This window comes from Centruroides vittatus, unplaced genomic scaffold (genome assembly GCF_030686945.1).
Source record: "Centruroides vittatus isolate TY-2023 unplaced genomic scaffold, ASM3068694v2 contig_439, whole genome shotgun sequence".
In the NCBI taxonomy this organism is placed as follows: domain Eukaryota; kingdom Metazoa; phylum Arthropoda; class Arachnida; order Scorpiones; family Buthidae; genus Centruroides; species Centruroides vittatus.
The window spans coordinates 814,607-886,695 of NW_027122239.1; the positions used below are offsets into that span (position 1 = coordinate 814,607).

Sequence of the window (72,089 nt, forward strand, 5' to 3'; positions counted from 1 at the left end):
ATTTATTAAAATTTTAAAGCGAAAATCTTAATAAAAGTATCTTTTTTAATTAATTTTAAATCCCTGCTATAAAATTTTATTTATTTATATATTTAATTATTAATAAATTAATTTTTATATTTATTTATTAAAAAACGAACAAAATATTTATATATTTTTCTTATTTTTAAATTAATTTTTGTATTATAATTTATTTAAAAATTTTATTTTTATTTTTTAAAAATATTCATATAAAAATTTATTTAAATTTAAATAAATTTTATGCTAATTTTATTTTAATTTTTCTTTTATTTTAAAAGAAGCAAATTATTAAAATATTTTTGTTTTTAAAAAAATTAAACGTTATATTATTTATTTAACTTTTTTATTTTATGTTTTTCGATTTATACAATTTAATTTTGGAATTATTTATATTAAAGTTTTAAATTAATTTTTATTATAAATTTTAAAAAAATAAAACAATTAAAAATAAATATTAATCAACACACAACCATGATCAACCATGCAAGGGATGCAAATCTGTTTCTTAAACTCTGATAGGAGTTTAAGCTTTAAAAACGTCAAGACCAAACTCATTCGGAGGTATTTAAACAAATGATTTATAATTGAGGGAGTCTAAATCGAAATTCAATGGTTAATCACCCATCTAATTGTCTCTGATGGAGAATTGTAAATTTAAAGGGGGGAAGGAAGGGAGAGAAAAAAACAAGAAACAAGAAGAAAAATCAGAATTACTGTTTGCTATAAACTACTCCAATTCTTAAAGCCATCTTACCTCTTTACTAAGTCGTAAATATAATTAAAAAATCCACTTTTAAAATGTCGAATTTATAGTTATGTTGTGTATAATCACGTGATACGAACGGTTCGGTGTAAAATGTTCATCGGGCGGACAACAACCAACCCAAGTATACGGTCTACTTGTCTGATTGAGATTGATCACAGGACGTAGGTTAATGGCTGCCCCGGTTCACCCACAGACAACCATTCTGCAATGTCGTCTTCTTCATCCCTCTTATCCCTCCTCCCCCTCATCTATGTGTTTTTTTTTTCTTCTTCTTTCATCCCCCGCTCTCTCTCTCTTTCTCTCTTCTTCTACGGAGTTGCCCTTTATTTTTTTTTACTGTTTACATTGTTCTAATTACTCTTCGTTGATGACGTCAAATAGCGTTAAGAAACTGACCGGAAGAGTTTATGAAGTATTTCGATAAAGATTTTGACGTAGATGAGAAAGACGAATGAAAAAATTTCATCGAATTTCATTATTAAGGATCGGAAGTTTGACAAATGTAATGTAAAGCGAATGGTTCTACATCTTTTTTTTATTTTTTTATTATTTTTTAAATTGATGTGTATTTTTTCTAATTTGTGTCACTTTAACAAAAATCGCAAGAATTTCCGATGATAAACTCAGTTTATCTTATAAAATTTCTTCGATTTTTACAGATTTTTTAGTGCGTTTTTCTGTAAAAACTAACTTTCAAGTTCATTATTTAAAAAAATTAAATTATTAAATATTTAAATAATTAAAAAATCTGCCGTTTCCCTACCTTTTATAGCCAAAAGAATCGAGCCGAAACGGCGTTACGGCGCTTAATAACGCAACGCAATACAAATATCGTTACGATTAATAACGTCACGTGATCGAATAGCCTTGAAATTTTGTTACGTTTATCATATCGTGTAGTTCTATTAATTAGTTTGAATAATAAATTATTTACAGTCACGTGATATGCCGTGATGATAGTTTTAACTTCGAGAACAGATTATCATCATTCAACACTGTAATGTAAATATTAGACTCTATATGTATATATATATATATATATATATATATATATACTATACATACATATACACACATATATATAATCGATTCAGTTTCAATTTAATCTCAAAGCTGGTTGGTTCAGTTAGAAAAATATGAGGTTTCTCTCTTCAATTCCTGTTGTTTGCTCTATGGAAATCAGTAGTGTTATCTCACCAGTTCAGACAATATGGAAGTGAAAGACGAGCAGTTAGAGGGGCTTTTGGATTATTGGAAACACATTATGGATGTTAATTAGTCAGCAACATTTATCTTATATTGGTAAGTTTGCCTTAAACAGTTAAATAGTCATCTACTTATTATCTATTTTGGCTTCACAATTCTTCTATCTTTCGTTCATTAAAGGATTTAGTTGTCTAAATTAAATGGATTTAATTCAATTTTTTTTTTCTAATTACACGAATCAAATGTTGATTTAGTACCTTCTAATGATTACATTAAAATCACATTTAAATACCGCTATCTGGATGAATAGGATGAAATTATAGCTTGTTCTAAACTTATCAATAATTGATTTAAGTCTTTCTTAATATTTATATATATATATTTCTGTTATTTTAATTTTTCCCAATGTAAAATTTTTCAGTGTTTTAATGAAAAGATCCAAAATTTAAATTGTAATTAATAAATATCATTTTATTTATTTATTTTGAAATTAAATAAAACGATACTTGGAAAATTTTAATTCGGTTTTTTAAATATAATTTTAATTTAAAAGTATTAACGATAATTCAAATAAAGTAAAAAATATAATAGCAATTAAATCACAAATAACGATTAAATGATATGTACATAATTACAATTTAATTGTTAATAAATGTCAATATATAAAAATAAAAACGTAATAATGATAAGAAATTGATTATAAAAATAAATTGAAATTAAAATTTTTATGTTAATTTTAATGAAATAAACATTATTATAACATAATTAAATTTTTACTTTTTTCTCTTTAGAATTAAATTAATCGATTTAATTTTAATATAATTACAATATTATTTATGTAAAAAATTAAAGTAAAAAAATCGTTTAAATTATAAATTTTAATTACTTATTTAACATATAAATAAAATGAGATAACTTTTATAAAATTAAAATTTTTCAAACAATTGAGAGAGATTGAACGAAAGAGTGTGAGAGAGAAATTGCTTAAATAAATTATAAAATAAAGGATAATTAATTAAGAAGAAAAATTTATCAAACACGATTTTAAAATTAAATTAAACGAAGCTAAATTTTGTAGAAAGAGAGAGAGAGAGAGAGAGAGGGGAGATGTGTGTAGGTTCATCATTAATAACTCTTAACGATTGATCATTTCTTAATTCTTCTAAAGAAGCACGCATCATTGAATAATCTTTCTTGTGTTTCCTATCAAAAAAAGAGATTCAGATATCAGAAATAACAGCGGAAATAGTGCGTTATTACGTTTCTGACAATGCACCTAATCCATTTTGAAGTACAGAAGATTCTCAATCACTCCAGTTTAGAAAGAGGGAGGAATATACCAGCTGATACAGTCCTCATCCAATTAGGATACAATAACGGAGTTGGCTCTCTACGTCGTTATAACTTACACTAATGTGACATTGGTGAATTGAAGAGATGAAGAGGAAAAAAAAAACATATATAAGAATGTTGTCGTGACAGATCTGTCATACGCGTACTATAACACAATAGATACATTGAGAAGTATGCCATTTTTTATTCATTTTCTTGTAGGGTATTGTACCGTAAAGAAAAGTCCCTTGTTGCTCAACTTGATGGAAGATTGTAACGATAAAATCGTAATAGAATTGTCGAAAATTTACGAGATGGTCAGATTAGTGATTTCTTATCCAAAATCAAATTTGCAACATCAGCGAAATATTTTAAAAAATAAAAATAAAAAATAAATTTTTTTTCAAATTTTTTATATTAAAATAATTTGTCACCAACATCTTTTCTGCATAATACTGAAAAATGGATTAAATATAATGAAAAAATAGTTTTTTTTTTTAAAAAAAAAAGTGGAAAAATAAATTTTAAAAATATCAAATTAATATATAAAACAACAAAAATATAACAAGTTTAATAAAAAGTTTCACCTCCTTCTTATTAACCAAATTAATTTTTTTATATATATCATAATTAACTAATATTGATTAAAATTAAATTTTTTTAATTGTTAAAATAGAAGTTAAATCAATTTCTAATTATAATTACAGTTTTCTTCATTAATTTTTTAAAAATAAAATTAACTTAATTAAAATTTTATCCAAAAATTGATTCATTAAATAAAAGCATATTTTATTAAAAAAAATTTAATCGTTTCTAAAATTATAAACATATATAATTGAATAAATTCGAAGGGAGAAATTTACTAAACAACACCTTTATAAATTTTACAATCCTTTATCTCTTTTATTATTGTAGATTTATTAATAAAACTTTTACGTCTCGATTTTATAAGTTGTTAGCTTACTTAATACAATTTTATTAAAATCTTAAACACCTTTAAACCTTCTTCGATAAGCAGCTTCAACGTTATCACATCATCATCTAAAAATTGCCCAATAAAACTTTTGTCAATATTCAAGTAGCTATTTTTCACAATTTAACGAGTGAGAGTTTACTAAACTTTTCACAAAAGTTTCCTTTATTAATAAAAATCGAACATTATAATAATTGTTGTTATATATATATATTATATATATATATATATATATATATATATATAAAATTAAAAATAAAATTAAAAATGAAAAGTGAAAATAAGTTATAGTCAGAGGGGAGTCATTGTCTCCAGTAAAAGTGACCAATTTTTATTGATTTAATCGATTTAGAGGCCACGATCTCTCGACAGATTTAATTACACAACATTGGATTCCAATACACACCCAACACCATCTGTCGTATTATCTTCACTCCTCGAAAGTTTTTTTAATCTCATCTTCTTTATAATATAACATACGACATAACTAAAAAAAAAAGAAAAAAAGAAGAAGAATCAATATCAATATATATGAGTGAAGGAATTTAAAAGACAATCTTTAGTGAATCTCTAATATTTCTTTCGTTGTTGAATACATCTATATTTAGTGAAATTTCTAGCTGAAAGATTACAGAAAAAGTTTTTTGAGGGAAAGTTATTAGCCACAGTTCTGTCGTTTTTGCTTATAGATTCGAATATAAGTGTAGAACGTCGAGTATGGATCGTTGATTTTTTGTTTTTCCTTTCATTTCAATAGAATTATTAATAGTTCAGCGATTTTATTTTTCCATTTTGATTCATTCAAATACCACAAAATAAATGTTACAACTTTATCCATATTGAATTCTAAAATATATATTTATATTCGTCAGATAACTTTTCAAGAAATTTAATTATAATAATTTATCAAATTAACGTGACAAAGTTATTTTTAAGTGAAATTGTCACGATTTTAGACGTGCAGTTTTTTCCTTTTTTTTAAAAAAAATAAATTTCGTCGATATTTTTGTCACTAAGTTTAATGATTTATTTCCTTTTGTAAAGATATTTTTGGGTGATTTGTTATATTCTATCCAAAAATACATTTAAAAATTACATATGTAATATTTTAAAATGGCATTGAAGAAATTTTTTCCTTATTTAAACAAGCGTTTAAATTCAATCAGTTTCAAATTGATTTATTTTAATTATAATTAATTTCGGATCATTTTGATTTTAATTTTAATTAATTTGAATCATTTAAAAATTAATGTTAATCAATTTCATTTTAAGTTATGACTTTTTTAAATGTCAATTTTTTTATTAAAAATAAATAATAAATGTATTTAGAAAGTGATTAATTTGAATTTCAATGTTAATATTTAATTTATTTTATTGACAATTGAATTTCAATTTAGAAATTACTTTATTTTTTGCGATTTTTGATAGTAAAACGAAAAGTAAAAAATTATATTATTTACTTCATAAAGATTATTATTATATATATAATTAATATTTAAAGCAGAATTAGAGTCATATTTTTATCATAATATCCAACGTAAAATATCAACAATTAAGTAATGACTTGTTTAGTCGAATCCTTTAACTGTCTGTTCCCGTTCCGTTCAAACTCTTTTCCTTTCATAGATTAAGCTTAAATGTCCCATTAGGTAGAAAAGCACTTAAAGGTTGTTTTTCTGATTAGAACAAAAACAGCATCGTTAAGTGCATCATAATTAGCAAAAATAGGTACTTAAAAGATAGCTGTTTTCTTTCTTAATAGAGAAATTTCTTATCGTTGACAGTATTGCAGGAAGCTTTGTCATCGTTTGTCTAAGCTTCCATTTCATCAATATTTTAAAAAATGTTTTTTGAATTTTTAAACAGCCAATCAGCTCTGACCTGTGTTCTCACGTCATATTTAATCAGCTGAGTTGATTAAAATGTCAGAATACCAAACTTAGTAGAGCACGCTACAATCATGTTTTTCTTTCCGTCAGTATAGATAGGAAAGAGGAATTTAGAAGCAAATTAGATGACAGTGGGGTGTTTTAAACCTAAATCCAGAGAATTTTGCATCGCTAATTACAAAGCACTTACAAGGATGGATACAAAGTTTCTTCATCAACTTTCTGTAGAATTAAAGGCGTATTAAAACTCAAGAACAGTTCTTATTAATATGAAATCTTTACCCACTTTAACTTCAATCAGATAATCTCCTACATATACACTTCAAACAATAAATTACTTCGTCTACATATAGTAACAGATAAAATTCTTCTCTCTGTCACTCTCTCTCTCTCTCTCTCTTTTTTTTTCTTGAATTAATTATAAAAATTTAATCTTGTTCTTGAGATATTTTCATTTTAATCAAATGAAATCTTTAATAAAAATCATAAATAGGATCAAATATTTTCTAGAATTAATTATGTACAATTTAATAATTTTTATATTTATTCTTACTTTTTAAATTCTTTTTCTGCTCATAAATAAATGTATTAACTGCGTAGTCGTGTTATTTAATCATTAATAATTTAATAATAAATGTATCATAATTTTAATTTTGAATTGTTAATAAAACATATTTTATAAATTAACTAGTTTCTAATTAAGTACTCTACCGATTTTAATTTTCAGAAATTTTTTATTTGTTTAAAAATTATAAATTTATAATTCATCAATTTATATATAATTAAAATGCAATTAAAATTTAAACATGCTTTAATTACTTTTTTTAAAACGCAATTTCTTTTTAAATACATTTAAGCGATTTTTTGAAAAGTAATCACTTTCATTATTTTTTTAAAAAAATCAATTACTTATAAAAAAGTAATAATATTAATCAAAATCTTTAAGTAAACGATTAGTTTTTTTAATTTTCGTAACAAAATAAAGAAAATTGATGAAACTAATTACTTTAAACATATTTAAAATAAAATCATTTGAAGATTGTTATTTAAAATTTATTTAAAATAAATAAATATATAGAAGTAAATTTTATCCTTTTATATTAAATGTGTAATAAGGGGAAAAAACTATATAGACAACTATTACTTGGTATCCATTTCTCAAAGCTTTGCAATCTCATCTCATCATGAGGCTTCGGGGTATCTCTCAATCACTCACGAGATCTAACGAGCAGAAAAACCAGAGTATCACGAAGGTCAGACAAGTAGACCGGAATTGTGTTCCCTAACCCTATCTTTAGTCAGCCAGCCGTAACTGACCGATGGATCGCGACGTCATAATCGCTATTGACAAGGAACAATCCGTCTCTATCCTTTTTGATTCCTTATTAGACTTTCTCTGTTCTTTCAGCCGAACTCTTTCGCAATCCCAATCGCTAATATCCAACACACAGTTACTTTCAGATCCATGACCTAATCTAGGTAATTGCCTATTGATCTTCGATCTTCTAGGCCGAAGAGGGCGTCATTTGTGAGCAACAGACAGCCACCTACAGCAGTAATTACCATCGGCCCTGTGCCCTGTTGTTCAGGTCCTAGGGATAAAACCAGCATTTGTAATATACGTCCACCTTAAATATTCATGAATTATACATACCGTTAATCTCTTTAAATCGATTTAAACACACAAAAAAAATACAATAATTCTATTTTTATAATCGGATATCGAATTATATTATAATTCTGAAAAGTATTTTATTTTAATTAAAATTTTTTAGATTTATCGAGAAGAGATGGATGATTAAGAAATAAATCAATATAAATCGATACTTTCCTCAATAAGTTAGTTTAAGTGCGAGTTAATTAGAGTGGACGTTGTGAATTCTCCAGATTAGAAGATCCTCTTTGTAATTTTCATTATTAACACCCCCGAAATGTATATATTGAAACTGTTGAGTTGAATGGCTCTTAACATCATCTGATATCAACACTCGTTCCTGTCAATATTCCTGAAACAAACCGAATCAATTCTCTAAAAATACATTCGAGATAGAATTTTTTTAAAGTTAAAAACTTTACCCTAAGAAATTGTTCAATAAAATTAGAAATTAGTTATAAAATCTCGGATAATACTTTTTTTATTTCTTTTTAAAAAAAGAAGAAGAAATCTGATGTGAAATTTCTTCACCATAACATTATTTGACATACTCCAACGAGTACTGTCAGTAAGTGTTTAGTGGCATCGTTTCGTAATACATAGAATGTTATTTTTTTATATTAGACGGTGGCTGTCATACAGCTAACAACATAGATGGAAAGACCTATCAATTGAACAGTAACAAGTGGCTATATGACAGTTTGGATTGGAAGGAAAAAACCAGCCTGTCACTCAAATATCCATACATAAATCTCTTCCTGTCAACAAGCTTGATAGAGTGTGCATCACAACTCGGTTGGGGCCATAACAACCACGTGCCTTTTCTTCTTACAATAATAATCTATAATGAGCGCATTATAAATTAAATTTTATTATATATATATATATATATTATATCTTCTTTATGTTTTAAAACAGAAAATGGCATCTGTTGACGTATTATTGGTTAAAATGATTGTAAGGAGATTATTCGGATTGATGGCATTTTCTAGAAAGCTATATTTCTAACATTATCTTTAAATACACTCGAAAGATGACATTTAATAACAGTATTTTCTAAATCATGATATACTTCGCTTTTTTCATAACATAGTGAATCACTCTCTACTGGAAGTATTTCGTATCAAAGATTTTAAAATATTAAGATTTTGAAAGATAAACTGGAAGGAGTGTGAAGCTGTTTATTTTATTTTATTTTATTTATATAATTTATTTCTATCTTTAAAGATAAGATTTTAAGGTGAAAAACAATAGTTTCTGAGGTTTACATGTATTCCTACAGTCTATTGCAGTTGAGAAAATAACTGATAAAATGATTTTATATAGAATTTATTTATAAATTAATATAGAAAAATGATTAATTTATAATATAATTAATTGTCTAATAGAAAAAAATTCTTCTTTCTCTTACTCTTTATTTTCTCTTTCATTCCTCTTTCTCTTTCTCTTACCTTTTATTCTTCTTTCCCATCTTCCTCTTCCTCCTCTTCTTCTTAAAACGTATTTATTAAAAGGTAAAGAAAATGTGTTATTATTGAATAAACCACGTAAGAAAATTCCAATACATAAAATAAACGTAAAAATTCAAATTTACAAAAATTGTAATAAAAAAATCGAATATATATATAATAAAATCGATTAGAAAATTTTAATTTCTTCAAACTCACGAGTAAAAGTGCTAAAGAATCAATTTACAAACCTCAAAATTCTACTATATACATGCATATATATATATATATATATTTTATATATATTTTTTTTTCTTTCTCGAACCAATATCCAACATTAAAGAAAAAGTAAGATAGAAATATTTAGCATTCAGATCTCGGTCGAAGCGAAAAAAGGGGATAGGGGAAAAAAGGGAAACGATAAAGTATGAAACGTCCGAATTTTACAGCATAGAGAAAAGCAGATTAGATTTTTATTTAAATAGACCTCGTCCATAAAAATAGGCAGTAAAAAGTATAGAACTGAGAGACTTTCTTATCTTCGACTGTTTGACTTAAGTGGATTCAAACAGTTAAAAAATCAACATCTCTTAGATAAAAAAAAACAACGCTATGTCCACACTAATGATGAAAATTTAAGTCTTTTGAGTATTCTATTGTGATATTCATTCCTCTCTACTATAAAGCTTAGTAAGATTTTTAGAATCAGAGAAGATGCTTGACCCTAGTGATGTTTTTGAATGATTTAAGTTTTATGAGAACAATCTATTTTAACCAAATGTTCTTATCTTTATCATGCTTTCTCGTTATCTAAAACTGTAAAGAATATAGAAAAATGTTATTAGTTATATATATATATTATTTACATTCTTCACATATATTTTACTGAATAAGCAATTCAGAGAGGAGAGAATAATAATTACCTTTATAGGTTCTTGGAGCCAACATTATTGGAATTTATGTAAGAAAGAATTTAAAATGTTGCTTTTCTAAATTTATAATTAAGTTCCCATGAGAATAGAATCGTCCAAAATTTGGTATATCTTGCCAAAATCGATTCAAAATGGATAATCTAAAAGAGTAAGTTCTGCCAAAATAAATGATGTAAAAGAAGAACTCTCTGCCAAATAAATGATCTTAAAAAGAGAAAATTTTCTGACAAAATAAAACTATTTAAATAATTTAATTCTTTTACAACCACATGTTGGTAAATGATAAAAGAAAATTACCTTATTTAATTATAAAGGTCAAACTAATTTTAGGATTATTATTATTATTATTATTATTATTACATTATTTGATAAAACGGCCAATCTGTAAAATATATATAATCCTTTTAAAGTTATTCGTTTATAAAAGCAAAGTAATTTATACAATTTAATTTAATTTTTTGATAAAATAAAGATTTTCTATGTATATCCAATCCTGGAGACTTCTTATCTATGAAAATGTTTATTTAGTTTAAAAAATAATAAATTTAATTAAATTTAAATGATTAGACTATTTTATTATGTAAATAATTTTTTTTATTTTGCTTCTTTTGGTGAATAAAAACATGAAGGAAACAGCAAGGAAAGAAATATAAATATATAACTGTAGAAGATGTAAAAGTGGATAGATGATGCATAAAAGTTGGAAAAACTGGTAATTTTTTTCTTAATAAAACTTCAATAATTTTAACAATATTAGAAAAAGTAAGGAAAACAAAAATCAAAACTTACATTTTTCATGATGATTTCTCACAAAAGGAGAAAATAGAACTAAAATAGAAGTTATCCAGATGATGAGGAAGAGGATGAATTTTAAAAGAAAATTCAAATAATTAAATAAAATTACAAGAAACGATGAGAAATAAATGTAAAATAATGTTGAAGTTAACAACTGATCACATTTTATAGCATAAAAGACCAAATATTTAAGGCAAATAAGGCAAAAGGAGAATATTCGTAACATGGCATGAAACAAAATGGTTCTAGTGCATTGAGAAACAAAGAACAAAGTCAGTTAAATTCTTCTAATTTTTTCTCTTTTTTTTGTAAACTAAATAAAGATAAGTGAGTCGCAGATAGTTTAATTACTGTTAAGTTCTTGGCACATGCAGAATGTTTTCTTTTACTGAAGAGAAAAATCGTTTCAGAAACAGTGATAAGTATATACAGTATTTTAAAAAAATAAAATAAAATATTCCAGTAAATAAATCGTTAGAAAGATAAATAGTTTGTAAGAAATGCAATAAATAATGTTATTTTATTTATTAATTTAAGCAGCTAGATGAGAGGATAAAAGGAATAATCATCCTAAAGGGAAGGATGTGGTCAATTTTTTTCCTTTTTCTTTTTTTAGTTCGTAAAGATTCTTACAAAGATTAAAGCACGAAATAGAAATTACGAAATAAACTATTAATAAATTTATTCATCATTTTCTTTCGAGTTAGAAGAAATTATTAAATTATAATAAAGGAACATACACACGCGATAGATAATTTCTGTCATTTTTATAATGGTGGACAATATAATAAGGAAGAAAAAGACATCTCCCACGAGATAAAATTATAATGACTTTTGGAGCAGAGGTTAGTTTAGCTGTCTCTGTACTCTCACCTTTGGGACTATGTAACTCGCAACAGGGACTTCAGGTGCCGTAACATTACAGTCTATCTTGCGTCACACAAGCCGTAATGGCTGTAACGGTTGGAGGAACAGTCAGTTCCTAATCCTCCCAGGACGTGTCACTTCTAAGTTCTTCTTTACCCTTATTGTTTATAGTTATATATAATCCTCCTAAAATAATCTTCCTTAAATTTGCATCCTGAATATAACAAAATAAGACGTTTCCCTCTCAAAAATATTTAATTTCCTACGTCTAAATTTAAAATTAAATAGGGAAAATTAACTTTCAATAATATATATATATATATATATAAACAACAATACTTTCCTAATGGTGTAATTATTTTAGATTTAAAGTAAGAGCATTTAATTTTTGTATATAATATTTAATTTATAAAATATTTTAGTAAAAAATAAACTAATTTTTATATATTCTAAACATATTTTTAATTATTGTACTTAAGAGAGAATATTTTTTAAATTGTATATTTATTTATATATTCTTTTAAAAACTTATTTTAAAAATATTTTATGCAAATTTAATGTTTATAAATGATACATTTTTTGTGTTAATTTTGTCACTGTCGTTTTATAAAATTACTTTTTTTTTATATCCATATTTTAATACATAAAATTTTCACGATGACTTACGAGCTTTTCTGTGTCATACATTTAAAAACATTAACCCCGATTACATTAAAAAATTAATAATTAATACTTAAAAAACTACTTTAAAATAAATTAACAAATTAATCATTTTATTTTAATTTTAAAAAGGATTTTTTTAATATTTAAGGCGATTTTTATATTTTATACATTTCGTTTAATATTCATTTTTTAAAAATAGAATTAAAATTAGTTTTTTTGAAATAGAATAAAAAAATTTAATTGTCATTTACAAAACTTAATTAGTAATTAATTATTTTAAAAATTGCAGAAATTAATTGCAATTTTTTTAAAAAGGCAAAATTGGAATATTAAGAAATGACAATTTGAAGGAATTTAGAATTAAAATCTATTTCTTTTTCTTAAGTAGAATAAAATCTTTAATTATTCTTTTATACAGTTTAATAAATAATTAACAAAAAGTTATAGAATATAATTACTTTTTGAAAAATACAGAATTAACATTTTGAAAAAATGACAATTTTTATAAATGAAAACGGAATAAAAATTTATTTTATTGTTAATTATTGTTTTACTTTTGGAATAGAACAAAAATTATATTTGCCATTTTCAGAATTCAAGTAATAAATAGTTACAGAAATTAACTTTATTTTTTAAAAAATACAAAATTACCATTTTGCGAAAAATGACAATTTTTGTCATACGAAAAAATAAATTCGCTTTTTTTTACATAGAACATAAACTTTAATTTTTACTTGCAAAATTTAACTAATAAGTAATTTTTAAAGACTATAAAAATTAATTGCGTTTTTTTTTAATGCAAAAATGATCATTTTCAGGAAAAGCCAATCTTCATCAAGTAAAACAATATTAAAACTTGCTTTTTTTTATATAAAACATAAAATTTAATTGCCATTTGTAAAATTTAACTAATAATTTAATTTTTAAAAATTACAGAAACTGATTGCATTTTTAAAAAAATACAAAATGATAATTTTGTGAAAACGACAATTTTCGTCAAACTTTTCAATATTTTTTTTTTTTTTTTTTTTGAAATTGATCTACTTTCTTTCAAACTGAAAATTTTGAAATTGAAGTATGACATCTAATTCTGTTATTTTTCAAAACCGACATTTTCTTTTCAACTCTATTTTTTAGAATTGATATTTTTCAGGAGTTTGTCACTTTTTGAAGCCAATCATTTCTTCCCACAACAAGATTGAATCTTTATATATATATATATAAAAGGAAGGGAAAGAGAGAAGAGAAGAGAGAAGAAATTATCATTCACCACATTAACAAATATATAAAACTAGACATAAATAAATAAAAGAAGCTTTAAAAGAAGGGGAGGTAAATTTTCAAAATGGAGAAAGAAAGAAGAGATTAAATTGGTTTCGCTTTAAAAATAAATTCTTAAAATTTCTAGCGATTGAAAGAAGCTTAAACCCATTGGTTATTATGGAGACAACGTTTTGTGAAACGTTATTATTATTTTTTAAACAAAAAATATAGTTACAAAAGCCTATATAGGTCTCATATACTTCACGATTGCCTCTTAAGTCTAGAACGTTATCGAAACTACGCAGCTGTGTATACTTGCTCATTGGAAATGAACTTTAAATAAACATTCAGATCTTTCATCCAGTTTAAATAAACACTTGACAATAACGTTTTCGTTTTCATTAGCGAAAGAGAATCTGTTACTTCTTGAAGATTTGATGCTGTTATATAATATGAATTCTGTATTGATGTTACTTATTAGAAAATAAATTATAATTAATCGTATTTAATTTTAATTAAGTGTGTGTATCTGTGAATAAAATGCATATTTTTTAAGTAATTTTTTTTATTTATTTTTTTGGAATGAAGATGGAACGAGATTCTTTAAAAGAGAGAGGAAAACTTTTTTAATAAAATTGCAGATTTTTAGCTTAATTTTCTTCTTTTTAAGTCTTCTTTAAGTGTAATTTTTGTATAATGTATTCTCTCTTTTGAGAAAAATAGATTTATTATTATGCAGTTTATACAGTTTATCATAGGGGAAAAAATCCCTTAAAGTAATTATTTTTAAATTTAATTCTATACGGATTTTTGCATTCGTTTAAAAGATAAATTAACTGCTTATTTTAACAATAAAGAAGGGGTAATTGAATTTTATTTCTACTTGATCTTTCCTCCGAAAAAAAGTCAGAAAAAAATAGAGGAGGAAGAAAACACAAAAACGTTTCATATTATCGCACTACCTACCATCCGAAACGCCAAGCAAACTGGAGTCATGAGGGACCAAGCTTTAGTCCCAGGTTCATTATGGGCCACGTCACGTGACGCATGGAGCCACACATCCGTACCGTGAGGCGAGACAGAACCCCCCCACACACACACAAAACTAAATTCCCCGTAGAAAGACTTTCATCCCTTCTTTTAACAGTGTGAAGTGATGGGAGTTAACCAAAACTTAATTTTATCTCGCGGGGGGACCATCACGAAAATCTCGTGACGTATGCGTGTCACGAATCCATTAGAACGTAGGCATGACGAGACACCACCCAACGAATTGCTTGGATTAATCCGTTTTGATCACGCAGTTTAAGTGTAATTCCCTCCTATAGTTTAATTGTCTGCAGTACATCACTAAAATGAATTTGGAAAAACAAGTAAAACGAGTAACTATCATCTATTAAAGTGTAATTTTTGCAAGTATAATAAGACACTAGTGTTTTTAGTTTGAAATCTAATGATGTGGGGTGAGCCTTCTGCTTTAGAATAGGATTATTCTTCCAATTCTTTTACTCCCTCAAGAGGACGATTACTGTTTCTAGAATTATTCCACTTGTTTCTAAAAGAGGGTATGAGAATAGACAGGTGAATTACAATTTATATTCCTGATTAAAATTCGACGATATCCTACCCAATGTTTAAATTTTTAAAATCTTTCCGGGGGGATGAATGAAGGTAGGGAGTTGGGGAAAATTGTGATTATCGATTCTGTTACTCGGTGAGTAAAATATTTTGATTAGGAATTACGGATTAAACTGCGTTAAAAATAATTATACTAAATACAAACTGACATTAATTCCATCAATTTTAGCACTTCTGGAATGATTGAGGTACAATCGATGCTCTGGAGTATTCAATTGGATATAGGATTATCCTTTGATGGCCATGTTGCTGGTGCGCTAACTAACAGAGCGTATTAACTTCAATCGAAACGGAGAGAAGACAATTTACATAATCTGACTAGACGTGTTAGAACGTTGAGGGAACACTAATTTACCGGCTCTGTAGTTCCATATAATGTTTGAGGTACACCACTAAGATTATCTTTGTTCCTATTATTGAACGCAGTTTGGCTTTTAGAAATTAATTTTTATTTTTCTTTCCTTCTTTTAAATTCTTCTGTCATTCGTTAAATATTTATTTCTATTCTTAATTAGAAGAAATAATTTAATTTTTCTATTAAGGAAATCAATCCATTGAAGTAAACAATTACAAACTCATCAAGATTATATCAATGAGTGTATATATATATATAAGTAAACTTTATCGTCATCATATATAAAGCGTATATAGATGGGTTGCTCTCCGTTATCATTATAAGTGATTGAAGAGAGTAGGAGACTCAAGAGTCCACTCTGAAGAGAATTTTTCTGTCTTACAGACTTCGAGGTATTTCAGTATGGTTAGATGGAATATGAACAGATGTTATTTGTAAAAATAACCGCCAAACTTCTACACTGGGAACGAAAATTTTTAACTTTTTAGTAAAGGTCCAGAGAGGGGACGTTATGGTCTTTCAGATGGACATCAACTGAAAACCACATGCTGACAACATTAGGAGAGTGGTCGTTCCTCGCCATTGGCTTGTTTGCTTGTCATTTTAAGCAGAAGTATATACTAAGACGATTCGCTCCATTTCTCCTCCGGTAATCGTTGTTTGGGACAATTTGTGGACATTCTCTGCAATGGACGTCTTCCGCTTAATCGCATTCTTCTTTAAGGATTTATCTTTGAAAGAACTAGATAAATGTCTAGCACTTCATTCTAGAAACTATTATTTGTATATACTATTGTTTTTCTTTTATTATAAATTGCAATTTTCTAAAAATTATGATTTATAAACTTTAAAAAAATAAATAAATAAAAACACAAAAACGAATGATGAAAACCAGAAAAAAAATAAATCGTGTTAAAAAAAGATTCTACTTGATTAATAACACCAAAAAATTTGAATTTATAATTTCTTCTTCGCTTTATTTATTCGTTTCATTTGCAATTCTTTATGAGAGATATTTAGAAAAAATTTTATATATATTTAAAAGAAAAATAATAATATTTATATATAAAAAAGAGGTTTAAAATTGAAGCAAAGCGTTTTCAATTTCTGAACAGAATCAAGTAAAGAGAGGAGAAAGTTAGTCACGTAAGACCGTGAAAATCTGAACACCTGTAAACATTTTATCAATAGCTTATCGCCCTGACTTACAACACATGTAGTTAGAACAGAAGTCAAGAAAAAAAAGGTAAACGAAAGAAAAAAAAATACAATTGTAAACTTCGGATCATCAGTTAAACTGGTAAGACTCAAAACTAAGTCAAGAAAGTAGAAGCGAAAAAAAATAAAGTAAAATAAAAGAATTAATGTATTGCTAACTTCTAATTTAAAGCGGGAACCAGATTTATATTCAATTGTTTTATTTTGAAAATCTCTTAAATTTCAAATTAAATAAATCTTAACGTCGTAGTTATGTACATCATGCGCAACATCATCCGTAGGGCGTGACTTATTCCGTTGGGTATTTAAGTAGGCAAGAAGAGTTTCTGATCTATCTAGAAAGAATAGGGAAAAGGAAAAAAAAGACAGACAATTACCCAGTAGAATAAAAATTGCAGAAAAATGATGAATTACACTAACTCCAAGAAAGGACAGAACCCACACCGGGTGTTTTTTGAAGAGGAGGGAGGAAAATAAGGATTCCCCATCGAAATGACTTAGAATCAAAAAAAAAATTCTTGGAGGGTAATAAAGCCGAAGAAAGAGTTTTTGCTTTGCGATCTTCACATTTTCCGCGGAGGAGTGGAATTTTCTGGATTCGAAATAATCGAAGCAAAGGTATCCTTTACACGGGACAAAAATTCACATTTTGAAAATCCTACTCATCTATAACGCTTTATATACAAGTAAATTACACGTAGAAAGTTAAATAATTTATGTACAAACAAGAATAAATTGCTAAAAAAATGATTTTTTTGCTGCGATTTTGCTAATTAATTAATACATGATATACGTAAAGTTATATATATATATGTACTGTACCTGCATCACTGGTGTGGCCTTCTGATAAATTTAAATCTGGAGAAAAGTTTTATGCGTTACCTAATCTAGATCAATGTTAATGATGCAAGAAAAGTTGTCGCTATTCTTGCACTAGTCTCAGAATAACCATTATTAGCTGGCTAATTACCATGTACGAACTTTATACCCCAAAAGCGGCTAAGTTAAAAGAGAACAAGATTCCTGTCACTTGGTTAATTAGTAGTCTGACTTGAATCACCGTCAAACGAATCCTCTGCTGGAACTTGACGACTCAACACCTTTCAAGTTTCTCTATTCAACATGACTTGTTACACTTTAACAAGAATTAAATATCCGACAACTGACGAAAGCTGTTTAATAGATTTGAACAGTAAAAATTTATTTTTATCAGAAGATAATTGTCTATTTTTTTCCACTCCTCTTCTAACATACGTGGTTGATTATACGAGAAGCGTACTAAAAATTCAGTTGTTTTAAAAATACAGATTTAAATTCGTTAAAACGTGATAAATATTACATTAAAAGTAATAAATAATAATCCGGCGAAGAAAATAAATCATAAAATTCTCAAAAAAATCGCTAAAATAGCAAGATAATAAGTATATAAAGTTGGAGAAGTTGAAACGTATCCTTCAATTATAGAGGAAATTCAAGAAAATTGATAGTTTCCTAAATATGTAAAAATTCTTAAAATTATACCAGAAGATAGAAAAATTCCGGAAGAAAGTTTCAATTTTTTTTTAATATATTTTTTTTTCGTTTCCCATCCGAGATGTATATATAAACAACAGTAAAGTTTTATACAACAACAGTATGGCATGAGAGCGGATGTCGGAGTGTGAACAGACTACTGTTATATAAACATTTGTCATACTAGCTGTCGTATTTGATCGATAACTTTTGGATCCGGAATGATTTTTTTAGATGGTTTAGAGACACACAAACAGATGGAAAATAAAAATTCTGAATGCCAATATACTAATCTCTGATAGTGTTGTTGTGAGTAAATTCTTCACTATTAAAGTAACAAGACTTCAAAGTTAGTATGTCTGTAGTTTAAAGTGGTGTTTTATAAGGCGTATAATTATCTTTATAAAGCGTTTTTTTTCACTTTTAACGCCAATTTAAACGCCGGTAAAATTATAGTAATTATAATTTAAACTTATTAATTTTTTAAATATACTTTCATATTTATACATAATTTGCATTTTTAGTAAGGAAAATGTGTTGTTTTTTTTGGTATAAAAATGTGTTTTTTTATCATTTCTCTTTCTACAATCTACATATTATTATGCTAATTACATCGAAATAATTATTTTATTATAAGAATACGATTAGAAAATAATTAACTTTGTTAATTTTATTTATTTATTTATATAAAAAAGATTATGCATTTTTTAACGGGTCTTCCATATATATTTACGTAAGTTTTTATTGGAAAAAATATACAAGAAATCTCAACATGTGACTTATCACCACGAAACACTATAGAACATGAAGAATTTTTAAAGAATTTCTATATGAAAACATGATAAAAATTGAAATTAAATCAAAATTATGGAAGAAAAATTATTTTTTAATACATAAAATAGTAAATGAAGAGCAGGGAGAGGATTCGAGAAGATACTTTTTAGATATACAGCACTCGCGTGTAGTATTGGATATATATTTTTTCCCCTTCTACGTATCTTAAATCATTTTTGCAATGATGTGAATATAATATCTGGATATTCTAGTGACATTTGCTGCAGACTGTCTTGCTCTGATGGCAGATGCGAGAAAGGAAAAGAAAGAGAAAGAGAGAGAAGAGAGAGAGAGAGGAAGAGAGAAAGAGAGGAAGAGAGAAAGAGAGGAAGAGAGAGAGAGAGAGAGATACCAAATGATGCTGATCAATCTAAAGAAAGTATACTTGTAGATCGTTTTTAGATGTTGCAGGTGTCTTAAATGAACCATTTGAACTTGTTGAGAATGTATTTACTTTGTTTTTATCTTCTTCCATCATGTGATCTTTACAAGTTAATCTATCTTTATATATATTTAATATAATTCTTAATAAATATTAATCTTTAATAAAAGATACAGAGCGATTTTTCTCTTTTATATAAATACTTAAAAGTAGAAATATTATTATTATTTTTTTTTTTATCTTTATAAATGTATAAGAGAGGACATTTCTGTTTCATAAATACATAAAAAGTCAGCATTTTATCTCATAAAATACGTTAAAATGAAAATTTTATCTTATAAATACATAAAATAAAAATATTGTTTCGTAAATACATAAAAATGATAATTTTAGTTTCGCAAATATCATCAAAAATGAATAATTTCTTATTATAAATGTATTAAATAAAAATATATTTTTATCTGATAAATACGTCAAATGATTTTTTTAATTTTATTTATAAACGTACAAATTAATATATAAATTTACCATATTTTTATTTATTTTTTCAATTTTTTAGAAAAGTAGAATATAATTAAAATTAAATATTTATTATTATTATTATTATTTATCTTTCAGTTTCGTTTAATTGTAATTAACTTTTTTGTTTCAGTTTCATTTAAATGTAATTCAAATTTAATTTTCAATTTCATAATTGAAATTAATTACAATCGAATGAATAAAATGAAAAGGATTAATTTTTTTTTTATTCTTACAAAATTTATTTATTCTTTTTTTAAAACATATTTATTTAATTACAATTAAGTGTAAAAAGAATATAATTTAATTGTAATTTTTTAAAACGCAATAAAATAAAATTAAGATATAGAGTTTTTTTTACAGAAAATTATGTTTACTTTACGATAATGTTTTATTTTATTTAATTATTATTATTATTTTTTTTAAATTAAAAATTTCAATTTTAACTTTATAATTATCCTTGTTATCAAAGTTTTTACAATTCTTGTCTTCTACATAGTCAGCTGCCAATGGCAGTCACGTGATATCCCTATGGCGCCTGTTGCCAGGATACCAATCATATGACGTTTCGAAACTGCCTATTAGCTATAACCATCTATCAGTCGGACGTCAACGTACGTCCGAAGGAAAGACTTTTGTACGCCAACTATTATTTGTACGGTAGACCAACAGATGCCCTGGAGCTTGCCCGATTTATCTTTATCCAAAGGAAGAAGAAGAAGAAGTAAAGAAAAAAAAGGGCACATGCATGATAGGCTTGATAGGACAATCGTGCTGTACAACCTGATGTAACTGAGAGGATTATCTACTTTCATTTTATTAATGTGATGCTCTATCCCTGAATTCCTAATATATATATATATGTATATTCTCCCCCGTTTTAGCGTTATCCTATTATTAGGTCGGGTGATTATATGCTCAAAATAACCAATTTTACTTAATATAAATCGTTCACGAGACTGATATATTAGACAAAAATAATGATCGAGTTGACTTTCCATGCATGACCGTCTAATGGCATCTGATCACGTGATTGGTTCGTTTTAGGGGGAGTATCGATACTAATTAATCAAACGTTCGATAGAACTGATTTATAATAAACAGAAGGGTCATTTTTTATACGTTAAAAGCGAGGAAATGTCGAGCTTTAACTGTAACAAAGCCACTTAAATGAACGTTTTTCATTTAAAAAACTTGAATCACGTGATCAAAATCATTTAGGCAAATTAATGCCTTAAACACGTAGGGAATGAATAGAACTTTAATTATTATTACATTTTACTTTTTTACTTATAAATAATTAAATGTATTTATTTTAAAATTAATAACCGGTTTCTTGCACACGTTTTCTATGGCCAAATGAATGAAGAGAGTCATACTGAAAGCTGATGCTGCAGCTACCAGTGGATTGAATATATAATAAATATTTATTTATGAAACTTTAATATTCACAATTTTACTAAATTTAATAGATTGGTGACAAAAATCATTAGAAGAACTATCTTGATCTAATTGATGCTAACAAAGACAAATTAGCCTTTTTTTCAATATCTTCCTCTGGAGTACGATAATTTTATTATATTTTTTTCCCCTTTACTAACTCTTTTTTCCCCCTCTTCCTCTTCAATTAATGGAGTGTCAAACTTTATATATTGTGATGTAATTAAGTATTATATTTAACTTGATAAATTATCCAAATACGTTATATGTTTTTATTCGTGTATGTTTAATATATTGTTTGTCTCCATTACACATAAATTATATTAATCATAGCATGATAATTAAGGAAAGATTGCTGCTATATTTTCATCTCGTTAATGCAGTTTGTTACGTAAATATTCTTAAATAAATTATAATATAATTTTTATTTTTTTTATGAGAAGATAAATGAAGATTATCAAGCAATTTAAATATACAGTATAAACTGTTTATAATGTATAAAAATTTAATTGTCAATTTTGTATACTCTTCACTTATTTTCTATATAATTTAAATATTTTTAGAAATTTTGTGTTATATTTCTACTTATTTTAAGCATTATCTTCGTTACATAGCATAATAAATGTATAAAAACGGACAAACAGACAGACATTCTATTACATATGTATAGAGAATGTAATAAATATTTTAACAGTATTTTAATTGTTTAATTCCTTATATTCTTTGCTGATTTTCTGTATTTTTATAAAGTTTTTTGTTATACAGTTATACAGTGAAATTGTATTTATAATATAGTAAATGTATAACATATTTTACAATATTTAATTATATAAAGATGCATAAAAATATAGAAATAAGTGAAGAGTGAAGAAATTAAGCAATATAAATATTGTTAAATTTTTATGTTATTATAATATAAATATTTATAAGAATATATAAATTATATAAATAAGGCGTTTAAAAATATATTAAGCAGTTTAAATAAAATTTTATTTATTTAAAATTTTTATTTATTTATTTATGCTGTAAAAACTATGTTATTTTTTATAGTTTAAGGTTATTTACACTGGTTTTTATATGGCTATTTACGGTTATAATGTTGTAGAGACGTTTTTATTGAAGCTCTTTATAAATTTTATTTTTATATATTTTTATAAGACAGTAAAATTACTCATTTCTCTTCTATTTTGTTTATCAAATCTATAAAAAAAATCTTATCTTTTTTATTCTATTTAAAAAATGCAAAAATAAGGAAATAAATTAGAGACATTCTATTTTTAAGTATAAAATAAAAAATATAAGAAAAAAATTTTTAAGTTATTTAATTCTAATGCAATTTTTATAATAATTAAAATAAAAATTTATTATTTTTTATGTAGTATAAGCGTAAATAAGCAATTTAAAATTAATTTTTCTAACATTAATTCAGTTATACATCAGTATAAAATGAATATATTATACTCTTAGATGTCGAGTGCTGTACATAACTATTCAAGGAGCTGCTAGATAAAAGCATATATTTGTTATAAATGAAACAGTATTGAAAATAGAAAACGGTGCTCATTGTTTGTCAGATCGTTTTTCTCTCAGTCATTGCTCTGCGGGAGTGCAGCAGATGCTGCTTGACAAGATTTGCTCGTCATTAGCAGAGTATTATAACCATTGCTATGCACTGTATTAAACACCTCTCATTGCAATCTGTTATAATCGTTGCTACGACTAATTAATGAAGTGAACCCATCTTTAATCTCCTTATTCCTCCTATTACTTTGAGTTAAAACGTAAAAGTGTCAAAGTAAATGAACAAATGTAATATTATTAATTCGTTATTTTTCAACACATTCTGATTAGAAACGGCGTAAGGATTGAGAATAACTTTCAATCATATTTTTTTCCCCCTCCCTCTTTTCCACTTTCAATTTTAAGTAAATTAATTTTTCTTCTTTACATTATTTAATTAATGTCTTCCTTGAAGTTAAAAATCATTAATGATATTTTATAGTTTTGATTTTAATCTTTACACAGATTAATTTTTATTTAAACATTATTCTCATTTTTTATTCTGTTTTTTTAAATTTTTTTTCTAATTTTATTTAATAATATTTAAAAAAAATTGTCTATTATTTATATGAATAGATAATTTTAAAATTTATTACAAATTTGTTATATTTAATCATACAAATTTTCAATTTTGTTGAGATGATTAAAGTCTTACTCACTGGAGTATTCTGGAGCAGAGTTGATTTAGGAAAAAACGATTTAAGAAAAAATTAATTCAATAATTAATATTCTGTTCTTTTTTTTAATTTTTATTGTAAAATAGCGTTAATCAGGGAATAGAAAACGGTTGACACGAAATGAATAACGATTATTATGGCACCAAGGAACCGGACATCAGTTTGGGGGAAGAAAAATGAAAGCGAACAAAACATTTCAACATGAAGGTGACTTATTTTTGTCTATTGTATTCTTTTTGATATATGTCTAAATTTTACAGAAAAATGCGATCGAGTAAAATTAATCAAGTTTTATTTTTAGTTTAGTACGTGTCACAGTTGATCGTCTACACCCCTCACTATGAAATCACAAAGAATAATAGACAATGAAAGATACTTTAATTGTAAGATGCACGCAATTTACGGGCGTGGCACAGAAAAATATATAGAAAGCAACAACTTGTTCGAATCAAAGTGTATAAATAAATTTTTTATTCTTTCTTTATAAGCAATCCCTGTCAGGATTTTATAAAGCGCCTGTAAAGGTTACTTCTCTGTAAAGAGATAAAGTCGTGCAGTGAAGTATTTACAGGTTAACTTTCAATACTCTTCCTTTAACCGAATCTTTAAGCTTTCTATACACTTTTTTCTATTATTAGATAAATTTTAAGCGATAAATATTTGTTTTTTTATGTAATGTTTTTATATATTATTTTAATTTTCTTATATAAATATTAATTGATATCACTTTTACGTTAATTTATAATGGTTTAACGTTATAAATTTTTTTTTCTAAAAACAATAAAACATATAAAATAATTAATTATAATTAATGAAATTCGTGTTTTTTAAAAAAATATTTATATAATTTTCACGCAAATTTACAGCTCTTATATTTTAAAAATACACAAAAATTCATTTGAAAAACTATATTTCGTATAAGTGTAAATAATATTAATCGCTAATAAAAATGTTTTATACTTATTTTTTTATTAAAATTATAATTAAGTTAGGAATTTTAGTTTGTCTCTTTTGAAGATAATTTGCTATCAAAGATAATTAGAGCTTGGAAGATAAATTATGAATAAATTATTTTAACTATATCATTACTTATCACTGTAATCGGTTTTATGGTTTAATGAGAGATGAAGTTACTCCAAAAGAAAAAAAAAAACCTTCATAAAACCACCCCCAAAAGATTGTTTTTTAAAAATAATTTTTTGTATTTTTTTAATTATTTTAACCGTTTCACACTTATTCATTTTGTTGTCTTGTGTATTTTGTATTTTCTCCTTCTTCATTATCACGTATATTCTTTGTTTGATGGTGATGACATTTTAAGGTGAATAACTGCATAAAGTAGAACGACAGAAGAGAGACTGTGAAGGAAAAAAAAACGATTTAAGTAGCTACTTAACCATCGTTCTACTCATTAATTTTGTGTCTTATTCTCGCTACAAACAAACAGTGCTTTTTAATCTAAACATTTTTACTGCATCCTTCTAAATCGGTCTTCTCTGTAATTCAATTATATCAGTCGTTAAGTAAGTGGCTGTAATTACATCGTCTTTTTCTCTAGTCCCTGTTATTTTTTTTTCCTTTACTCTGTTCCACTTAGTGAGAGAATAAATCGCGTAGATGTGTGGAAAAATCTCATCTAAGAAAATCTTCTCGAGTTCGCACAGAAATATGCGATAATCTGTATGTGTGTGTATATATATATAAAAGTAACTTCCTCCGACTCTTATAATTTGTTTTATTTGTTATTTTATTAAGTTATCTTTATTCTTTCTCGAAGTTTTCAGTCCTTGTGTGGATGCAGAGTTGGGCAGATGGCCTAGAAAAATGATACAGGAATTTTTATCAAAGAAAAATAGGTTAAAAATAACACAAACAAGCGCATTAAGCATAAAAAAAGAATAAATTGTGATTAAAATCCATAAAAGTTGACTCGAAATAGCATCTTATAAGCTTATTTTTTTAAATAACGTTTATTTTACTTAATATAAATACTTTTTAAAATTAATTATTATTATTATTATTATTATTTAAAAAATAAATCTTGACATTTTAAGAAAGATGTTAGGGAACTTACATATGAATCATCTACTTTATATCCTGTTCATATTGACGGAAAGACAGGATAAAGGCAGAATAGGACAAGATTACTCCAGTTCTCTGACTGACTGGGTTAGGCAAACACTCGAGTCTTCCTAAGGAAGTGAAACGCGATAGAAAGAAGGGAGCTGAGCAATGTCAAGAGAAGATGGATGGGTCACAAGTTAGACGACTGCCCTGTCACGGGAAACGCTAGAAAATGTGTTGAGAAATGGGTCCACCCGACACGCATTGCGACACGTGGTTCAGACGTCTTGTCACTTGATGTCCCGTCCGATAGAAGTTTCTCCCCCTTTGGCATCCCCTAAATGTGAAAGAGAAAGGGGAAAGTGTGGATTTTTCGTGTGAAGTTGTGTGATGATGGTGATATTTATAAGAGTAATGAATACTTACTTATATGACAGAGACAGTGTGCTACTCTCTTATGAATAAGTTTTGGAGAAGTTGGATATTATTAATTACGTTAATTATGGGAATTAATAATTTTGTTTTTATCTTAAATTATTTCTTATTTTTACAGGATATTTAATCGTTCTTGTGTGAAGGAAAATAACAATATGAAGTCTTTAACAAGTGGGTTCATTTAGATATTATTTAATTAGAAAATTTATTTTTTTTTAAATTGATGTTAAAATTAGAGATTTAAAATAAACTTTTGAACATAAAAAACGTTGTAAAATTACGTAGATATATTATATTGTCTTAATATATATACATATATATATAATAAAGCAGCCATTTATATAAAACACAAAATAATTACATGAAAATTGATAAAATTCGGGATAACCAAGATCAAGAAGGATTCTTAAGATGAAAATGATTAAATTACATAAAACTAGCAAGCTGTATACAATATAAAGAAGATAAATTATAGTTTCTATATTATATTTTATGTTTTATATATATAATCATGTTTACACAAAAGAATACTTTCTACCATTAAAGATCCTCAGCTAGGAATATAATTCTTCAAATATAAATATTTTTGTAGACTATAAAATGCAATTTTTTTATTTTTATTATTTTAAAATTTTAAAATTAAATATAAACGTATAAAAACATCGATATTTAGAGTATAGAATACAGAAGTGCTGAGGTTGGAAGTCAGGTGAGAGCAGATATACGCGAATAAAACAGGTGACGAACATTACCGTAGATCATTTTTACTAGAAAGAAAAGAATGTTTTTCCAACATTGACTTCAAATGATGTTTACAGTTAATGAGATTTCAGAAAAGTTTTTCGAAATTTCACGGTTTAATTTTCTAACGTTTAGAAGTAAAAAGATTTTTCTCTTTAGTGTTTCTTTCTTCTTCTTCTACTTCTAAGAGAGAGAGAGAAAGATAGAGAAGAAGAAGAGGAAGAAGAAGCAAAGCAGAAAAAGCAAAATTATGATATGCATTTATATCTGGATATATCTCATACAGAAATAATAGTCAACTTACTCCGAATATAATTATATTGAGTGAGAGGAGCTACCGGAAAACTGTAGCAGAAGAAATAACTGGGTAAGCGATATGACAAATGATGTTGGAATGACAGACTAATATTTCACGGAACATCTTCCGATTGTATAATGCGTAAGGCTAAGATGAAAAGTTGGATGCTGGAAAGAGAAATTCTCATACTTGTCCCATGAGATGAGAATATGTTAGATAAGAACATTTCGTGATCAGCACCGTCAATGATCTTCTGGATGTGTAAAAATTTATAAAATCCTGTATATTAAAGTCTCGAAAATCTCTTCATTAGACTTTTCTCGCATGTAGGAGAAATCGCATGTGTCAACGATCTTTCGCTTCTTCCGTCCCTTCTATCCGAAAGCCAGGTGAGACAACAGGTGTGGCACTCTACAGGTAACGTTAGACACACCTTGATAGTCGAATCAATGTCGCAGTTTCGAAGGCCGTAGCGGTGGCGCACTCTCTCGACAAATTCACCTAGTAAAGGAAATCAATGGGGTGGCGTCACGTGATCAACAGTGTGGCGGAAGTAAAGCAGACGGACGAAAAGAGGCCGAGTCCATGTGTCGGAGTAGCATTCACTTAAGTAGATGAGTTGCTAGCAGCATGAATAGTATTCTAAGCTTCTTCCACTTTTGAAACTCCCCCTCTACACACACGCACACACACACACACGGTAACAGTCCCGAATTCAATCTGATTAAATCTATCTCGGAGCCTGAGATCTCCTCCCCTTTACCGAAATGTTTGGATTGAAGGAGCGTAAAGCGAGTTTTTATTGCTACCATAGGGAAGTACTGGACTAACCGAACATAAAGAGGAAGGGAGTTGGGTATAGTGGAGTTAGTTGGTGGACGGGGGACGATACCTACCTCTTGGGGACTTTGGTTCTATGACAAATTCTCCCTTTCGTATTCTTTCAGACAATTGCCATGGTGTGATTGATCCGGTAAGTTTAATGCTTTCGTCTGCCAAGCTCCTGTTTTTACACATAACCTGCTTTTATGTACGGGCTCTCTCTATTGTTACACGCCACCGGGGAGCTGTGTGTCCCTAGTGTGGTAGTATAGCAAACACACTCGCACAGACACACACAAACACACACAACTTGTAGCCTTTTGCAATGCTAATGCGGGAGACACTTCGATTGCCACTTTATATCCTCCATAGCGCAATTATAAATTCCTTTTCTATAAATTATTATTATTTCGTGCCCCCCATTTTAATAAATTCCGATCAAGATGAAATATTTATGAAGCTTTTTACACATGTTTAACTCATAAAAAAAACCATCAACTGGTACTTAATTCTAAATTCATGAGGATGAAGAACCGAACGTTTGACAGATGAGGCAGAGAGAGAAGAGAAGATGCTAGAAGCGCAATTATCTATCCGTGACTCTCTCTACTCCTTTATAATTTTCTTAATTAAATGGTGATCCTCAAATTTTTATTATACTCTTAGTTATAAATGGAAAAAGATGCCCATTTTATTTTACATTTCATCACTTATGGGAAATTTAACCGAGTGTCTATTTTATCTTTGTAATAGAATTCGATCTATTCGGAGGATGTTGGAGGGAAGAAAAAAAAGCCGGAACCATTGTATTAAAAAAACCAACAAAACTAGGTTTTGTAGAATAATTTAAAAATTTCCTTCCAGTCGTTTAATGTGTCATATCACGTGATAGTAAATGTATTCCTCTTTTTCCCTTTTATTACGTACGTGAACTCTCACCTGGAGAGCAAGTGCTTACCTCCCAGACTCTCTTACATACTGCAACAATCTATAAAGAACTGATGATATATCTAAACTTTTTGGTTAATTTACTGAATTGTGATAGATTGAATTTTTAAAAAAATTCACTTACAAAAAATTTTATATATACGTATACATAACTTACCCCTACGTATATATATACTTTCAATTTTTTCCAGTAATTTTTTTCTAACTTTAAATGGAATTCATGTTTATTTTATGCAATTTTTTAACCTTTTTTTGAGAAAAATCTTATTTAAAGTGAAATAAATTACAAAAAAATATATATATGTATATAGATGTACAGTAAATATGCTGTTGTTTATTAAAAATTAATGCATTTTTACGAGAAAAAAAATTAATGAAAATTTTAAATTGTTTCGGTAATTTTTTAAAATTGCATTTTTAAAAAATGCAAAATTCATATTTGCATTTTTATAAAAAAAAAGTAATTGTTAAAAATTGACAAAACTTTAATGAAATTTGACAGTTTACACGTGTTACAAACACGTGACTTTAATTGTTACGTAGCGTAAAATTGATTATTTTAACATTGTTTATTTCTTCGAATTACCTTAAATTGCGTAATTGACATTTATTGTTAAGTGACATTAATAAAAAAAATACAAAAATACAAAAAAATTCCGAACGGTTTACTTCTCACTCGTTCAACAAACAACCGCTCGTTACAATTAATTTATACTTGTAGAATCTTCATAAAAATCTATAAAATAAACTCTACTTTTTATTTTTAAACGAAAATACGGCATATAAATTCAAACGAAAGACATATAAATTGTAAAAAAAAGGTAATAGAGAAAGATTAAAAATTAAAATTTCACTTCGGGCGAGTGCCATGTTGCTTTCTTCTTCTGCCAATAACTTCTACAAAAGGCCCACACCCTACATTCGACAACATTTACCATTTACTTTATACTTCAGACTCTCGATCCTTCTCATAAAACACGAACCCACATCAGATGTACTACAACATAAGTTGACAAAAAGAATTCATTCTCGTATAAGCCACTTTTCATTGATTATACATCAATTCTTTCAATAAACGTTAGACTTTTACCATCGTAAGTATCACCCCGCCTAGGACAGACTATAAACCTTATATCAACCCCACCCACTATAAGGATTTTCAAACTATATATATATATATAAAATAAGAAGAAATTCGGGATGGAGATAGAGATAGAGAGAGAGAAGGAGAGTCGGAGAAGAGAGGATACAATCCGTCCGTCAATCTTCGTTAGGACTTTGTAGGATTATACAGAGGAAATATATATATATATATATATATAAAATATAAGAAAAAGATTTATAAAACTGTTGGTAAATAACCAAAGACTTGATGTCCTGTTATACTTCATACATTTGAGTAGAAACATGGCAGGTGTCTTGTTTGTCACTTTTCCAAAATAAGTTTTGAGAAAGGTATTGAGTTGTCACCTGTTTTTTTATTTTATTTTTTATTTTTTGAAGTTTTCTATTCCTAACTCATGCAAATTCTTCAATTTTTTAAAAGAAAATATCTGAGAAATTTATCATTTTAATTGGTATTTAAGCTTCGTAGATGGAGCGTTGATTACGACTTTCATTAAGTAGTTATTACTTCATGATTATAGGAATTATATTTTTAAATTTTAGGGTGAAAATGGTTTTTCGTTATGAATTTAAATATTTTTTATTTAGGGAATTTTTAAGGATTTTTTTTTTACTAGTTTTGTAAAAGGCTATCTATATGTTCTTTTAGTATTTTTATAAAATGAGGAATTTCTTATAATTATATCTTTATAAAATTTGGTTTCAGGAAAACATTTTTAAAATAATTAGAGAATTTCCCTGATATTAAGTTCAAAAATTAGAAAAAATTTCCTGATTTGGAGTTCGAGAATTAGGGAATATTTACAGAAAAAATCAAAGATTACCTCTAATCTCGAATTCAGCAATTAGAAAAATTTCCCTAATTATTTAAGAAAGTGCCATGTTACTTTCTTGTTTTATGCAGAAAAAATTTGGTTATATAGAATGAGAATTTATAGAAAAATTAAAGAATTTTTTCTCAGTTTTAAATTTAGGGAAAAATTTCGAGAGAGAAATGATAGGGAAACTTTTTGGAGTAACTATAGAATTTTTTTAATCTTTAGTATAAAGGAAGAAAAATAGTGACAAATATGAAATATTTTTAGAGAAATTAGGGAATTTTTCATATTTTAGTTCAGGGAAAACCTTTAAAGAAAACTTCTGATACATATTAGGAATATTCTGTATGGAAATTAGGAAAAATTCTTTAATTTTCAAAATATACTTTGAAAATCCGGAAAATTTTTAATAAAAAAATTATTTCTCGTAATTCATTAAATAAGTTTCTTATAAAATACTTATAATAAGATTCACGATAAATAATATTATTGTTACAGTTAATTAAGGAAATAATTTATAATTTTTAATGTACGAAAATTCAGTTAAATCTATAAAGAAACTGAAACTGATGAAGCGCAGTATATTCAATCAAAATAAATATCTTAAATATAAATCTTATTTTAAATTAAAACACAAAATTTTTATTAAAATTATATAAATTACGAAATAAAGTATTTACATTTTAATTTTTAAATAAGGAATTTTAAATATAAAAGAGAGAAAGTGCGAAGTGTATCCAGCATCCGATTGATCTTCCTCATCACTAGGATATATATTATAAAATAAAATTCCTGATATAATTATTTATAAAAAAATTAATAATATAATAATTTATAAAATATTTCTTTTATTATATAAATAATATTTTATAACTTTATTAATTTTTTTAATTAAATATATCATAAATCATTACAGCATCCTTAATAAAAGCATAAATTTGAAGCTTAAATTTCAGTGCTGAAATATAATTTTAGACAATTAATTTAAGCAATAAAGTATTTTAAATAATTAATTTTCAGTTATGAATATTCATTTAAGTCTTTTTTTAAAAAAAATTATATAGTAGTTTCCAATATTTCTCCATAAAATTTTCCTTAATAAAATTGCTTCGCATTTATTATAGATCAATAGAATTTTTATCAATAATAAACGAAAAGAATTTTTATTAGAAGAAGATTTTTATCGTCTTTAACCTTTTACTTTATTTATAAATCAGATTAAAAAAATTATATAAGAAGAAGAAGTAAAACAAATTTCATTTTAAATTCGATAGAGCATCAATTATCCTTGAAAATCGATTATCTGAATGATCAGTTTATTCGATGAAACAAAGGAAAAATATATATTTAAAGATAAAAAAATAATGTTAAAAATAAAAATATTTAATATTTATAAAATATTTAACAAAATATTATTAAATTTAAATAATATTTTATATAATTTTTTAAAGAAATTCTAAAATTATATGTAAGATTTTTATTAATGATTTCTAATCAAATTCTTTTATTTTGCTAAATTTATTCTATATTATCCTTAAAAATTACTCGTCCTAATTTATTTCATTAGAAATTCACTTATTATCATAATTTTATAAGGAGAAATACTCAGTAGACAACTCGAAACAGTACTATTTTAAGGGATTTATTCACCTAACACTAATTTATTAATATTTATTGTAAGAGTATATTTAGAATAACACTCGGATAACACTACAAATAACTATATTACAAGGATTTGCTCTCTTCAGAAATTAATTCAATTTTACAAGGATAACACTCGAGATAACATCCAAAATAAGAATTTTAGAAGGATAACACTTAGAATAACACTCAAGGATAAGATTTTTACAGGGATAACTCTCGAGGTATCATCCAGGATAAGAATTTTACAAGGATAAAACTCCAGATAGCATCTATGATAAGAATTTTAGTAGGATAACACCCGAGATAACATCTAGGATAAAAATTTTACAAGGATAAAATTCAGGCTAACACTGAAAATAACTATATTATGAAGCTTTATTCTCCTAAAAGTTACCTCATTAGGACAATTTTACAAAGAAAACACTCGAGATAACATCTAGGATGAAAATTTTGTAAGGATAAAACTCAGGAAACCACTCAAGGATAACATTAAAGACAAGCATCCCTCACTTAATCTATATAAAATGATTTTCTTGAAATTCTTTAAATAATTCATAAAAAATTCCTCCTTTTTTTATAAAAGAAAATATTATTTATATATCGATCGTTTTTATAAAATAAATATTATACATTATAAATTCTTTAAAGATATTATTTAGAGAAATAGTTTAATGATAAATTAGAAATATAAAAAACTTAAAATTTAATATAAATTTTATAAGAAAATATAAAAATTTATGTTTAAAAATCTAGAAAAGAATAAGTTTCTATAATTTATATAACGGAGAACAAGGAGAAAGTTAATAAAGTGGAAAGAAAAATCGATAAAATATATCTATAAAATTATTTATTTTTTATTTTTATATATATTTTTATAAACTTTATAAAAAATATTATTGTAAATTAAGAATAAATCTTTATTTATTATACAAGATTTTTCTAAATCTACTCCAAGAAAAGTTTGGATGATGCCAATTCCTGCGGAAGTAAACGATTTTAAAATGGAATTTTGACTTAATTCCTTAGTTATATTGAAAGAAATTTTTGTAAATTTCTTTAAAAATTCCCTAAAATTAATAAATTTAATGATTAAAATTCATAAAATTCTTCCTGGAACATTATTAAAGTGGTTTAATTTAAGGATAAATGAAGTAACTTTTGATCGAGACTTTTCTAATCTTTTAATCTAATTTAAAATTTTTCTACATAAGTTTATAAATTTATTTTAGGAAATTTGGCCTATTTTCCAGGTAACTTGGGCTTTTTTCCCCTTTAGAATTTGTCTAAAATTGCTGGGAAAATTTTTAAAGTTGGAGAGATTAAAAGCAATTTTCAGTAAAAAAATATTAAATAATTAATTAATTATCCAAAATATCTTAATATAAAAATAGCTATAATAACAACTATTAATACTAAAACAGTTTTCTATAGTAAATTTAAGGAAATATTAGCCTTATTTAGGGAAATTCTCGGATATCGAGCTTCAAATAGAAAGATTCTTTTTTCCTGTACTTAATTACTTAAATAAAACACTTTTAAAAACAATATTAGGGAAATTTCCCTAAATAAGGCATTATAAAAGTAAGAAAATTACCTTAAAAAGTGCAAATTAAAGCACGAAAAAGATATAAATTTAAAAAAACGAAGAAGAAATAAAACTCAAACCGAAAGGATCCAGAAACTGTAAAGACTATCCTTAGAATGGAAAGGACTCTGTTTTACAAAGGGAATTAGAGGAAAATTGTGTAGTTGCATGACCTTTTCTGCACTCGAATCAGGTACTCTACACCCTAAAGCAATCGCCGCATGAAGGGATACCATGACATATTGCAAGGAGATGACTTCTGGATCACTGCCATGTAAGGATACTATACTTGGCCAGCCACCAAGTTTTAGAGTTTTTCTCCCCTCCAACGGACAAACTTGTGTCATTCGAACCATGTCCATCGACAAACCATTATGGAAGAAGGTTTATGCTGTTGTAACTGAACGGTTTCATTTGTTTACTTTCGACCTGATATCGATTCTCTAAAAGGTTAATATTTAAGATGGCGTCAAATGGGATTCGACAACCATCGATAATATCTTTGCAAAACTTCTTACAAAAGTGATAAATTAAATATAAAGCATTGTATCTAACTTTCATAAATATATAAAAGTGTTTTGCCTTGTTTCTGGGCTCCAAAACACACGAGAAAAAATCAAAATTTTGGGGGGTTTTCGTGTGTAGAAAATTCATACTTTCTCCTCCTCTCCAGATCTTAATAACTTCAAATTCTTTTCGATAAGATTTTAAGAATTTCTGGGTCTAAAACACAAAAAAAATAAAAATTTTGGGGGTTTTAAGGGTAGAAAATGAATACTTTCTCTTCGTTTTCAGACCTTAATAACTTCAATTTTTTTGGTAAAATTTTAAAGATTCCTCTTCCAAAAATTCTAGAATCTGTGCCAATGTCAAAAGTCCAAATATTAATAATGTATAGTTTTAAATATAAGTTTTTCCTGTTAAATTATCGATTATTTTTTTAATGTTTAAAATGTTAGTGTAGTAGTAGTAGTAGTGTTGTTGTTGTTGTTGTTACTGCAGTAGCACGTATTATTCAAATGGGTATCCATTGCAGAAAAGTCTTTTAAACGAATGATAACAGGTAGAAGAGAATGCATCCTTATCCAATCTAAGCAAATTGAGTCATCTGTTCTGTTAGAGAAAGACAAACCGAGACACGAGAGCTGGACAAGTTCTCACACTAATCGACGATTGTGTCTCTCAGGGATCGAATTCGCCAAACATCTTTCAAACGTCTCTTGGCTTCTTTACTTTTCCTATAGTAAACGTCAGCAAAAAATCATTCCTTGGCGCCATTGATAATTACTAATCATCTATTTTAGATGGATAACGTCTTATATTATCCACTATAAGGCTAATAACATAGAATATAAGATGTTATATTATCTGTCCCCAGCTAATTCTTTCTTCACATCACTCGTCTGTAGATTGTTTTTCTATTTGTTCCTGTCTTCCATTCATTTTTTCCTTCTTATTCTTTGTTCCTTTTATATTTTTCTTATAGGATTTTGTCTCCAGAAGTCTTTTTCCCCCCCTTCTCTAATTTTGATTCCTTTTCATCCCAATTCTTATACCAACGAATCGAGATGAAAGATGCGACTTTGACGAACGTTTTTATGTATAATTTCTTTAAAAGATCTTTAATTTTTATCTTTATTTTGTTTATAAATTTTTCTAGGATAATATTCTAGTATATTTATAAAGTGATAAATTGGTGAAGATGCTTACTCTGCTCTTCTTCTTCTTAAAGCAGAATATGAGGAAAAAATACATAAATTTGATGAAATTTATTATAAATTTAATATTTATTACTGCATTAGTACTTTTTCATGCTATTATATTAATAAAATTATGAATATTTTAACTTTAAAATCTTCTCTTTTTCCTTCTCTAATTGTGATTCTTCTTTATCCCAATTCTTATACGCACGAATCGAGATGATAAATGCGACTTTCGCGAACATTTTTATATATAATTTCCTTTAAAAATCTTTCATTTTTAAGCTTATTTTATTTATAAATTATCCTAGAATATTATTTTATTATAAAAGCATATTTACAAAGTGATAAATTGGTAAAGATGCTAAACTTGCTCTTCCTCTTCTCAAAGCAAAATATGAAAAAAAATCTATAAATTTGATGAAATTTATTACTGTATTAATACGTTTATATGCTATTAAATTAACAAAATCGTCGGGTTTTTTTAAATTTTTTAACTTAAAAATCCTCTCTTAACTACCTTGTATACTCAACAACTTAACGTGCAGAGCAACAATCTTTAAAGAGCAAGTGATAAAGTCAAATTTTATTTAGGAAAATTCAAGAAAATTTTTGTCTATATTTATATATGTAATGGAATTTTATATTTTACACATTTTTCTAAACGAGAGAATTGTCATAAACGAAGAACATTCGGAAGCAAGAATATGGGAATAGACAACATCCGGTGTTAACACGGTTACAGAAAAATATTTTCTAGTGAAAATGAATAATATTACATGTGTGAGTTTTACTTGAATACTCATCTATGATTGGGCAACTTGCCACGCTGGGTTTTTACCTGGCAACACACGTGAACACGCTATCAGGGAGAATAGGTTTCTAAGATGACATGAATAATTACCGTTGGAGAAAAATAATGGGATGTCTGTGCGTGAACAGGTGTTATCAGGGGCGTTCTTTTAGCCCCTCATCCTCCCCCTCCATCCATTCGACGGGGTGAAGCTGCAGGGATGTTAAAAGTACTGTATTCCGGGCACGGATACTGTAGAGCAAACTATCACGCATCGACGAATCTCTAATTTTTTCTGACTCTATACTTAAATTATATCATATTTTTTAATAAATTATATTTAGATACATATTTATTAAAAATTAAATTTTGTCTGGGATCATTTTTTCTAGTGGAAAAACGTTATAAAAGCGTTTTAAATATCGCATGTTTCTTAAATTGATTCCGGTGATGTTTGTGTGTGTTTAAAGTTTAGAAATTAATATAATTTCGTTTATAATTCATTTACTTTTTTGTTTAAATTATTTTGTTAATGTGTTTTTGAAACTAATTTAATAAATTAAATTAAATTTTTGGCTTTTTATTTATCGTTTTCGGCCTGTCTTTTCCCGAGATTCTCACTTCTCTTCGGGATATTTCGCCTATTTTCTTGAATGTATTTATGAATTTCTGTGAAAATATTGAAGTTTTATATGAAAAATTCCTTAAAATATATCAAATTTAAGGATATTTCTGCCGAATATTGTTAAAAATAAAGTTTTAACAGGTATAATATACTTTATATTCCGTATCCTCACCGATACGTTCTAAGATGAAAGAAACATAGAAGTTGTGTACTTTAAACAAATTTATTTATCACAAAATTACAAATATGTTTTAATAATTCATGTTCTTCGCCTAATTTTTTAAGATAAATAAACATTTATAAAGAATTTTGCTTCTGGTTGCTAAGAGTAAAGTGTAAATTCCCTTGTGAGGATTCTTACTCTTTTCTAAAGCGTTATTAAGTAAATAAATAAGTAAAATATTCTTCTATTTTCCAAATCTGAAGATAAATAAACATGAAGAAACTTATTTTTATTCAGAAAATGTCGCAAAAGTGCACACGGATGTCATCTACTTAAACAAGCAAATTTATCTTCAACATCCTCACCATATATCCTAATAATTTCGTGTGTATACACGTGACGTTTTAAAGGATAAAATTATGTATAAAGCATTATTTTACATACATAAGGTTTACCCAAAGTTATCGATCCACCAGACAACCTCACATTTAGGGATTGAGAAGTATATGCATTTCATATCTGAAGATCATTTGTCAAACAGATTTTTCGTCAAAATGGCCTAAGTGATCTTTTGATTAATAATGGATGACATGTACTAAATGCTTCATGAGAAGGATACAAAATGATCTTTCAAGTTGCCAATAGAAGATTGTACAACAATTTCCAAAATCCTAGAATATCAAAAAGACATTTCACGACCGCCTAAATGACATTTCCTCTCTCTTCCCTGCTTTATCTTACATAAAGGTACATACAGTATATATATATATATATATATATAGAAGTTTTTTTTCAAAGTTTAATAATTTATGGAAAGTACAGTAAAATCTCGTTTATAATTTTTAAATTAAAAAGAATATATCGAAAATAATCTTTTCTATTGATAAAACGGTTTAAAACATCATAATAATTAGAGGATTGTAAGAGGAAGGATGCGGAATATAGAAGATGCGCAAGATGAGTTCTTTGATAGATACTTAGATTTTTAAGGCATCGATGAATATATTATGTTTTCTTAGGGCTAAATTTGTTAAAATTTGACTAATAAGTTAGAAAATTTGATTTCATTTAAAGATACTTAACATTGAAAGTTGAATGCACAGTTTTACTTAACACGTCTTTTCTAAGTGTTACGTGTTGTAACCTCTATAACTAGAGAAAGACGCGTTAAATTTCTTTAAATTATCAAAAAAATTCTCCTTTCTGTTAGAAATTATTTTAAAAAATCGGCTAAAAACTTAAATAATTAGCGGACGTATAAGATAAAGGATGCGTAAGATGAGAGATTCTTTCAACAGACTCAAATCATAGAAGTATTAATGAATTAATATTGTTTTCTTGATACTAAATTAATTATATTTTTAATTAGTAAATGAATAAATATGTTTTAGATTAAAAAATATTGTTTAATGTGTTAAATATTATTTTGTCTTTTTTCAAAAATTGCATCCATTTTAAGAAGAAAATTAAGTAGATGCGTACTGTAGTTTAAACTAGGCTTACAACCAGAAAATAGTTTCGTTAAGGTTGAATAAGAAGATATTTAATTTTATATTTGTTAAAATTAATTAAATATGATCTTAATTAAAGAATCATTAAGGTTATTTTAACTTAGAGTAGTCCTGGAAAGGATGCTGAAGCGAGTTAAGTGAAGATTTACAGTTGAAGATCTAGTGACTTTCTGATGTTGATTCTTCATTAATTATCTTTTAGATTAACTTAAATTATATATTTTAAGATAATATAACTTCTCTATCTTTAATATATACTGTTTAGATAAATATCTCATCATAAAGTTCTCTGTAACGAGAAGCAGTTTACACGCATCTGTCGAGGTTAAGATATATAAAATTCGAGTGGATTTTATCTTTAGGAGAGGGGAAAAAATGTGATATTTTATAAGTGAAAGAACAAATATGGAAGCTTAAAGTGTGATTTTATTACATATTAATGGATTAACGGTGGCAGTTCCCACTCGGAATAGTGCATAATTATGGCCCCTCTCCCTATGCTCATAGGTAAGTATAGTAGTCAAAATGGAAGACAGATGTGGCAAGAGCGACCGCAAGACAACATTGAGACAAAACGTAACATCTATTAAGTTTTATTACAACCAATACGTCTCTAGCAATCCGTAGAGAGCCATATTGTAGAGTGGAGAGGGGAGTATACCCTTAAAGGCAGCTTGTAGACCGCGGTGTGAATTGTGGGATACAGGATATCGTTAGTGGAGATCAGCTTATGACTCAGCTAGCTCATGAAAATTCGTGAAGCTCTGTTGGGAAGAACAGATGGGTTTATTTGAGTACTTTCGCTAGTGTTATCGAGATGGTGCTACATAAACCTACCTCAAACTAATGTCCCTTGTATCCGGATTTAATATATGGAAAATTCAACAGGCGTGAGGTCTGATTGGTTCAAATTTGGATGGATAATGGAACCGTACGCCATATTTTTAAATCTGTTTAAGCTTCGTGGTCATAAATTGAGTTTTCTATTCAATAAACTTCGACGTTAAAGCATACTTCGCTGGCGGATTTCATCTTCTCTACCAGTTTAATTATAATTAAATCTGGGATCCTTAAAGGTTTCTACGACTTTAAACCCGTTTAGGAACCTTTAACCTCAATTAAAATTTGAATTTTTTTCGTTAAATCGGTGTTGTAAATGAGAAAAGGTTAAAGGTTACGTATACTAATGCATAACCAAAAATTCGAAAATTCGTTTTAGTAGACGAGGGGAGGAAATCATTTTCGATCGGTTAAAAACGCACTTTAGTAAAGGGGGTAAATATATCTATATATATATATATATTTATATAAAAAAATAAGGAAACAATTTTTTAACTGGAACCAATATTTAATACGTCAGAACACATTGAAAATTTTACGTCTCAAAACTAGGCTTGCATACATCAAAATCAAACCACTATCCCAAAAGTAAAAGCATATCCATCACCTTTAGTTTTTCTCGAAAAGTGGGGAGGGGGTAGTTTTTAGCCCGTTACCATAGCAATAAGTCACAACGGCAGAAAATGCGAAATCCGAAACTCGGTAGAGGAAAACAGTGCGAAGAAGACGAACACACACACACACACACACACACATATATATATATATATAAAAAAAAATATTAAAAAAAATTCTCCCTTTCGTATATGGAAGGGAAAACGTGCCCGAAGGACGACAATACCTCCGAAGCATGTCAAGCATCTACAACACTAACCTTATCTTTAAAAACTCCGTTGTTCAGCACCTGTAACCCTATCCTACGTTGACATTATTCGACCCTTTCTCTCTGTAATCTATGTCCATTGACATTCCGATTGCGACTGAAGCAAAGTGCTTCGTTGTCGACTAGAACAGGGAAGGGGGAACGATAGCATGGGGAAAACCACTTTGCATTTCAACTATCGTCAACCCCTCTACAAATCAAGTTGGATGCCCCACATCTACAATTTCAGTCCTCTTTTTTTCTACTATTTTTCTTCGGTTCTCGTTCTATCTTGGAAAATTTTTAGTTTTAAAAAATTCACTTTGTTCTGTAAAAAATAAGAATTTCTCTTACTTTCTTTCTTTATTTCTTATATATATATATATATATATTTCTATAGGTTCTTCGTTTCCACTTGTTTCGCGACATTTTTGCATTCTGTCGTCACTTATACTAACGATGTCTGAATACTTTTTTCTTACAGATATATATATATGTGTGTGTGTGTGTGTGTGTTTTTTTTTTCTTTTCTCGCTTTGGTAAAGTCATTCTGAGTGAGATGTACGCTAGGAAAATAATATTACCTTACAATAGATGCACTCAGAAAAATGTCATCCTGCCTTAACAGGAAGAAACACACACATACACACACACACAGACAGACACACACACATACTCCCCCCTCTCTCTCTCTCTCTCCCTTTTTTTGCTTTTCAATGTGATATTTTTCTGTTGCGGGATGGAGTATCGTATCTATAACAGGTTGCATTTCCCTCTTTTTTAGAAAACTTACTAAAAACTCTTATTGGCTTAAGTATTAGATTCGACTTTTAACTTTTCATCGCTTGAAAAATTTTTTCAAGCGATTTTCGCCATCGAATTTCTCTACGCCGCAATACAATTAAACACATTGTATATAAATACTTTAAAAAAAATTATAAATTCTATACGAAAATAACGTTTATTTCTATTTAATATTGTGTTATTTCATCTATTTAACTGGTTTAATAACGTTAAAATTATTACGGGACCCCAAATAGCGATAAAATTCGAAATTATCGTGTATAACGCGCACAGCAATTCTTAATATAATTTGTTTTTTTTAATTTTTAAAAGAATCTCATCAATTATTCCAGTTATATCTAGCTATTAAATATTTCCTGAAGTGTGATATAATATATAAAAAAACGATTAATGATACAATTATTTAAAAGGAAAAAAGTTTTTGGGTGTAGACTATCAGACTTGGAACGGTAACAATTACTAATACGTGACCTATGACATTCTTCCAATAGTATGCTGACTTCGAACATAACCTCGGGGATATAGAGATAAAATTTATCCTTTATATTCGCCACTGTACGTGGTTCCTAATTACAATAGGCCAAAGTACAAGCGATGTCCATTAGTGTCCAGAAATATCGATAAGCTAACATTATTTCGATGGATGTATCTTTATGTAACTACGTTATGCTCTAGAATTTATCTTTTGTCGTGTTTGACTGCTTTTGGGACACAGATAAATCAATAATTTCCTAAATTACACAAAATTAATTCTCATTTTCTTTTCTCTCTCTCTCTCTCTCTCTCTCTCTTTTTTCCTAATTTGTATAAATGTCTTTCATCTTCAGCATCAGTGATGCTGGAGATGTTTAAATTACATTGTGAATAAAACTGTAAAAATGATTATTTTTTCTTCATCCTGTGGAATTTTATAAAATTTCCGTAGAGAAAAATCCCGAAAAACCAAAAGAAAGATAAAGAGAAAAATATTTCTCTACTTCTCCGGCATCACTGATGCTGGATAGAGTAGTCAAAATGATATCATAAAATACTCGAACTTTTTAATATATTTTATTAGTAAATATTATAAATAAAAAAACCAATATATGATAAAAATCAAAATTAGTGAATAAACTAGGAAGCAATCGATCGCGTATATAGAGAGAAATATAAAGTTATACTTATCAGAGAGCAAAAGAAATTTTTTTTCCTATCATAAAAATTACACGCTTAAGAGGAGACTTCAACAAGTCTTTCTTTGTCACACTTAAGAAAAGAACCGCCGAAGGAATCGAGAGAAAAGAATAAAAAAAAACTAAAAAAAATAAAGAACTTGGGTCCTTTTATTATTGAAATAGCTTTGTCGCAAGCAAGCTTACAACAGTGAGATGCGGAGCTAAGATAAATGGAAGTGACGGTAAATAGGCTTAAAGCAGACGACCCACGTCACTTCAATGGAATACAGAGCAACAGATGAGTATCGGGCCTTTTGCTGAGAGCGTCACAATCGTTTCCTGGCCCGTTTGATGAATTGCTTCTGTTTAGTTGGAAAGACAAGGAGTTGAAAAATTAACAACGACGCATCGTTCAGACTTTACCACTCTTCAGACACAAGCTATATCATGGATGAGTTAGTCCTTGCAATATTGTGATGTGGCTGTACTCAGCTTTCTTTTTTCCCCCTCTTTTTCACTTTCTTCTTTCTCCTATTTTTTTCTTTTTTTAAAATGTTCTTTCTCTATAAAAAGGGGGACGATACTAAACAATTCTTTATCTGGTAGCCTGGAACGGGTTTCGAAATTTACTGTGTTGCTACCGGATATGGATAAGGTCCTAGTTTATTATCGGTGGTTGATGAGGTTATGGATGAGGCTGTTTTTATCAAATGGGTAATGTATGTGTGTATGTGTGTAAGAGAGAGAGGGATGATAGAGGAGGTTGTTGGATGCAAATCCATTTCTCTAGTTGTTAATTTTTTGATGGGAAGTGATGCGGATCTCGAACGTTGATTGGTATGTTTATACATAAATTTCGCAAGATAAAATCGAATTATTTCATTTAAAATACGAGCTGTATTGTGTGTAGGAGTAGTTAAAAGTCAATAAGATCTAGTAAAGTAACGTTTAATTAGGAGTAGAAACGTTAAAAACTCCTCAACCTGTATAAAATCTTATAAAAATTGTTAATTATTTATACAGTTTATATGCTAAAAAGTAAAATTATAATGTAATGTTATAATTATAGTTGTATGAGATTATTAAAATCAGATATGATATGTGATAAAAGCGTGAAAAGTGAAGATATACACGTACTGTACAGTATAACCATCGAATAGCGTTAGAAATTCAAGTGTAAACACGGATAAATATAATTAAATTGCATCCGAGCGCGATATCTACTCGACAGAGGGTATTTTTAGGGGGGAATTGAATGAACGTAAAGAGATTCTCACGTGTTCAATTCCCCAAAATTAATGCTCTCCACTCTAGTTTAGCAGTATAAATAAAGCAATTAAACTCTACCAACGATTGAGATATTAAGTTCTTTTTATATAAATCAAGCAAAGATGAGAATTTATTTAAGGTTTAGAGAAGGGAGGGAGGGGAAAAAACCCTAAGGTGTAATTTTAAATAAAAATAACACACATCTCACCCCGTAGACAAAGAGAATCGGTAATAAAAATTCCATCCATCTACTGTAAAATTTCCTTAAAGTAAGAAAGAGGAAAGTGTGTGATACATCGTGAAAGAATCAAAACAAAAGTCTTTTGATGTTAGAAGGGGTAGTAAATCTGTTTCTTCTATCTAATAAACTATGTGAGTAAATCGCCTGTTGTCTAACGAAGGTGAAATAGTCCGTGAGTCATAAAATGCAGCATCCTTTAACTATCTGCGAGATATAAGAAACACTTTGATACGAGTTGAGTAGATAAAAATTATTTCTCGCCCATTTTATCACCTTAAAAAACACGAAAAGAAACAAGGAAACAACATATATACACATGCAAATAATTTATTTATCAATGATATTTGTACAAAGATGAATATGTAAATTCATTTTCCATATATCTCTCTTTCTTTCTCTCTCTCTCTCTCAATCTCTCTCTCCCTCTCTACAATGTTTAAGGTGTAAAATCTTCAGAGAAAAATTCTAACATATAATAGTTTTAAAATTATCATTTAAAAATTTGGCTAATTATTTTATATATTTATATATAAATTAATCTTTTTTTTCTCATATATATTTATATATATATATATCAAGTTTGTATTATTTACAAGTTGAGAAAAAATTAAAAAATTCAAAAAATTAAATTTATACACATGAAAACTAAAGAAAAAAATCGTTTCCTTTGTTGATTTTCTACGAATATAAAAAATAATGCTGATAATTTGCTTTATTTTCAGCATGCTACTTTGTATTTTATTTATTTATTATTATTATTTTCTTATATTACTAACTCTGAAGGACGAAGTATGAAGAGCATGAACACCTCTTCTTTGTTTTTTTTTTATATTATAATTATTGCTTGTACACGTTGTTTGTACACACTCAAGTGTGTTGTATTGCTACACTAAATGTTTGTAGAAATATATATATGTTAAGGGTAGGTATTCTACCTACAAGAATGAAAATCTATCAACTAATTTTCGTGTGTCGTGGTCCATAACTGAGCACTTATTATCGACGCAATTTGCATTGTTTTCTTTATTGCTCTTTTACTTATTGCTGATTTAAAGCATTGTTTGTTTGTGTATGTATGTATATGTATGTGTGTGTGTGTGTGTGTGTGTAATTTTTAAGGGTTTTCTTAAGGTTAATTAATTTTTTTCTAGAGAAAATTCTTATAGGAACTACTATAAAATATCGCATTCTAACTATAGAAATAACAGGCGAAGTATGTGTTTTTTTGTGTATTTTTTTCTTAAATATATTTTATATATATAACTATTAATTAATAAAAATGGGAATTTATTGCTTTCGTTGACTATTCGATGCGTCGTTTTAGCAATATTTTTATGATGTAAATTATTAAGGGCTTATTACATCTTTACAATTTTCGACCCTTCCGTAACCGTATTGCACTAGAACCCAGCCAAATTTCCTCTATCAACGAGGGAATTTCCATCGTTTCTTCATTTAAAAATAAGGAATTGAAGCTATTTTTTTGTTCATTTATTTGTGTTTTTTCTTGGTTTTAAATCTTGCAGACGATGTAAATTTTGCAAGATTGTTTGAGAGGTAGAAATATTGTTATTACGCTGTTTACTTTCTCTAAGATTATTGCTCGTTGGGTGAGATAGAATCTTTAAAACAAGACGATTCGTAATGTTTGTTCAGATAGGATTTAAGTGCAAATGATTTATTGCATCGCTGGCATCTAAAGTGTTTGAATGACGAATGTGTCTGCATATGGGCCCTCAAGTTGGAGCGATCTGCGAATGCTTTACCACAGTGAGCACATCCGAATGGTTTCTCGCCAGTGTGTGACCTCATGTGACCCTGAAGGAGCCATGGCCTGGAGAATGCTTTCCCGCATACGTTACACTTATGGTTGAGGTTATGAGTCAAAACGTGCATGGATAGAGCAGGCATGCTAACGTACACTTTACCACAGGTTGGGCACTTTTTTGCCAATTGTGAATCGGGACTTCGGTGGGTTTGTTTGTGTCTGGACAGGTTGGAAGAAGTAGCGTAGTGTTTACCACATTCGGTACAGGTGTACCGTGGCCTTTCGCTGTCTTGTACCCCTAAACCATTCCTTCTTCTAGATCGACCGTCACTTATGAAGAAAGCATCGTATGTATAACTTACGGTAACGCCATTGGTGAATACGTGAATTGGGTTGTTGCTGTCGTTTACAGAGTCAATGGGACTAGATGGATCTATCACGTGATTGCATATGGAGACCCCATTTGACATATCTGGATGGTTCGGATAAGGTCCTTTGATAACTGAGTCTGTTTGATAGGTTTTGTTGCTGAGATCCAATTCTTTCTCGTAGACATGATTCTCTTCGTGGCTCAAAACGGTTAAATTTGGTAGCAAATCCTGAATATAACCTGAAAAAATATTAAATAATCAGTAAAAGGAAGGTTTTAAAATAAAATTTTATAATTATTTTCTCCAATTTAATAGAGTTTAAGCGTGAAGAAAGCTTGTATAGAACCTACAGGAATGTAAGTACAACTTATACTCTATCTTCTACAGGTTCTATACAAAGCTTCTGGAATTCTGCATAGAGCTATATATATAGAAGGCTCATATATTCTAATACCTGATATCTAGAACCTCTACTGTTTCCCTATACAACTGCACATACTTCTAGTGTAATTGTAGATAGTTACAGACCTTCACATCCGGAGTTTCAGTATAATTTAATGTAATTTTATAGTATTTTTTCCTATTTAAACTATAATAAAATCATTTTTCTAAACTATTTCACTCCTTAGATTGAACTAAAAATGTTTTCAACAGTTTAAACTTCTTTAAATTGTCATAATAATTAAAGCATAACGCGACAAAGTTAATGAACCACTCTTAAAGATTTTTAAGAAAATTATCTAAAATACCATATTTAAAATAAAAAAATTTTTAAAAATTATAATAAAAACCTTTTAATTTACCAATTACAATGATTATAAAACCTACACGAAGATATTTATGCTTAAAATAATAAAAATCCAAGATGGTTCCATTCAGACAACGCAATTTTCTATCCTCTATCCATAATTTCAAAGTAGAAACAAGTTAAAATAAATTAAATTAGGTATAAAATCTTGTATAGAACTTTACGTACAGAGCCTATATTTTATACTTTTTAATTTCTATACAAGAACCTAGAATTTTGTGCGTAGTTCTATGTTAGAACCTTATAGAGTCTAGTATATAGAACTTATCTATATATGTTTGTATAGTGCTTGTTAATTATAATAAATTAAATTGCTTAATATGGAATATTAAAATCTGTAGTTTAAATTTCTAAATATCAGGGACTCTATACTGTTCTATAATTCCGTATAGACTTCTATACATGAGCCTGTATATATAAGATCTAATATCTATATTCTATTGTAAGCCTATACTAGTTCTTTATGTAATATATTGTAAAATTATTAAGAAAACACATAATAAAACTTGTCAGTTTTGATAAATTTGATTTATATTGTATAATATTAAGAATATTTACAGTTTAAATTGTTAGAGAACCTACGTAGAACCTATACAGGGTAGAGTATAAGTGGAACTTGTACTCTACTCTCTGTAAGTTCTATACATGAAACTTGTACGCTACTCTCTATAGATTCTATACAGAATTTTGTAATTCTATAAGTAGAAGGCTCTATATGTCTCCTATACATATAGAATTCTAGAATCCTATATCTAGGATCTGATATAGAACTCTGCATACTTCTAGTTTATAAAGTTTAAAGCTTATATAATTCTTAAGAAAATGCAAAATAACAATTGTTAATCACAGTAAACTAAAGATTTTTAAATGTCAAGAAAATATATAATTTAAATTGTTAATATTTAAGGGAAAAAATTGTTCTTCGATTCAGGAAAAATCCAGGAAAAAATCAACAGATTGCAAATATCATTTTTAATATTTTATTGTAAGCGTTATATATAAATATAACAAGTCAATAATACAAGTGGAATCTATAAAATATTCACTGTGTATACTCGAGAATATACTTTGTTCCCTTCCAAACAATAGAAACAATGTATCATGAACGAATTTGATATCTTATCTGATTATTATAATTAACTAAATATCATTAGGAAGTGATTAATTTTAGTCGATTTGTTTGAAAATTATAATCTTTCTAATTATAATTTTTGCTCTTGTTTAATAAGTTCTTCCTTTATTTAATTATTGCTCATAAAAATATAAGTTTTCTGTGTGTTAAAGTGTTTAAACATGAGTAATAATTATAGGATGATTGATTTAATATTGCTGTGAGTTGATGTATTTATTAAAGCTAAGAACTGTAAAGGATGTGTGTGTATACGCGCTGTTTAGATGCATAAAAAGGAAAATTTATCAATTATAATTTAATATTCTTACAAGAATGTGTATAAATTATAACTCGAGATGCTTAAATGCGGCTTAGTAAGTTCATAAAATGATGCATATTGTCTACAAGTTGAGGTGTCTAAAAATGAAGTTTACCAATTTTGAGTTGATATTTTTATAAAAATATGTATAAATTATGTGTCGAAGTATCTAAAAATATGCTCGGACTAGGGCATTAGGGCTTTAGAACCTTAAGGTTAGGGCCTTAAAACCATCACTTTCAGTGTTCAACTTGGATGAGTAGAGAGTTGAGGTTCTTAAATGATGCATGTCAATTATCAATTGAGATATCTAAGAATTTAGAAGTTAAAATGTGTTATAAAAATGCATAAAATCTAAATTACGAGGTCTAAATGTGTATTTTATATGAGAAAATAGTCTAAAAATGATGCAGACTTCGAGTTAAGGTTTGAAAATGTCTCGACCGGAGTAGTGCTTAAGGAGTGTCTAAATTATCAATTGACGTACCAAAAATGACACTTATCACCTGAATTGAGGTCCGTAGAAATAGGTTGAAATTTTGAAAATATATTATATGAATTATGAGGTTGAGGTACCTAAATATAAGGCATGCAGTGGGAATTCATGTGTTTAAAACGATGCTCATCGACAGCCATTTGCTTCAGAATGTTGTATATCAATTGAAATTAACTGTACTTAAAAAACTTTTATCAATTATACGATGTTGAAAAGTTATTAGGAATCAAAGATACAATTAAAGAGATGTGGATAAATGTGTGGATAGTGTTATTTAGAATATTTTAATTAGGTTAAAGATATTGGGATATTCATTCCCTTATAGAGAATTATAAGGAAGATTAATAAATTAATTAGGTTGGGATTTAAATTAGGAAGGGAATTTGAGTTTAATTAGGTAGGGATTTCACGTTATAGCAACACAGAATACACATCTACATAATTTAAATCAACTCAACACAATTGAAACAAACCAAACTGAATAGTTAAATCTCATTAGATAACACCGACTCAATGCTATTTACGTTAATATAAAGTGTTTTATGATACTATATAAAACACATTTATCTAACTTAATTCGCTCTAATTCAATTGGGCTAACCCCCCAATTGAGTTTACTTCAATTTACTATAACATAACCTACTTCATTTAATAAAACCGAACGAAACATATAATCTAATTCGATGCAACACGATCTGACAAAACCTACTTCAACACAGCATAATCTACTTCATTACAGGCTAAATTTAATAAAATTTAACATAAAAAGACTCGATTTAAGTAGATATAATATTAACTATAACCAAACTAACTTCCATGAAGCCTCTTAGAAGATAACTCAACGTGATCCTCCTCATCATTCCTCATCCCTCTTCATCTGGATCTACTGACTTAATAAAAGTAATATTACTTTTTAACACTAAATTAACTTTAATTCAACGTAAATTTTGTTACAATTATAAGAAGCGTAACTCAAAAATCAACATAGCAATGTAACTTAGTCACTCGATCGAACGAGACGTAACAGAACCTAATTAACCGTATCTAATATTAATTTAAAATCAGCTTAAGCATATTTTACACAATTAAAAGAACATTTGTTAAGTGTTTAATGTAGCTTAATGCTGTTAAACGTAACCATTTACTTCGTTATACAGTTAACTGAATGGCTCAGTTACGTTCATTATTAAGTAACAAAATTTAGAAAAATGCTCGAAGGATGCAATTCTAAACTACCTTATAACAAAATTAAGCTATATGAAGTATACATTAACTTATTTTAAGTTACGCTATTGAAGTTATAACACCGTAACTCAGTTACATTCGAGAGTATCTTCGAAATATAGGCCACTATTCATTCATATCGAGCTAAAATCTTACGTTAGTCAAAGTAACTTGATCTAATTTTAATATAAATTAACAAATGTATTTTTTTGGAGTTCAAAGGACCTCTAGTAACATACTTTTTAGAATTTTACGCACTTACACTGATTAAATCTATGCAGTAATTTAGAAAATTCGCCTCCTGAAACGACGAATATTTCCAATTACCTCTCCAAATTTTAAGCTTTATTTAAACTAGTATCATTTTAGAATTAAATATATTATTTAAATTAAATTAAATCACGTTAATTACCTTTGTGAAATTAATTGATATATATATATATATATATATATATATAATTGATTCGAACGTGTTAAACAAGGAGCATCAATTATAACGATAAAGTAATAATTTTAATTAAATTATAATGATAATAATGGTCATAAATATTATAATTGATACTTTACACTAATTATAATTATGTATAATATAAAAATACTATTAATATAATAAAATATCTATTAACATTAACTGGTTAAAATGAAGAAGAGGAGGAGCAAGAGCCATATCCTTTCTAACCTTAGCTCCAGATAATTATACATAAAGTTGCAATTTAATTAAAAATAAAATTAAAATAATATAATTTTAATATTTTTCGTGCTTATAATTCTGTATTTTATTTAAAACACATTTAAAATTGGATAAATTTCTTCATTTAAAACCATACTTCTGATCACTACAATTCGGCTTTTCTCTTCAATTTTACAGTAAAAATAGAGTCTAAAAATATATATTTTATATAAAATTTTACATTTTATAATCTAAAATAAATTATATTTCAATTTATCGTTAAATATTGTATAAATTTTACAAAGGATTTAATCATTATCCACCTCAAAGTAGAAAAGTTTCGTTCGTCTCCATATCAAGTAATTAGGCTTTTGTATAGTTTAAAAAAAAATTAAAAATACACAAAAATTAGGTACAAATAATTCTTAAATCACTTAATAAACTCAAAAATTACGAAATTTTAAAGAGAAAAGATAAACAATGAGCAAAGATTATAAGAGGAGAGCGCTACTTTACTTAATTAATACATCCTTTCACACGCTTATATACAGTGATTAGTGATATAAAATGCAGAATTTTTACTAATTATTTAATTTTTAAGTCGGAAAAAACTAAATAAATAAATAAATATATATATATATAAACATATCTAAAAATACAAAAAATTGGTAATTTTTTATCTCAACACCTGGCATCGATAGGTACGTAATAAAAATTATATATATAAATGGTGATTCTTGGCAAAAATTCTCGAAAAATCGCTTAATGATGCACGAATGCAAAATGATTTTGTTAAGGAATTATACAATTTAATGTAGAATTCCATCAGATGAATCTATTTTAAGTCAACATGTAACGGTTGATTGATGGATTGGCATCGAACGTTTTCGGTTATTAAAACGTATATTTTCATATTACCATCTTTACGAATTGAAAATTGTGCATAAAAGTTGAATTCTAGAGAAGATTTTAACTCAGAAAACCCTAAAATTCAGAAAAAGTTCGTATTTTTTAACTTGTAATTTAACGCTTTTGTCAGGAAAAGTTTGTACTTGAGTAATTCTGAGTGAGAGCTTTTAATTGTTTCAATTTACTTTTTCTTTTAAATAAATAAATATAAGTTACAAATTCTTGTAGTTTTCTTTTTAAAAAATATTGCGATTTTTATTGTATTTTTTAAAAATTAATGGCTTTTAATTCTTGTAAATTTCATTTAAAAATAAATTTAATTGTTGAATTTTTTAAAAAAAACAACAATTAAGTTTACAAATTGTTGTAAATTTCAAAAATTAGAGTTTTAAATTCTGTAAATTTCAAACAAATAATTAGAGTTGAGAGCTTGTAATTGTTGCAAATTTAAAAAAATAATTTTTTATAATTAAATTTTTCAAAAATAAAAGTTTGTTATTTTAATTTATTTTAATTACGAATTTTTATTGCAATAAATTTGCAATTTAAAAAAATAAAAGTCCTTAATTATTGTAATTTTTGAAAATGTGAGTTTGCGATTTTTATTGTAATTTATTAAGAACTAAACAATTTTTAATTGTTGTAATTTAAGAGAAACAGAATCATTTAATTCTTATAAATTTCAGCGTCGGAATTTTTAATTTTTTTTTTGTAATTTTTAAACAATATAAATTTTTTAATTGTTATAATTTTCGAAAATAACAATTTGCGTTTTTTTCCTTGTAATTTTTTTAAAATAAAAATAATCAATTTTTGTAATTTTTATAAATTTAAAATTTTTGAAAGCTTTTAATTGTTATAATTTACGAAAATAAAAGTTTATTATTCTTATAATTTCAAAAATAGTTTGCAATGACTGTAACTTTTTAAATGTTCATCATTTTTAATTCTTGTAAATTTCAAAAAAATATATATATATAATTTGTGATGTTCTAAATTTGAAACGAATAGTTTTAATTATTATTATGTTAAAAAATATTTTAAATATTTGTAATTCATTTTTAAATTAAACTGATTTTAATTCTTGTAAGTTTCAGAAATAGACTGAAATATTCTTGTAAATTTAAAAAAAAAATTTAATTGTTGTAAATTTCAAAAATGAAGGATTTTAATTGTTGTAGATTTCAAAAATAAAGGATTTTAATTGCTGTAAATTTCAAAAATAAAGGATTTTAATTGTTGTAAATTTCAAAAATGAAGGATTTTAATTGCTGTAAATTTCAAAAATGAAGGATTTTAATTGTTGTAAATTTCAAAAATGAAGGATTTTAATTGTTGTAAATTTCAAAAATGAAGGATTTTAATTGTTGTAAATTTCAAAAAATGAAGGAGTTTAATTGTTGTAAATTTCAAAAATGAAGGATTTTAATTGCTGTAAATTTCAAAAATAAAGGATTTTAATTGTTGTAAATTTCAAAACTGAACAATTTAATTGTTGTAAATTCATAAATCAGAGTTTAAAATATATTTCAAAAATGAGAGCTGACAGCTTGTAATTGTTGCAAATTTCAAAAAATAATTTTTAATTGTTCAATTTTTTAAAAGTAATAATTCAATATTATAATTTACAAAAATAAAACTTTGCAATTGCTTTAATATTATTTATAAAAGTACAAAAAATAAAAGCATGTAACTAATATAACACTTGTTCAAAATTAATAAATTTTGACCATTCTGATACTTTATAATAATAAAAAATAAAGTAAAAATGTATATATAATATACATTAAAATAATTCAAAAATTAATAAATTAATAAAATTTATTTTTTTAAATTTTATAAGAATGTCTTAGCCAACTTTTTAATTATCAAAGGCCTTACAAATATCATATTAAAATACCTAATTAAGTTAATTTCAATAAATTAAATTTTTATCGAATTTCTGATAAATTAAAGTGAAAATTTTCTGAATTTACATTAAAGTTTTCTTTTTTTAATAATTTTAAAATGCGTATAAAAGTATTTAAATTCCGAATCAAGTCGATTCAAAATGCTTTTGAAATCCTATTAATAGAAGGAAACGGATGTAAATACTTTAATGGTTACTGTATTTACTAATTAAAGATCATTAATTGCAGCATTTGCGTTTAATCTTGTGATGTTGCACTTATTGGTGATTCATCTCAGCCTAACAAGATGAACAAAGGTTAATCTAATAATGGTAAACTTATAATTTAAACAATTGTTAATAATATAGTGTAAAATGAGTTTATTTCGTAAATTTCCTATACTTTTTAATATTAAAATCTTTTTAAATTATACTGTTACATAATTTTAACTAGTAATTAAATGATAACTCTTGAATTAAAGAATGAAGAAGATGCTTAGAGACAGGTCGGGATGCGGATGCTTTTGCTCCGTTTAAACACAATATTACTGTTAAATATATTACTTGAAATTGAATTAATTATAATTTTTATAGTTTTTAATTAAAATAGTTATAATTTTAAGATAATTTTAGTAGATTTTGATAAGCGAATCCCTTCAAAACTGTTTGAAGATGAGCTTTAATACGGTTCGGATAAAGCTATAAAATGTAATTAAAACCTTGAAAAATCAAAAAAAATAATTTTTAATAAAAGCTAAAAATTAAATTTAACTTATATTTTATAATCATGATTTTGTATATAATCGTTTAAAACATCTTTATCATTGATGAAACATCATCGAAAACAAAGTACAGTTTATCAATCACGATGAAATTTTTAACACTAACCAAGCTTGGATATTAATTTTTAAACATATTTTATTCCAGTTTTTTCGAAGAAAACCGTTACAAAAGATTCTAAATAAACTAAAAACATATAAAACTTTCGATTACTAAACCTTGCACATTTTTATAAAGCCGTAGTTATAAGTTACAGGTGTACCTCTTATGTACACGTATTAGAAGACAACATAGCAGCATGACAAATATCCGTAACAATATAGGAACAGGTGTGCCCGTAAAATCCAAGATTATGACTGACTGGTGAGATCGAAAAATGGCACTTCTCACACCTGGCAGTATCGAATACCGATATAGTCTACCTGACTTTTCCATAGATGACTGGTAAAAGAAAGCTTTTGAGATGACTATTTTTCATGCAACTCAGATGACAGTAAGAGAGTACAGATTTATTTTTCTTGCTCGATACATAAATTTTATTTTGATTTAATATCCCGTAACTTATTTAGAATCATTTCTTTTTCTTCTAGAAATATTGCAGGTATATCCCTTAACTTCACTCTATTTTGTGTAATTATGTATATATATATAATTTCTAAATCCTCTAGTAAATGTTAAGATTAATGGAGGAAGGCTAAACGATGCTGAAGATCAAATTTTCTTGACTGAATATGTAATATTTAAACTCGCATGAATGCTGAATTTTAGTGAAAATTTCTTAACTTTTATGTTATAAAATAAGACAGGACTTTAAAAAAATGATTACAATTACTTAAATTTTTAAATAAAATTTAAACAAAGTTATGTTTAAAATCCTAAATTCGTTCGAAGAATTTCTAACTACAAAATCGCAACATAATCCTGAAATTTTTAACAGAGCAGGTAAATAAATATTCCTATTTATATCTATACCCAAAGGAAATTTTCTATACGACAATTCCTATATAGTAAGAACTCTTTTAAATCCATCAGTTTGGTATGACTTAGAACACCTACAGGGAAGCAGGAATTCCTGGGGCAAACACTCAGAGATGACAAACTGAAGTTGATAATAACAGTTTCCAACGATAACAGTTTCTGAACGGAAAGTCCGTGTTCATCTTTATAACGCCATAAAATGCGCGTGCGTGTAATAAACTTCTCCCCTTTCCCCTACAAAAGGAGTGGAAGGGAGGATGGAAACCGTTTTGTCTTTTCCACCCCCCGTCTTCTACCACCTACCGAAGTCGACACTGCCCTCAGGCTATTGTCAAGAAGGTGGCAGCTGTTACAGACAATGTAGTCTTGTATTTTTAGAGAGTAGGAACCAGGAAGAGCGAGATAGAGCCCGAGGTGATCACTATGTCCGCGAGAAACTCTCCATTAGATCCGCGTCACACCTAACGAGTTTTCACATTGGGACATACTGAAATGGTTTTTTCCCTCCTCCTCCTCCTCTTCCTCCTCATCCTCGTTGCTTCTTCTTCTTCTTCTTCCCCGTGCAGGCTTAATCCCCCTTCTCTTTTTCTCTCCCCCTACTGTTTTGACACCGTCCCCGATCGACCACATTGTGCGTGCAACAGTTGAGGGAAGGTTGGGGAGAAGGCTTCTCCTGTGCTGATTAAAGGGATTAACTTGACTGTTGAGCTGTCTGTCCAGAGACGCGTTAATGCTTCGCTAACAAGTAGTGGTGGCCGACAACGAAAATGCTATAGAAGAATGGGTATGTCACACTTCCCTTTTTCAAAAGACTAAGCTCTAGGAATTTTGTGTTAGTAGAGAAGCCTTAGAGTACCCACCACCAATTTGTGGCCTCTTAAAAAATAAAAATAAAAAATAAAAAAACAAAGAGCTATTTCTTTCCAGATTTTAAACGAAAATTATCCTAAACACGTGTTAAAATAATTAATCAAGCAGTTAATAAACGTTAACTAAATCGGAGGTTGTATATGAGATGAAGGTGTGCATGCAACATCCACCATTTTGGGACTTATACTTTTTGAGATTGTGTGACGCGTCGTAATTTTATGTTTTCTTTTTCCTCTTTTTCTTCTCTTTTTTTAAGAAAATAAAGACCCATCTTTATTTATAGGTAACTTGACTTACCATTTGTGTATCGGACGGTGAGACAATGGGATGGAGGCGGGGGACTTGGTGCTGTTGCAGCTTCAGTCGGACTCGACGGTTCTCTATAAGTCCATCTGTGGTCAACAGGATTCTTACCCTTTTTTACCAAAAACGAACGCGGCATGGCTATCAAAAAAACGTGTAAACGGGGTCGGAAAAAAGTCCTGGGTATCAACCTGTTAAACGATCTTCACTAAACCAATCATCACGTGTGCCACAATCGTAATAACATGGCGCAGCCTGAAGCGCGCTTCCCTTGCTAGCTATGTACAGTATACCGATCGCTGGACTTCTACCTTCCTTATATAGGTTCTCCTCGTCCTCCCCATCACTCGCCATTCAAATTTTATTCGATCGCAGCCCGCGCCTGCGTGTTTAGCTTCCCGGCAATACCAGTCGATCCGATTCTCTCGCATAGCATGGCGCTTTCTTCCCCTCCTGTCCTTCCAACCCTCCCCTCATCAAGTCCACCCACGGTAGTTTAGATAGAAAACGTTCTGTTCCTTAATTGTAGCGATCAACAAAAGAAAAAAGCAACAAACTGTAGAAATTGGGAAGTCCTTTCCTGGCAAACATCGCAAGGCTGAAGTTGGACAAACAATCGGGGTATGAACGGAACTTCTATTGACCCAAAAGACGAGGGTAAACTTCTAACTTGTTGAAGGTATTTCAGGTGGGTGAAGTATTTCTTCACTAATATTTATATACGTATTCTCCCCCCAAAAATTTCTAGAATAAAACTTAAAATAAAAAAAAGACAACTTTACTAACGCGTGTGGTATATCTCCGATAAAAGTTGAGGGATATTTTCGTAAAATTATACAGAAAAATAACCTACATTCAATAAAAAATTCCTCAAAATAATAAATTATCTAATTAAAATTAAGGTTTTTTTTAAATTTATATTAAGATAAAGTCTGTTTTTTAAATAAAATTGCCTAAAAGTTATAAAATCCTAGCGAATTTTACTACCAAAAAAAAAAACATCAGTTTAGTAAAAGGAATTTTTTATCGGAAAATATATTTAATACAGTTTTTTAATCACTTTAAAAACCAAATTATTTTTTAAAAAATTTATTTGAAAAATTAAATGTTTAGAAAAGAGAAAGAGAGAAGAGGAAGAGAAAAAAGAATTTAAAAAAGAAGAAAAAGTTTTATTATATATAAAATTTTGTTTGTAACAAAATGAATAATTTAAATGTCAATATTTGAATATATTATTACAGAAAATTTTGGATATATTTTTTTATAAACTTCTACATTTAAATCAATTTGTCATACATCTTTTCATTTTCCATTTTGAAATTTTGGAAATCTACCAAAAATATATATATATAAAATGTATTTTATATATTTTTTTCCTCCTTATTCCTTCCTAGTTTTATTTTGAAAATGGATCAAAAACTCCCCAAAAACATATATTTCATATAGTATTTTTAAAAAATATATATTTAGTAAAGTTACTGTTTGACAAATATATCTCTACATGATATATATTTTTTATATCTATAAAAACATATTAGTTTCAATTGAAATATATTTTCTATATAAAGTTTAAGAAATAATGTACATTAGTTGAGACGATTTTTACATAATTTTTAAGATATTTCAGAGTTTTCTTACTCCAAATTGTTGCTGTTCTTAGTACAGTATAGCTTATCCAAACATCTTATCCGGCGGAGGATGCGGAAGAGCAAACTCTTAAATAGGGATTTTCCAGTAGATTTATTGAAAGAAAATAATAAAAATAAATTAAATAAGATGTTTATATGATATTTAAGATTTATTTCGATGTTATATTAGATTAAATTGTTGCTCTTTTTTAATAAAGAACGGCTTACATGAGCATCTCATCCGGTTGAGGATGCGGATGAGCAAATTAAGGTTTTTATAAATTAAACTCATTGAAATAAATAACGTAGATTAGTTTAAAACGATGTTAAAGAAATTTGAAGTTTTCTTTAATATTAGATTAATTCAAATTGTTGCTGATTTTTAGAATAAAGCTTATCCAAAAATCACATCCAAGTTGACGATTCGAATGAACACTCGCTTAAATAAGAATTTTTTAAATTAAACTTATTAAAATAAATTAATAAATATTAATTAAAGAAAATATTTACATAATTTTTAAAGTGTTTGAGATTAAATTACTTCAAATTGTTGCTGATTTTTAATAAAAATATAACTGATTCAAGTACATCATCTAGTTGAGGATGCGGAAGATCAAATCGCCTTATATAGGATTTTTGATCAACTTTATAGTAAAAATTACAAAATTTCATTTAAAATTGGCTTTTATTTGATTAAATAATAGAAAAAACGCATTAAAATTGTTGAAATTTAAACGTAATTAAAATGCTAAATTATATTCATTTAAAAATTGGAAAACACTTAATGCGTGTTGAAAATGATTTTTTAATGTTAATTCTTGTAAAGGACATGATTTTTTTATGTTATTATTATTAATGAAAACTTAAAAATCAGTTGTTGAAAGATGACTAATTATTGAGAAGATGAAAATCAATTGTTGAAATCTGATAGTTAATTGTTGAAAGATGGTGGGATATACTTTATTGTTGGAATTTTCGGGATCAATTAATGATATAAGAAAATTGTTTTCTTAAATTTGTAAAGAATAAATTGACGAAAAAGTTGAAGTAAAATGATTAATGATCTCGAGATAATCTTTTAAAATCCATTATACAAAATTCAAAATTCATTTTTTAACATGGTTGAAATAGCAAAAATAAAATACATTTTTTTAAAATTAAAAAAAACTGTAGAAAAAAATAATTAAAATTATAGAAAATTTAGTAATTTATTTATTTTTTTTATTTTAAAAACAGTTTTGCTTAGTTGTTTAATAATTTCTGTAGAGAGAAGATGCTTATGGAAGTGAAAATAGTCTTTTTTTCTTTTTAAGTGTAGAAAATAGTTAAATATTTTTGCAAAAATTTGTTAATAAAGTGCAAATGTTAGCGCTAAACAAACTACAAAAATTTTTATTCTTTATTAAAGTATTTTGTGATTAAAGACAGAACAAATGAAACTACTTTTGTGGACTTTAGCCAACCAGCTGCTATGAGAAAAGCAGTTTTATTGGAAACTTTACAGATGTCAGTTCTCAGTTAAGTTTAAGAGAGTTCCTACCAAATTCAAAAAACAAAACAAAAAAAAAAATATATATATATATATATTTATTTATTTATATAAAAAATGTTTATATTTGAAAAATCTTATCAGCTTCTGGCACAGTTTGCGCTAATGTTTTCTATCGTTCGTATTTATTTTTTTATGTGAAATTTCTCCGTTACATTTTATATTCTTTCTATGAATTATGAATACCTGGAAAGTGCAGGTATCCTCTTTTCATTTTTAGATATAAGTACCGCATCTCCAGACTCCATAATTAGCTAGGAAACCAAAGTTTTTAAGAGGGGATAGACTATTTGCCTAGTGGGCATATGAGATTCGATGAGTAAACACCACTTAAGAGAGTAGAGGACTCATTTAATTATCCCATCCCTCTTTGTATAATAGTTTAACTTGTTACTGATTCTTAATAGTGAATATAATTCATATTCTTCCATCCGAAGCATCGTATCCAATCGAGGATGCGGAGGATAAAAATCTTAAATTAGAAATTTGTGCTTTATTGTGGATTTAGTAAAGTGGAGAAAACATGTAGAAAAGGTTAATAATTTGACAAAAATTTGAAATTCTAATCATTTACTATAAGTTAATATTAAAAAAAGAGCAGGGAAAGCTGTCAAATCTTTCACTTTTCCTGCTTTTGATAATATATGATGATAGGTATTAGCTGAATGATTACTTATCATCTACGGAACCACACCTGAGAATAAAGTACGTGTATATAAATAACTAGATACATTTACTACTTGATATTAAGTTAATTAGTTGAATAATATATATATTATAGAGTTAAATATATACATTTTTTCTATACGTGTGTAGATGAGATGATGCTGAAGAGCAACAATTAGAATTGATGCAATTTACAAAGTTTAAAGTTAATAAATTTTCAAATAATTTTTGTGATATGTAAAAGAGTTGAAAAGCATTCTATCCACCTATGACTTCCTCTTATCGTCATGCAGACAGACCATACAAATTGCTGCAGAATACTCCACTTATTCTGAACCAATGCACAAGGTTTTTCATCCAGTTCTACAATAGTGACAGTGTGCGCTAAGTGGATGCGGGGAGAGAAGGAATGGGGGTAAAGGCTCATTAGACCAGAACATACTCTGGGTGGAACGCTTGGGCCTATCGTCAGTTCGAGAAACTGACTAAAGCTCGGAACAGCAGGGGTGTATACGTCAACGTTTCTATCCTAAAGATGAAAGGGAGGAAGTTAAGCATCGTTTTCGTTCATTGCAAAAATTATGAAAAGGGTACGATGATTCATGTAGATCCATTTTTACTCTACAAAAATTATCGAAAAATTTACTTCTTATACGAGTAATTTTCTCTAAAATCATCCATTTATCCTGATGCACCATCCATCCTCCCATTTCGTGCATCTGTATAGGAAATTTATGCTACGTTAGACATAAATTGAAGGTTATAAAGCGCTAATTTATAATTATAAACGTCTATAAACGATTATTTAATTAATCGACTCGATAAAATTGAATTGAAACCGTGTTTGTGATTTCTCCATGTTTATGACTCATAGGAAACTGCTGTGATGCTGCCTATGGTACTAATGACACGTAAATACAAACCTGACTGCGTGATGTCTCGGTCACGTGTCTGTCACGTGGTGTTTGCTTATATATTGTTAGAAGAGGATTCTCCCCTACTGTGACCTTCCTTCACCCGTACTGCATAGTTATTATTCAATATCATGATGAATAGACTAACCTAGTATATAAATTACACATTTAATATCTTATAACGTTCTGTGCTGCACATATTAACATTTTACTTCGCTTTTTTACCAAAAAAAGAAAAGAATTTTTATGTTTTTTGCCATTTTCGATAGAGGAATTGCTGTTAATGCCACTATTAATTACGAATAAGCAACAATGCAACAGCAACGTCACTTCGTATCTTATCATAAGTAAAATATAATTTGACAAGTAATAAATTGGAAAATGTAGAAACTAATCAATAATAAAACTAAGTTTTTCTTAAATAAAAAATAAGAAAAAATTATTAACGTATGTAATTTTATATTCCTTATGAATTTTCTAGGGATTATTATACAAATATTTATCCATTTTATTCATTTTCATCAATGGAAACAAATAGAAGTGCAATAACTGTCATGATTAATTTCTGGGTAAGTTATTGTATGTATAATTCATGATCTTCTCCCCTTTCATCAGCAATTGTTGTACTTATTCTTAAATTATCAACTGAACATTCAGTTGATTTCAATGATTTTAAAATACCCAAATGTATTCTAATACCCTCAATATTTAATTAATTCGATTCTAAACTAATCCTTAATGATTCTACCTAACGTTAATGATTCAAAATTCATTGGGTGATTTTAATGATTCTTATGAATTCTAACAATTTCATTCTGCCATTTTCTGTTAATCAACAGCTTTCTGCTACGAAATTTCAGCAATAATCGACGATTTTCTGCACAGAAATGCTAATTTTTTACAGTATTTTACGAGCTATTCTTACGTTTAACGAAGGAGGATGCTCTTCTCGAGAAGAGGGATTTTAAAATATTTTTCTTTAAAAAAAGGGGGGAGGTCAAATCTAGACAAAAATAGGGATTATTCAACCGGATATTAAAACTGGATAGAGTAAAAATAGCGTAAAGTGACGAGGAGAGAAGACATTGTCAATAGAAAACATATGAAAGAAGTTTTCCGACTGATTGCGATTTCTCTAAGTCTTCTTCTGTACATCGTTCGATAGTTAAGTAGGTATTATCCTTTCTCTAAGTCAAGAGCCGTCTTTGTTTTACTCTTAATGGTAATTAAATGCCTTGGGCTGCTCGACCCAAACTGAATTTTCCATCAATTCAGGATTAGGAAGATCCTACTAAAAATGATCCGAAAGATACTGAGAAACATCTGGAGCTCTTCCATTAAGAAAAGCGCTAATGTACTCTAAGTTCTGGTGTGCCTGTCCGTTATCTAAACGGAAAACAACGTTTTTATTAGTGCTTCTTATTTATTTCATCCTTCGAATTTCACGTAGATTAACTCCCCCCGTCTGTCAGTCACGAGGTACGTAATTCAAACTCCTCCTCTTCCTCATCCTAATTAGAACAATAGGACGTAATATTATTTATAAAACGAGCTTTTTTTGTGGGGGCAGAAGAGGAGGAGGATAGTTTTCCTTCTCCGAATCTCTTCTCCATCTTCACTCTCCTTTACGGAGTGATGCATTTGAGCGGATGGATTTGTGGGTCTACTGGATGACCGACTAACTCCTCTCTCTATCTGCGCCGGTAGAATCGAGATCCATTTCCGCTTCTTGCCTCCCCCCTTCTCCCCCCGTTCGCACTGTTTGGCTATCTGCGCTATATAGAAGGAAGACGGACGGATGTCCGACAATACAGACTTCCTCTAAAACCGGATATCCTGTGGTGTGCAGTGGCCGTGAACACGAGAGAAACCGAACGAAACAAAATCCTGCTTTTTCTATCCACACGTGTCTCCTCCTTGTATCCCTGTTTAGAAACATAATTCCACAAAAAAAAAAAAAATATATATATATAAAATACAATCAGGATCAGAGATTTTTAAGGAATGTAACGTTATCCTATCGATAGTTAATCCGTTAATCTTACTCCTGATATTAATCCCGATTACTGCAATAAGATCTGAAGGATCGATTACCTTTATCGATCCTTTAAGGATCCCGGATTGTCACTCGTTAATCCTGGATTAAGAAGATAATCCTAATTAATCCGGGATTAAGAGACTAATCGCGAGGTAAGTCTTCTTAATCCTCCACCAACTGTAATGTGATGTTCGATATTTTCTTTATTCTTTTTAATGTAATAAAAAAAAATAATAATAAACATATAATTTACCTTTTTTTTAAATTAAATATTATTAAATTTAATTCTTAATTTTTATTTATTTATTTATTTTTAAAAATTTAATTTTAATTTAATAAATTAGGATTAAAGTTAAATGATGGAGATACTTAATTTGATAAAGAAATTCGGTCAATTTAAGTAATTAAATTTGCTTAAAAAATTAATTAATTAATTTAGAATCTATAAATTGGATTAAGTTAATCCGTATTAATTTGTGTAATTGTTTTTTTAAAGAGATTATCCGTAAATTATTTATAAAATTCGAAGATAATCGTGACTTATCGTAAGTTGAACAGTTTAATTGCTGTTAAACTCGATTAATTTCGGATTTATTGAGCATTAAACACGGGTTAACTGTTGATTTATCCTAATCCGATCCGAGTTTACGACGTTATAATTAAATAATCCTCAACATTCCAAGAATATTTACCACTAAATTATACAGAAAAATTAATTAATAACACTGCATAATCCATCAGGATTAATTTTGTATTATCTCTAATCCAAAATTAAGCTAATTTTTGTGTAAAATACATTTTTATAGCATAAAAATCGCTAAAATTAAAGAATTTTTCCTCAATTTTATCAAAAATTCAATAAAAATCCTAATCAGCATCCTAATCACTTGATGCGGATGAGAAGGTGATGAGGGATCAGGTGATACGGATGCGAGGAAGACGAAAAGAAGATGAGGAAGTAAAGAGGAGAGTGAAATAAATGTTGTAAGGGTCATCACGGGGTCACTATTTTTATAGATGTCATAATAATCGGTTAAATTAATGACACGTGATCCGATGTCACAGATACATACCGTATATGGTATAATAAATATACAGTTCAATATACTGTCCCGTGTCCAGTCTATAAATTTGATCAAAATCGACTTAGTGGTCTGGAAGTTATAGACCATTTGGTGTGTGGCCTCCTGTCTTTCAGAGCTCTTTACACTTGATACTTATCAAATTCTTTTCCGCTAGTTTATTTTATCTATCGTCTCTGTCTTAATGACAATGATTTTTATATAAGAGAACGTTGCTTACGAGTATTTTCTTTAAAATAATTGGCAAAAAAATATTAAGAAAATTAAATTTATTACACGTTTAAATAATGAAATTCGTTACTTAATGTTTAACTTTTGTAATAATCGAATCTTATCCATTTAACGTCTTTCCCATCCATTCTTTAGGAGATTGGTCCATTAATTTAATCCTTTATTCGATTATTTTATTCTCTTTACCAATCCTTTTTATCGCTGAACCCGGTTCAAAGGTCATATCGAATTTCTATGTTGTCTGATGTCGGCGAGACGGGAAATATTAGTTGATAATCGTAACATCGATTTGTCAGTCCATTTTGTTCTTGCCCTTAATGGGATTCTTGCTTGCAATTCATCTAGATTCTTTACTCAAATAGAAATTTTCCTATTTAAATTTCATTTTTTTTTAAATTAAATATTTAATATTTTATTAATATTATTTATAAAATTAATATCCTTCTCTCTCTCTCTCTCTCTCTCTCTTTCTATTGCATCTTTATGCTCTTCGTTATCCTTTCGGTTGACAGGATAGAAAAGTTAATTTAATTTTTTAAAAAAACTAATTTTTTAAATAAAATTTTATACTTTAATTTAATATTTTTTTATTCATATTTGGTTTCTAATTTTAAAAAATTATAACGTTAAAATATCAAGTGATGCTGGGGAGTTGCAAGATTTTTGATGCTTGCGTGATGATGATTGAAAATAAAAATTAAAATATCGAAAATATAAATTTTAATTATATATTTTAAATAAAATAATCTATAAAATTTTACTTTTTTTAATTCTAAAATATTCGTATATAAATTTTCTATGTTCATTTTATTTTTAATGTCATAAATGATAAGAAGGAGAAGTTGGGATTATGATTATCACACGCAGAAATATGAACTGAAAAAGTGCTATAAAAATTAATTAAATATTTAAAATAACGAAAAAAATTTATTAACTTCATTAATATTTTTGCTTTATATATTAAAATTTGAAGCGGAATTAAGAGCTTCAACTCTTATCAAATCATCTTTCGATAATCAACTGATCAATGTTATCAAAAATATTCTTCTTTTGAGTAAGAATTTCGTTCAGAAGCACGTTTAATGAATATAAATACTTTTAATTGAATACTTATAAGTATAAATCTTCATCGCACACACAAGTATATTCTTAGAAAACGTATACAAATGCTTGTTTACCAATTGTAAATGGAGTTTTCCCTTAAGGACCTTAATTAGCAATCTATTGCAGCATTATTAATTAGTCAATTAGTGATAAAATAGAACAGTCCTACACCATTCTAGCACGTTACTATGGTATTAAATCTGTTTCCCTTTTACTCCTATAGGAGTTATAAATAAATGTCATTACCTCTTTTTCCTTCTTCTACAACCATATCCATGTGATTTAACAATCTATACACCTATATTACTGTAGCAGTATGTGTATAATAAATGTTAAGACGGTAGATAATGTCCCTTTATTATTGTTATAGTAGTATTGTTGCTTCTAGAGTATTAAACAGGCAAACAATTTGAGTATAGAAGTGAATATTCTTGAATATTTTTTTCTCACGAAATAGTTCATTCACGAAAAAGGTTTTCACCTTCACACCAAGCACGTTTTTCAGCTACTTCACAATTGTATAATATCATTTTTCTTTCCATTTTACTTCACGTAAGAAGACCTTCATTAATGTGACGTCTCACCAACATTCATGTACAGTAGAGCAGTCAGAAAGCTATTTATTTTAATTGTAGTAAAAAGTGACATTTCTTCGCGGTTATTTTTCACGTGAGGTCATAAGAGAGAGAGAGAGAGAGAGAGAGAACGAAAGAGAGAAGAAACATGCCGATAGTGTAGTGTAAGAATGCAAAAGAAAGAAGAGAAAAAACGTAGCCTAGTAGAACCCAGTTCTTAGAAAATCTGGCGCCAGTCTATCATTTCTCTTCACTGTTTTCCATTCTTATATGTGTATGTATATACCAGAATGTAGTGAAAGAGGGGTAGCATCATTAACGAACAATTCTCAACCCCTAGAAGTTGAATATAGATATAAAAACATGAAGGATCACTCGAGTTTCTAGGGTGGTTCAGGTACTCTTCAGCACAGAATCATGCTGCTGCTGCTGCTGCTGCAGGTAAACCATGCCAAAATTTATATATATATATATATATGATGATTTTATTTAAAGACTTAAACTTGATTTATTTTTACTATTTTATATTATTATATATACCAGAAAGTGGTGAAATCATTAACGAACAGTTTTCAACTCCTATAAGTTAATTATGGATATTAAAACATAAAGAATCACTCAAGTTTCTAGGGTAGTTCAGGTAGGTTTTAATATAGAATGATGCTGCTCATGAAAATAAATCATGCCAAAAATATTAATTTACATCTTTATAAATAGTTCTAGACATAAATAATTAAAATTACTCAAAAAATTCTTTGATTTTTTTAATACTTCTTGGCTATTGTAGCTCCATTTTGAACGAATTTTCTTCATTTTTTACACCTATTAAAAATTAAAAAGTAGTAAGAGAGTAGTAAAATTACTAAATAAACAGTTCAGAAATTGAGTTTAGGTTAAAGAATTACACGAGTTCAATATAAAACGATGCTCCTTCTTCGGATAAACATGCCAAAAAATTGTTAATTTATATCTTTATGTACGAATCTAGCTGTAAATAATAAAAATTACTTTAAAAAAAAAACAAGAAAATTCTTTGGCTTTTATGCTTGTTGGCTATAGTGACTCTATGACCTTTGTGGCTCCATTTTGGCCTAATTGCGTAGAGAATTTAAAAAAAAAATACCTCAAATGACTGGCTAAAAATAGTTTAAGAAATGCTATTTTCTATAAATTTCTTTTTAAAAAATAAAATAATTTTAAAACTGTAAAAAGAAGAAAGGCGATTCATAAAATAAAATATATTCAATTCTTTCCTTTAAAAGGAATTAATAAAATTACATATTTTTATATACATATATTTTTATTAAAAGAACAGGAAGAGGAAGAGAGGAAGAAAAAAAAGAGGATAAAATATATAAAAATTTAAAACAATATAGTAGTCATATCTCCATAAAAAGAAATAAATTACTTACAAGAAAACATGTAATTTAAAGCTAAAAATAGTAATAAAATTTCGTTATCTGCTGTATAAAAACTTACAACGTTCATTCTAGACTGGTATAAAACTGTTTTTTCTTCTTTCTTTCTTTTTGCAATGATAGCATAAAAGTACGAAGACATCAATAATGCGGACGTATAGTGTGTGTATATACAGTAAATCCTCGACAACTCCAACCCTCTTTAACTCTACCATTTTCTATTATTCAAAATTATACTTTTAACTATTAAAATTCTGAATTTATAATCTATATTTTAAACACTTAAAGCTATGCTTTATGTGTTATAAACGCAATTAAAATTGGGGGAGGCTGTTAGTAACTACTACACATTTCCATTTCGTAGGCTAATTTATTACATTATCTGCTTTATTTTTATTATAGAAGTATTTAGATTACCATTCTGAGTTTATTAACTATATATTTTTCGAACTATGTTAAAGGTTATTTTGTGTATTAAGGTATGGGAAAAGTTGCATCTTATGCAACCATACAGCGAGCTCTTGTAGCTTGGTTTATGCGATATTTATCATGTTTTTGGCTTAAAATAGTGGCAAATCTTCTCATAAAAGTGTTTATATTATCATAAAGTGAGGTTATGATGTTATATGTTGTTAATTATAACTGCAGTTCTTATGGTAGATGTGATGCTTGATCTATGATACTTAAGATGGGAACAAATGGATTAAATGATATGTATTTTCTACTATAAATTAATTTTAGTATAATTATCATACATTTATAAGCATAACTGAATGGAGGACCCTAGTAACGTGCTGAAAATTATGCACTTATAACGAAAGTCGCTGTAAATATTCGAATAAAAGTATAAGTATTTTGTTAAATTTTAAGCAGTAACTCTATCCTTTATAATAGAGTTAAAGCAAAGTTCCTCAGTGATGAGAACTCAACACATAAACGCCACAACATAAGATACGACTGCTGCTAAATTAGAAAAGTTCCCTATAGGCACACATCCCCCCATATAGTAAATAGAAGCTAGGCCAGTTACATCCCCTACGGGATAACCTAATTACATTCCAGTAAAGAGACACGTAACCTTAACCCCCTACAAAGAATGCAATCTCTAAACATCCGTATAGAGAAACCACTAGTTTAAACTATACAAATCAGCATAATCCACTCACCCCTTTCTAACTTCGAACGTCGAGCATCTACACCAATTAAAAAAAAATGGAGGGGGTCCAAATTTAATATAGTAGAAAGCGTAATTTATGCATCAAAGAACTGATGTAATGGGATTGTTTGTGTGTAGTTCTAACCCCTTTTTTTCGAATTTTCATCAAGAGATTGTCATCCCTGTTGCACTTTATATACTGTAGTTACCTTGTTGTAATGACTTCTTTCAGATACTCAACTTAGTTGGTCGTTTAGTCTCTCTCATCTTTTGTTCTGCATCTTCTTAGCTTCTTTTTCATCTCATTTAGGACAATAATTTGTGACAATGATGACGTTTCTACTTTACCATCTTCTATTGTGCCTTTCAATGTATAACCGCTGTTATACTTCATTGTTGCTGATTTTGCAGCAACAATAAGACACCTTGCACTACATTGAGTTACACAATAACTGCACATATTACTTTCTAACGCTCCAATTGTCTTCTCTCTCTCTCTCTCTCCCTCTTGCTCTTGCTCTTCCACTCTTTTTACATCTTGACTTTTCTTTAAATTTTTGGCTCGCATCCCTCTTCGGTTTTCTTGGTGTAATTTACGAATTGTTTTGAAGTTGTTGAGAAAGTCAACGTTTGAGTCATATATTTTTTCTCTTTTTTTTAAAAAAAATAATAACTTTTGTTAGTTTTAGAATAAGATTCGATTTTTCCATTTTCTTCTAAAAATAGTTTAAAACTTTTAAAAATAATAATAACAATAATAATAATTGGAATTTTTCTTTATTCATTATTCTAATTTACTATTAAAATATATTTTATCTTATAAATTCTATATATTTTCATTCCTCATTAGCATAAAGGAATGCGGAGGATGCTGATGCTTTACCATCTTCCGCATCCCAATTTTATTTACTTTTTAAGATTCAATTTAATTATTTTTACTGAATTATAAACTTTTAAGCTTTAATTATATATACAATTTAAAAGTTAAACTTTATAAATTACTTCTAGCTGAATCCCCAACCTTTCTACTGATTCAAATTCCTTCTTTAATACTAAATGTTTCTGGAGTTTTCGATATACTGGTTTGAAAACTGTAATGTAGAGGCATTTTTTAAATTATAAAAACGTTTATATTGATAAAAGAATATCCTTTTATACTAGAAAATTTATCTGAATTGTTACTTCTCAACTGATAGATCGCGAGCTTCAGTAAGATGCATAATTTAATGAAAGAAATGCGCAGATACTTCAAAGATTCTTTCAGAAAGAAGAATATTTTAATTATCTCCACTATTCTCTTATATAATTTTAATAATTTAACGTAGAAAAAACCGATAAAATCCTTATATTTGTGCAAAAATTACTCACTTTTACAATTAAGAGGAAGAAGAATGACAAAGCTTATCTAGAATTTCGCTTCTCAATTGGTAGATCGCGAACTCTAAAACTTTCCATGGAATCTTTTAAATATCTACAAACATCCTGTCACATAAATTTAATAATTTAACATAGAAAAACTAATAAATTGTCTTTAAAAAATCCTTAAGTTTCTACAAAGAGTATTCAGTTCTACAAGTAATTAAGAGGAAGAGAATATAATTTAAAAAAGGGGGAAAAATTCAATTTAAACTTTAGTCTATACTTTATGCACCTTTCCATTTTGACAATTAAAACTTACGAAGCAAATTGATTGCATGTTAGAAGAAGTTTTAAAAAAAGGAGTCAGAGAAGAAGCAAAGAAAAGATATAAAAAAGAACATTTGTCCGTCACACTTTTCTGATTGCTTGGATCATCTTGATAAGAAAATCTTCTACAGAACCATTTTAAAATAATTCTTTTTAGATATTTCTTCAATTTGACAATACAATTCTCATTATCTCTTTACGAAATTCTCACCAGAAAAATCTTTACGCTGTCTGCTTACAAATTTTTTTTCTTCTTCTTCCTTCTTCTTCTTTCTTCTTCTATTTTCAACTTTTTTAAATTAAAAAAGATTAGATATAAGAGCTAAAAAAACAAATTATTGATGAGAAGAAACGATAAATGTAAAGTTGGTTTCAATCGTAAAACATGGCAATTAGTATAAAGGAGAAAAAAAATGTATATATTTATTTGTTTTTTTATTATTATTTTTCTTCTTCTCTCTTTGCTTCAAAGTTACGCTTGGATGAAAGAACTACGATCAACAAATCGAGACATATTCCAAATATTTACCATTAAATGATTTATGGAAAACTTCATTAAAAAACATCGTATGTTAGTATGAGTTGAGAAGGATGAAGTATCGCTTTCGCATTGTAATTCTATTCCCTTATTGAATTACTATTATTATTACTTACATTTTTTCTTTTTTTTTTTTTTTGTTTTCTCGTTCTAATTTCTCTTCTTATTCTTCCTGTTCTACCTGCTCTTTTTTGATTTTTCTGCTCCACTTGCTCTTCCGGCTCTTCCTGTTTCCTTCGCTCTTTCCTGTTCTTCCTACATCTTTTTTTTTTTTTTGCTCCTCTTGCTCTTCCGGCTCTACTTGCTCCTCTTATTCTTCATGTTCCTCTTGCTCTTCCGACTCCTCTTGTACTTTATGTTCCTCTTGCTGTTCCTGCTCTTCCTGCTCCTCTTATTCCTCTTGCTCTTCTTAATTTTTATTCATCAATGTTTTTGTATTTTCTAATTTTAATCCTTTATTTTTACTATTATTTTATAAAATTTAAATATATTTTAAAAATTCTATCATAAATTTTTCTTTAATTTTGATATATTTTTATATAATGTATCACGTTTCCTTCGTCTTTATTATAATTTTCATTAAGTTTTATTTCACCTTTACGAGTTTCTAGATTAAAATTTAC

At 27.5% G+C, this 72,089-nt stretch overlaps 1 protein-coding gene and 1 long non-coding RNA gene across 2 annotated transcripts; both read right to left on the reverse strand.

Annotated features, from left to right (window-relative positions):
* Positions 1-8,033: 8,033 nt before the first annotated feature.
* On the reverse strand, positions 8,034-10,235 carry LOC136977003 (uncharacterized). The gene is made up of 3 exons (XR_010881015.1): positions 10,213-10,235; positions 9,293-9,333; positions 8,034-8,193 (listed from the first exon to the last, which is right to left on the reverse strand). It is a non-coding gene; the product is annotated as an uncharacterized lncRNA (long non-coding RNA).
* A 35,272-nt stretch (positions 10,236-45,507) lies between these two features.
* On the reverse strand, positions 45,508-57,152 carry LOC136977093 (transcriptional repressor scratch 2-like). Its single transcript, XM_067272533.1, has 2 exons — positions 56,876-57,152; positions 45,508-46,764 (listed from the first exon to the last, which is right to left on the reverse strand). Exons 1-2 carry the CDS (start codon positions 57,018-57,020, stop codon positions 45,983-45,985), a joined length of 927 nt encoding a protein of 308 aa, XP_067128634.1. The 5' UTR covers positions 57,021-57,152; the 3' UTR covers positions 45,508-45,982.
* Between the last annotated feature and the right edge of the window lie 14,937 nt (positions 57,153-72,089).

Bases quoted from the DNA above. Each gene is read 5' to 3' on its own strand.
- LOC136977093 (XM_067272533.1), bottom strand. From the start codon at position 57,020: ATGCCGCGTTCGTTTTTGGTAAAAAAGGGTAAGAATCCTGTTGACCAC. The intron at 46,765-56,875 runs GTAAGTCAAGTT...ATATTTTTTCAG, and splicing joins CACCGTCCGATACACAAATG to GTTATATTCAGGATTTGCTA.